Genomic DNA, 71,857 nt, shown 5'->3' with positions numbered 1-71,857 from the left:
AAAGACAAGTACAAGGTCTTTGTGAAACTGAGACTGCAAGAAGATGTACCAATCAAAGTGTGTAGTAAACTAAACAAGACTATAGCACTAGCCACAGAAGACGCGGCTAAACAAGTAGTCAAAGCTTTACAAAAAACTCACAATTTTGACGTAGTTGACCTAAACTATGAAGTTTGCATGAAGCAACGGAGGAAAAGGCGTTTAGCTGACATCAAATTAGCCACAGCCGATCTAAATTTTAGTGATCTTAAGCGAAGCTACTTTGAAGTTTGTGATGAGAATAGGATAATCAAACAATATCTACAAAATGTAAAGCATAAACATAAGTAGAAATATATATTATCTACTGTGTTTGCAAATTGTGTTTGACATGTACTCAAAAAAATGCTCATCTGTCAATTAATAAATTATCTACCAAGTTTGTGACTCATGTTTGTCATGTACATGTTTAAAGTTGTTATAGTAAAATTAAATATATATACATATATTCTATTAACATAGTTTTTCTGACCATTAACTGGGTACTCACAATGTGCCCCTATATATCTTTACCATATGGTCAATATTCATGTCAAATGCATTGCACGTAGACTAATTTTGGTGATTAAATTGTACATAGTTAACAATGTATCTTCGTACTGGAGAAGCTGCGAGGCAAGCTCGATTGTTAAGAAAGCATATACTTACCCAAAGGAGAAATAGGAAAGCATCCTTGGACCATGCTAGAAGACACACGATTGGAGTCAATAAAATTGGTATCTCTAAACTAGATTATTATCACTTTTATAAACAGGAAGTTTTGTTATATAAATATGTATTCATTTCCATTTTTAGCTTCTTATAACATATTTATATATTGTTAATAGTATAAATTATTCCTATGTATTCTGCACAAGGCTTTCAGTATAACATAAGAATAATTTATTGACTGCATCCATGATCTAAGGTAACCTGAAATCTGTCAGCCATTTATGCAGACTTTAGATTAACATGAAATCTGCTAACAATTTATGCAGACTGCAGATCAATGGATCCTAGAGATTCTGCTAGACACGCTCGGCTATTAAGAACAAAGATACTTGCAGAAAGGAAAAAACAAGTAGCATCAACCATAACACAGTCCTCGGATGGTGCTACAAGAATAAGCAGACCATCCTCAGAGCATGTTAGAAGAGCCTCTACTGGATCTAATTTGAGTGGTAAGTGCCAACACCAAGTTTAAGAAAAGTAACAGCTGAACAACCACATTTTTATTGCTATAGATCATTAAGAAAGTATGGCTAAAGGTAATTGCTTTAATTAACCAAATACCCACTATATATAGACCTAAAGTAGAACTTGCTTATGTTTCCCACATTTATACTTTAATAGCAAAACTTTAATTTGATCTCAAACACTGTATATAAACCTTTCTGGTTTACAATTTAACTTTTAGTTTAACAAAGTCAGAATTTAATTAGTAAAGCACTAGAGTTTACATGGAATAAGTGACCAATTTATGCAGGTTTCACAATGCGAGATCCTAGAGAAAACGCCAAACAAGCACGACTATTAAGAAAGCATATTATTGCCCAAAGGAAAAAGCGTCCCGTAACAATCTCAAACTCTGCTACAAAAGCCATGACCAGAGACAGTGTAGTTGGTAACGCTCAAAGACCTTAAAAAATAATATCCTATACGTTGAACAATTTCTAATAATTGTGAATTGTATATTAGATGACCCATGCAGTTCAACAAGTATACCATCTATTCCAAGTAAGGGGAAAAAACGTTCCCGACAGATTGACAATGAACAAATTGACATACCAATGACACTCTCAACAAATGGTGAACATAGAAGTGAGTACACTAAGTGTCTCTTCTAAAATCATATTGTGTATTACAATTACAACTTCTAAATAATTTAATGCACCTTCATAATTCTGAAGGAAAATACACCCAGCCTTGGAGTTTTGGCGGCCCAACAGGCAGATGCTCGGATTGTGAAGCTATTGTTTGGTTTGAGGAACGAGCAAGGAAAGATAGAAACAGCAAATCTCCAAAATACAGCATATGTTGTCAGAAGGGAAAGGTGAAGCTACCCCTATTAAAAGACCCACCTGAGTTCCTGAAAGAGCTTTTGAACTGTAATGACCCAAGATCAAAACAATTCAAAGATAGAGGAAGGGTGTATAACTCAATCAATGCTTTCACTTCAATGGGTGGAAAGGTAGATAACACCATCAACCGAGGAAATGCACCATATGTGTTTAGGCTAAATGGCCAGAACCACCATAAGATTGGGTCATTACTTCCTCCCGAAGGCAAGCAACCGAGATTCAGCCAGTTATATATTTATGACACTGAAAATGAAGTGGAAAACAGGATCCACAGCATTGGAAATGGCGAAAGCACTCCAGATTTGGACCCTGAAATTGTTGCAGGATTATCAAAAATGTTTGACGAGCATAACCAGCTAGCTAAGGTGTTTCGAATGGCAAGGGAAAGGTTTTCTGAGACTGATTTACAACCAGTGAAGATCAGATTAATAGGAACAAGGGCCAAAGATGGCAGGCAATATAACCTACCCAGTGCCTCTGAAATTGCAGCATTAATAATTGGAACAGGTGATGCTGAAAAAGGACCTCGCGATGTCATAATTGAAGACAAACATTTTGGCTTGAAAAGGATATCAGAACTTCATCCGAGTTTCATGGCAATGCAATATCCATTACTATTTCCATACGGAGAAGATGGATATACAACAGATATCCCACACAATGATGTAGATGCAACTGGGGGAAGGGTGCGGACAACTGTCACAATGAGAGAATATTATGCATTTCGCTTCCAACAGAGAGAAAGGGAGGCAAAAACAAGATTCCAATTGGGAAGATTGAATCAACAACATCAAGTTGATGCCTTCACATGCGTGCAAGAAAGTAGATTAGAATGGGTAAGAGGAAACCAAAAAAAAATTCGCAAGGATGTCCTACGTGGATTAGCCGATGCAGTTTCACGAGGGGATACCGAACCAGCATCGATAGGTCAGCGTGTTGTGCTGCCACAATCATTTACTGGCTGCCTCAGATTCAATGTCCAAAATTACCATGATGCCCTAGCAATTTGCAGATGGGCTGGCCCTCCAGACCTCTTCATCACAATGACATGCAATCCAAAATGGCCAGAGGTTAAAGATTTCTTATCTTTGATTCCAGGACAGAAACCTGAAGATCGACCTGATATAATCGCTAGAGTGTTTAAGATCAAGCTTGATGAGTTAATTGATGACCTTACAAAAAAAAATCTCTTTGGGCGGACAAAAGCAGGTTAGTAAAAAATAGTCTTCAACAATCAAATGGGGCATTTGTTCAATCTTTACTAACCTGACATTCAACTATCCTTCTTTGTATTTTATTAATTATTAAACGCATACAGATTAAAGTTTTTAGTAGTATAGTGCACCAACTATCAATCAATATAATTTAAGCCAAGTCTAAGTGGTTCATTAAACTACTTGCACTTGGTATACAAAGACTGCAATTTTTAATGTAAAATTACCTCTTCATATGTATTACATAACTTAAAATATTGACATACACTCGCACCTTCTTTTGGTTTTCGCAGTAATATATACAATAGAGTTCCAAAAGAGAGGACTACCACATGTTCATATGTTGTTATTCCTCCATGAAGCTGACAAACTGAAAACTCAAACAGATATTGACAGATTGATTTCAGCAGAATTACCAGATCCAGAAAAAGATCACATCGCATTTGAGGCAGTAGTTCAATACATGACACATGGACCATGTGGGGCCTTGAACCCAAAATGTCCATGTATGCAGGGAGGACGGTGTTCAAAATACTACCCTAAAAATTTCAATAGTGAAACATCAATTGGCGAGGACGGATACCCGATTTACCGGAGGAGAAATGATGGAAGGACAGCAACAAAGAATGGCATCACAATTGATAATACTTTTATTGTGCCGTACAATGTTGACTTGCTGGTAAAGTACCAAGCACACATAAATGTGGAGGTGTGCAACAAATACACATGCACCAAATACCTCTTCAAATACATGAATAAGGGCCCAGATATGGCAACTGCAACAATACAACAACAAAGTGAAGGGTCAGGCATTCAACAACAACCACAGAGGGATGAAATAAAAACATATTTGCAATGCAGATATGTTTCAGCTGCTGAGGCGTGCTGGAGAATGTTTGGATTTGAAATACAATATAAACAACCACCCGTCGAACGCCTCAGCTGTCACCTTGAGGATGAACAAACAGTAATGTTTGAAGATCATGAGCTGCTAGATGATGTCCTTGACAGAGTGGGTCAAGCAAAAACTCCTCTCACCGGATGGATGGAAGCCAATCGAAAATACAGAAAAGCACGGACCTTAACCTACCATGAATTCCCCACTGAATGGGTATGGCTAAAGAAGGAAAAGAAATGGAAAGAGAGAGATCGAGGGTTCAAAATTGGCAGAATATACTTCGTCCACCCAGCATCCGGGGAGCAATATTACTTGCGTATTCTTTTAAATATTGTTAAAGGAGCAACTTGCTTTGCAGATATAAGAACTGTCAACGACGTCGAATTCAGCACATTCAAGGAAGCATGCAATGCTTTAGGGCTTCTAGAAGGGGACAATGAATGGCACGAAGCACTACAAGCTGCATCAACCTGGGCAACTGCACCACAATTAAGAGACTTATTCGTAACATTATTGATTTTCTGTGAGGTCACAAATCCAACAGAATTATGGGAGAAGAATTGGGAGATGCTAGCAGATGATATCCTATATCGACAACAAAAGAGATTGGGTACAAGAAACATTGTGCTAACAACAAACCAGTTACAAAATTACGCACTACATGAGATAGAATTGAGCCTAAACAGAAATAATCGAAGCCTGAGGAATTATGCCAACATGCCATACCCAGACATATCTTTGGTACAACAATCCTCAAACAGGCTTATACTCGAAGAGCAAATGCATGATGTTGGCACACTAGCAAACCAGGCATCTCATTTGGAAGCAGGACTGAATCCAGAACAAAATGATGTTTACCAACAGATACTTCAATCCGTCAATTCAGAAACAGGAGGAGTCTACTTTATATATGGAAGCGGAGGTACAGGGAAGACATATTTATGGACTACCTTAATATCAAAACTACGCTCAGAGGGACAAATAGTGATTGCAGTTGCTTCCTCTGGGATTGCAGCTCTATTACTCCAGTGTGGAAGAACAGCCCATTCACGGTTCAGCATCCCGATAAATTTGAATGAAAGTTCATGTTGTAGGATATCCCAGGGTTCCGACTTGGCAAATCTCCTGCAAAGGGCAAGCTTAATAATATGGGATGAAGCCCCGATGATTCATAGACATGCTTTTGAGGCAGTAGATCGCACTTTGCGTGATATCATGCAAACTGAAAACGCAAACTCTGGTGACAGACCCTTCGGAGGCAAAACAGTCGTACTAGGAGGAGATTTTAGACAGATACTACCTGTGGTCCCGCGAAAAGGCAGGGGAGATATAGTTGATGCATCTATTAGTAGATCAGCGACAATATGGCCTTATTGCACTGTGTTAAAGCTTACAACAAACATGAGATTGAGGGGAAGCACATCCGTTGTAGGACTACAACAAATGCAAGATTTTAGCAAGTGGGTGCTAGATGTGGGTGATGGAAAATTACCAACCATAAGAAAACACGGGGAAGATGAAGCCACTTGGATACAAATACCAAGTGATTTGTTGCTACAACACCATGAAGACACAAAAGCAGCCCTTGTGAATGAAATATACCCCGACATTCAAAACAGATGTACAGATGTAGCATATCTTGCTGAAAGGGCAATCCTAGCACCTAAAAACGAATGTGTAGATGATATCAATAACTACATACTCTCGATGATTAATGCAGAAGAAGGAGTATATAAAAGTGTTGATAGAGTTAGCCCCCTCACAAATACATCAGCAGTAGATGAAGACTTATACCCCACAGAATTTCTAAACACACTGCAATTTCCAGGGATCCCAAATCACGAAATACAACTAAAGGTGGGCTGCCCAATAATCTTACTCAGAAACATTAGCCAAGTGGAGGGATTGTGCAATGGCACCAGGCTCATTATAACACGGTTGCATCCAACTGTGATTGAAGCACAAGTAGTGACAGGATCAAATGTAGGAAAAAAAGTGCCCATTCCTCGAGTAGAAATGTCACCGTCAGACCACACATTGCCGTTCACTATGAAGCGCAGACAATTCCCGGTGAAGGTATGCTTCGCAATGACAATAAACAAAAGTCAAGGCCAAACATTTGATCGAGTCGGTGTATATTTACCAGAACCTGTGTTCAGCCATGGCCAGCTGTACGTTGCCGTATCTAGAGTCACATGTCGATCAGGCTTACGAATTTGTATAGGATCCAATGGAGACACTACGGAAGATTCCTCAGTCACAAAGAATGTCGTATACTCTGAAATTTTCGACAACTTATAGATAAACAATATATATTGTAACTATTTATTATGCAAAAAATAATAGATGAATTGTTAAAAGAAGTGACAATTTCAACTGCTTCCCATGTATCACATACAAATCAATACAATATCTAGATCTCAATAAAATCTACAATAGATTCCTCTGTACGCCCATTCAAATTCTTAACAACTACATAGATATATGGAAATTAAACTACAATACCCAGATGCAATGATTAACAATACTCCAGAGGTACAAACACAAATCTTATTTAAAAAAAAGCCTGTACAACTGAAAACCAAAACTTAAAATTTAGATACAAATTCCTAAAAAAAGGAGAAGTTTAAACCTTTTAATTACAATCACAATTTAATAACATTTTTTTTTAAAAAAAACCATATAGTACGAAAAAATAAACCGAGAAATTAAATATTAAATATACACATAAATTAAAATTTTAAAAAAACTAAGATTCTATATTACATTAACATAACTACAATACAAAAAATGACCCAAAAGCAGCTCAAAAGGCCCTACAATGAATAAATTAATACACATTAACCTACCACTAAATAGAATATACAATTAATTAGATGCAATGCCGGCAAAACCACACATAAATAGCCATAATTCTAAATCCATAACTGACAAATAATTAGCAAAGGAAATTAAAACCCGTTACCAATAAATTCACAATAAAAACCTCACTAAATAAAATTAAATTACACAAATAATCCAACATTAAACAGGAAAAAAAAACATTATAAATAACGAGAAAACAACTAAAAACCTAAACAACAACAACCCAATACCACCACAATCAAAATATTCAACAAAAACCAAAGGAAAAAAATCAGTAGAAGCCAAGAAGAAATCACATATGGAAGAAGCCACAAACGCCCAAAAAACCAAGGTATCACAAAAATCCATTAACATAAATATATATATATATATATATATATATATACGAAATTATACACAAAAATTCTGATATAATTAGCTACACTCTAAATTTATGAATATGTCAACTGACCACACTACACACTTACTGAAATACAGGAAATGGAAGAGGAGAAAACATATATTGCAGATTTGGATCCAGCACTCAAAGGAGATTGGAAAATAACTGCACGGATAACCCGAATGTGGGAGGTCCGGTACAATGCAACAAATAATTCAGCAGACGCAATAGACATGGTTTTGCTCGATGAAAAGGTATAGTATTACAAATACACCCAAACTATAAATTTAGTGAACAACAGTGCTAATTCAAAATACTATCACCTACAATCTATTGATATTAACTGGGGTTGCAAATGTACAGGGAACTCAAATCCAAGCGGTGGTTAAAAAAACACTAATAAGGCATTTTGAGGACAAACTACAAGAAGGGAAAATACATACAATGACTCATTTCAATGTCGGAAAGAATACTAGATCACGAAGACAAGTAGACCATCCCAACATTATATGGTTCACATCATTCACATCAGTTATTCAACAAGACGAAACAATAGCTTCCATTCCAAAACACAAATTCAACTTACACCCCCTCAACCAACTAGCAGACCGCAACAACAAGGTAGACAAACTCACAGGTAAAAAAGGCCCACCAAATACACCTATCTTCAAAATTAAAAAAAAAACACACACACACAATATACTAACCAATTTAAGGATGCAGAGGTCATTGGACAGCTTATAGGGGTTGAAAGCAAAGTGGAAAAGACTCAAGACAACTCATCAACTACACGAAGAACAATACACATTCAAGATGAAGAGTAAGACATTAAAAAAATAAAAAAATAAAATAAAAAACAAAAAATTGCAACATAACTGAATTACAAAAACGATGCAGGTTTAACAAGGTGGCCGTGACCCTATGGGGTAACGAAGCAGAATTAATCACAGACGACATAGCGGAAAATGTAGCCAATACAAAAATAATAATCATAACAGCTACTCGAGTCAGCATGTATCAAGGTGAGAAATAATTAAGTGCAAATCTTCTTTCAAAAAAATATTATGGGAACCTAATATTTACTATATACTTTTGCAGGGAACTATCAACTAAATTCCACAAGTGCCACCAAGATCTACATCAATTTAGATATCCCGGAGGTGGAAACCTTTAGACAAGGGTAACAACAAACACACAACAATACAACAGTATGATACACTACAACCACATTATCTAACCACTCTCTTTAATTATCTTTACTCCATAGCCTGGTTGATGTCCCACAACAACAAATACAACATATACAAGCCACCCAGCCAGAGACTTTAGAGGAGGCAATGACCAAGAATCGAAGGACCATAACAGAATTACAGCAACTTTACATGGAAGAAGAAGACCAGGTACGAAACACATTACTAAAAAAAAAGACACAAAGAAAATCAACAAGATTAACTAATATAACAAGCATGCCAAAACCAGGAAACAAAAAACACATACACATGTGTAGCAAAAATAACAGACATTCATGATGAAGACTGCGGCTGGAATTATATTTCGTGTGCTAATTGCAAGTCAAAGTTGGATGACCAACAATACTGTAACAAATGCCAAGCTACTTCAGAATTTCCAATACACAGGTCAATAACAAATAAATAACATGGAAATTCCTGTAAATACAACATATTAATCACAAGTTTTGCAAAAAACAGGTACCGATTGATTGTCACAATTGCAGACGAAGATGCATCAATTACTGCAGGAATATTTGACAAAGATGCGGAAAAAATCATTGGAAAACCAATCACAACAATGCTAAAGATTCATGAACAGGTAACACTCCCAACCACATCACAAAACCCAAAAAAAAAAAAAAATTCAATGTATAGGCACCTAACTTGAATCAACAGGAGAACGGAATGGAAAAGGTATCAAACGAACTTCGACAAAGCATTGGGAAAGAATGCACACTTAAGGTTAAAGTCAACAAAAAGGGATACATACAAGAACTAACAGCAATAAAAGTTTATCATGTGGAACGAAAGGTGAATCACATTGAAGCCGATGGTAACAACAACAACAACAAAAGAAAAAAAGAAGAAGTCAAGCCCGATACCACCACAACAAGTTCAACACCCAAAAAACAAAAACCAGAAAGGTAAACAACCATGATGAACACAAAGTTTCTTGGTTAAAAAAAGCCCCTTATTCATATCACTATTACTAATTCACAGGAAAGACGAAAGCAGCCAAGAAATACAAGAGAGTCAACAGCAAAAATAGCAAAAAGAAAACACAGATGCTGATGCTACACGACACAAAATGACATCTGATTCTCATCTATCCTATGTAACCATAGTCACTTCAGACATATATTAAATAATAATTTCATCTACAATTTGATGTAATACAAAGTGTCAATTTTCCCCCAATTTCAGTAAGATTAGCTTACACTAGAATTAATTTAAATATAATTAGATTACCTAATTAAATATAATTAGATTACCTAATTAAATTAGATTACCTAATTTAAATTCAACAACGTTTTATTGTTAAATAATAACATTGGGTGTACAACAAATTTGAAAAAATAATTGTTCTACAAATGTGTTCACATATGCAATCATGGACAAATATTGCCTAAATTAGATGATGCAATCATCTTTTCTCAGGGGGTTTGTCAAAAATTGTTTGTCAGGTTCATGCTCAAGAGTAAAATTAATTGCATAATAATTATAAAATCCATACCCCAAAAAAAATCAACTAAAAACAAGCCCGTACATTGTACGGGCCTAAAGACTAGTTATATTCCATTCGTGGATCTAATTTCTATTGTTTCTAGAATTACAAGATTATATCTTCAAAAAGAGTACAAACGATGCCACATGGCTAATTTGTTGTAATTTGATAATAAATTAGTATGGAACGGGTCTATATAATTTGAGCATGACTGTTAGAAAATTTAGCTAGTTTGTTGACATTTACTAATTTGGTAATCAATTCACAATGTAGAATTGTAGATTATCTTTGTGCTACATACAACTCCTTAAGAATGTTATGAGCTGATTTGTTAATTTCAATTTCAAAATTTTCATAATACTTATTCAAACTTATTACACTCTATCTGTATTCCTCAACTATATTGGCCAGGAAAAATTTAAGGAAGCATAATTTTATATCAAGATCAAAACTTTTACACAATGTATCTTGATACACAACATCAAGCTATGCTAATTACTTTTATTGCCTTTTACTTAACACTAATCACCCACTAATCAAGCTTAACACAAAGTTGAGGAAGTGAAAAAGAAGAGGAATACATAAAGCTAGAACCTATGTTTATGAACAATCTTAGATGGATCAGCAAATCGGGCCGAAAACGAGCGGGTCAAGTACTCGGGCTCCTTACACTCTAACCCTTCATCAAAGTTCCTTGAGTATGCTTCAGGGTCATAAGCTGCAATTGCTGAACCATGATTATGGTGATGATTAAAGCTGTAATTAGCGCGTAAAATCCTCTGTTTTTCTCTCTTAATCTTGTTCCATAACACCTTCCATTTGGACCGTTGATCGTGATCATTATTATCATCATATTGATCATATTTTTGGCCTAATTTGATACATTGTTGTTGTTGTTGGTTAATTTTTTCTCTTCTAACAAATGAAATGCTTCTTCCAAATGTGAAGCTTTGGCTCTTCTTGGAGTTCCATTCTTTGATGCCCATTTTTTTGGAAGTTTTGGTGTGTTTTGTTTGGTTGAGTGGTGTGAGGTAAAGAAAGGAAGTGTAGTTTATTTATAGAGAATTTTATAGGGATTTGAAAAAGGCTGCTTTGTTTTATAAATATTCTCTTAGCTTTTCTTTTAATCTTGTTTAATTTTATTTTCTTTTGCTAATCACTGGTTATAATTTTGAGAGCATATGGCTCAAAGCTTTTGTATATTGCAAGTTGGCTTTGCTTTTGGGGTCAAGTTAGTGCCTTTTGCAGAAAGCTCATTTGCAGAAACCTCATTCTTTTTTTAGGATGCCGGATAGCTATTTATTAATGAATTGATTTGTTTAAAAAAAAAAAAAAACAAATAGAAGATCTGAATAAAAAGTAGAAGGATATGCAAGTAAACCAATAAGGTATACTAGTTGACTAAAGCGCTTCAAGTAGTGGTCATTGACTGCAACTAGGAACCAATTAAGATATATGGGTGCTACAACAAGGTGCTCGTGAAGTAGTGATGGAGGGTGACTTAGTGGTAGTGCAAATTTTGTACTGTACACCAGGAAACACCGAAAATGATGCTCCAAGCTTGTAGATGTGTGTTCTAAATAACACGTGCGAAGGGGTGGACCGATGTAGTGCACATCACTCCCTATCATGCAGATATCCGACATATGTGTAATGCACAGGCTAATCAAAAGCAAGTACTATATGTCTACATTTGATGCTTGATGTATCTAATAAGTTGCCAACAACTACTTTTTTGGACTCAAGACTGATTAGATTTAATAAGCGAGGAGCTAATAAATCTAGTCTTGCAAAAGAGGGATGTTACAGTGGATAGTCACACAATAAATATACTTCATATTATGTTAAAGATTGCAAATTTGCAGTCCACAAAAGCTACTGTTTCCCTAAACTCTGTAAGATATGCTGATATGGGGTCCTTTAGCTAGTAACATAATCTAGCATGCAGAGTGATGTAGTCATTGCATCAAGACATCAAGCAGCTTAGCTGTAATTATAAGAAAAGATGTACTTGACAGCAATCAGAATTCGTGTAAGCAATTAATGAATCAAAGAGTAGTCATCTTCTTATCTGAAATTGACAGTGTGATATGGCAGCAAATCAGCAGCAGAATTTGCTGGGACTCAATCATAAGTTAGATTGTTAACACAGTAACTGTACATGGGGGCAGGAGTCACATTAAGATGATATCAATACTGTAAGTTCTGTAACCATTTCAGAAGCTCTACAAAATGGAATACAATGAAAGGAAGTTTATGGGATTTACTAACAATTTCCAAAAGCAGAATGAAATCACTTGCACTATTGTACTGACACAGTCATATATCAACTGAGGTCGGTAATTGTACATGAATCCAAAATTATTAGAACTGAGGTAGTGAGGTACCACTAAAAAGATTTAGAAATCTAACCAATTTTTTTTACACCGTATTCAAGTTTTGAGTGTATTAGACATTTTATTGACAACATACAAGTTACTGAATATAAGTATCACAGCAGGCAGCAGCTATGACAGGCCTTGATCTAATTGCAGATATTGAATCCATCAATTAAAAGTACATGACTTGGGAGCAAGCTCAAATTACCTTCAGTGTGATGGACTTGATTATCTTGCAATGTTTATAGCTCTAGTTCTCCCCTGGCATGTAACTAATAAGATTATAGGTTGTACTTTGCTACGTTTCTTCTCCAACATTCTCAAGCATCAGAGCGTACCTAGCTACAAAATAATAAGAGCAGAAAATAATCTATAGTTAGCAATAACAAAACAGTACTCTCTTACCTTTTCTTCCTGAACAATATAAAGGGAAGGGGGTGGAGGGAGCAAAATGAACTCACTGAAAAAAGCATTCACCAGTTGAAAGAGTTACTCCAGAGAGTCTGATTTAGCATGTAGAGTGTTTGACCATGAATCCATGATATATAGTCCCTGCTTGAATTCTTCAATAATGGCTTGAGGAAATGAGGAATACGTTGAATAAGAGGCCAATCTTCACCATCGGGTTTCTAGCACCTTCTTAACTGTGATACGCCAACCTAGTAGTCAAGTTCAATATGGAGGATATGTTGAATAAGGGGCCAATATTCACCATCAGGCTGTTTGCATCTTCTTGTCAGCTCGGGATCACAATCCCTGACCTCAAGACGTTGTAAATTGGTGAGGTTACGAAGTGATTCAGGAAGTGTCGCCAATTTAAGGCAATCCTGAATGTCAAGTCTACGGAGTTGGGTGAGGTGCCCTATCCACTCTGGTAGAACAATCAGATTACTGAAATGATATATCTCCAGTTCCTGAAGTGCTCTTAAGCAGCCAAGGCTCTGTGGGAGTGAATCCAAATTGCAGATGCTCTTCAATGCTAATAAACGGAGGCTTTTAAGGCCTTGCCAATCAGCTGACTTAGCAACATTACTACTAGTAATACTACTGACATCCCTCCCCTCATCGACAAAACCAACATTATCTTTACCCATTATAGGCTCCCAGACTAACTGGTCACAGTCAGAGATTTTCAATTCCTCAAGGGCAGTGAGATGCTGCAGCGCACTGGATATGTCTTTGAGTCTAACACAGTTATGAATTTCAAGATTTCGGAGGAAAGTTGGAGCTTTCACAGTCAATCGGATTAACTGGAGGCAAAAGTAGATTGATAAGGATTCTAATGAGATAAGATTGATTGAGAGAGTGTCTAGTTCATGTATTGATCGGATATGCAAGTCTTTTAACATGGAAGGAATGAGTGATGAAGACACTGATAATTTTGATACATCTCCATATAGAAGACATTTCAGCAGATTGTTATGGATGCTGTTGGCACCCAGTGATTCAAGCCTTGGCGCCATAGGCATTGACATCAGCTTCGGGCAATACCCTATGAAGAGTTTAGAAAGACAAGGGAAAGATGATGGCTGCAACAAGTCCTGAGGTCTTTCAGGTTCTTGTTGATTGATATTATTTTGTTCCGACCATCCCTTGAATACAGGCAACTGAAAGAGAACAAGACGTTCCAGGGATGGGAAGAATGCTGTTGATGAAGAAGAAGTCACACTACTGACACCACCAATTCTTATGCACTCTAAAAATTCTAGGTACCAGAGTTCAAGAGACCTGAGAAGAGGTAACATATTAAATGGTGGGAGAATTTGACATTTCTCACAACGTACAATCTCTATAGAAACAAGGTTAGGGAGCGGGCTAGGAAATACATCCATTCCCCACCTCGGAAATCTTTCTCTCCTCCACCCCTCAACCTGTAAGCTTTTGAGAGATGGTGGGGGTTGTAAGCAGTTTAGAGCCAACTCATCTTCTACTTTGTCAGAATGGCAAGCTGGTTCTCCATTCTGCAATGCCCACCATGTTAATTCCAGACTAGTTAGCTTTCTGCCCTTCAAAATTGGTCCTGTGTCTACTGATACAGCTTTTCCACGACGTTCAAAAAAACAGATTTTCAGTTTTCCAGCAAGATCATTGAAACTAGTCAATGCATCTAACCCTGTACATTCACCCACGACAAACAAGTTCAATGTTTGAAGAGATGTTAATCGCTCAAATCCAGGCGGCATATCAGTCAATGCAATAGAACTTCTACAAAGCAAGTGCCTAAGACTAGTCAATTTATGCAACCCCCTTGGAAGTTCTCTAAGCCACCAACATTCTCGGAGATCCAAAGTCTGTAATTTCTGCAGTCCTGTGATGCATTCAGGGAGAGAATAAGATGAGACACTAATTTTTAGGTACCTCAAGTGCTTCAGCTGTTGTATAGAATCTGGAAGGCTATCATTATCCATCCGAGGTAAATCCAATGCTCGTAAGCACCTTAAACTTGAAATGGTTTTACTGATATCTGGTACAGCAAATGAAAGGCTATTGGTAGTCAGAAGAAGAGAACGAATTTGCTTTGCCGCTATCAACCATGGTGGAGCATTCCAAGTTGAGTTAGCAGTAAAGCTAGCATGCCAGACACTTTTATTGTTGATCTGCATTGTAGGCTTATCTACAAGAAGACAACAATATCCTGCCACATTTTTCGCCAAGTCATTCATCAAATCGTGCATTTTGCAGCTTATTATCTCACCATACTCATTTCTTCTGACATCTTGAAAAAAAGATCTCCTCAGTAGCTCCATGAAATATCCATGACCAACATCCTCTGGACTTACAAGATCCCTCGTTGTCTTGAAAAACCCTTGCGCCATCCACAGATAAATCAAATCCATCTTATTAAACTCGTAGTCCTTGGTAAACAGAGAGCAATAGGCAAAGCATTGCTTTAAGTGTGGTGCTAAGTGATCATAGCTCAGCTTCAACGATGACATAATGCTTGTTTCACATTGTTCAATCATCCCTAGCTCACTATCCTTGAAATACTCCCATTCTTGCTCCGTATCTTTAGTATAAAGAAGACTGGCAATTGTCCTTATAGCAAGTGGAACATGGCCACACTTTCGAACAATCTCTTTGCCAATTCTGGTCAGATGCTCATTATTGTCCTCTTGCCCCTCCTTGAATGCTAAACCTTTAAACAAAGCCCAGGACATGTCTTCTTGCAAGACCCCCAAAGCATAAGCTTCAACTGTACCCATATTATCAGCCACCACTCTCGACCTAGAGGTTACTATAATTTTGCTTCCTCTTTTACAGCCACATAGCAAACGTCTCAAGCACAACCATCTCTCTCGATCCTCATCCCATACATCATCTAACACAAGCAGGAATTTCTTATCATTGACAGCTTCTCGAAGGCAGGACTGAAGTTGTTCCATATTCAGCTGGTGGCAATCACTTTTATCAATAGGCTTCAGAATTTTTCTTAATAATTCTTCCAAATTGGAGACTTCAGAAATGCAAGCCCAACCTTTAAGCTCAAAATGTTTTTGAACATCATCATCATTAAAGACAAGTTGAGTGAGAGTTGTTTTTCCTAGCCCACCAATCCCAACAATTGGGATTATTACTAAGACACTTCCTCCAACAGTATCATCACAATGTAAAACCATTTCTAAAATTGCCTTTTTATCAGCATCTCTGCCAATTACATCTTTCTCCAACACAAACGAATGTGTTTCCCTCCAACTCACTCGACTAACAGATGACTGTACCTCAATGGAATGCACTCTCAGGTTTAGGCAGTGCATTTCAGATGTAATGGATTTCAACTCCTCCATAATAGCCTCACTCTCTAACGCTAACTTTTTATTTACTTTAAAGGGACTTAAGCATGAATAACAAACACCTAGTGGTTTGGTAAGCTTACCTCTAGGAAGTTCATCTTGATCAATCATAACGACTTCTTCGAACAAGTCTTCCAGTCGGTAAAGTACATGCTTGAGCCTTTTCAGCCAAAGGTTGATCAAAGCCCCATTGTCACCTTCCCTTATCCTCTCTGCATCAAGAATTCGAGCTTGTATCATCCCCATCAATTGCTCTAGCTCTTTCAGTTTCTTTCTCCCATTGAAGTAAGGAGCCATTTCCTCAACTACTGATTGCCCTAGATATTCAAGAAGCTTCGCGGCTACATCAGATACAATGGCTTCTGACATATCTTTCTCCCCTGCTTTCCTCTTTCAGTGTTTGAACTTATAATCTGTATGAATTGGGTTGAGAACATATCAGGAATTTTTTTTTTTTTTTTTTTCGGGAAGACTCTCAATTTATCTAATCAGTAATTTTGTAAGCACTTCAACGTATTGGTGATGATTAAACTGAACCAACGAGGCAATAAACTACAATTTCATACATTCAACTGGGTGGAGGAGTTTAGTTTACTAATAACACCTTTTAAGTTTTAATATGTCATAACTTAAAAATCAACCTGCAAAAAACTGTCAACCCTAATCAAAGTTCACCTAGACTATCATGAGAAACTCAATCAGTAAATATTGCGGAGTATATACAATATACTAACGCTAAAGATGAAGCTTTCTAGGCAAAAATGGCAGTATAAAATATTCAGTTTAATTAATGCTAACTTGCTAATTTGTCCACACTATATGATGAGTAGGGGTGAGTGTAGCAGGGTACCCTGTAAAAATCTCAGACCCGGAGTCGGAACCGCAATAGGTTTCTAAAAATAGGAATCGGAATCTGTTCAACAGGTTCCTAAAAATTAAGAACTGGCATATTTCGGTTCTAAAACAGGGTACCTGTCTTTCAAAGTAAGCTTAATAGTTACTTGATTGTGTAGAATATTTAATAAAAAATTACAAATATTTATATTAATATTGTATTATTAATTAAATCTTTAAGAGTAAGTATTTTTGTACAAATACTTATACAAAAATGAATAAGTCGGTGATGACTTTTACACAATTTTAATATAGGGGTTTTATACTTGGCCTTAAATGATAGGTTCTGATTGCATGTACCCTATACGGAACCTATATTAACAGGGTACTCTACACGTTTTGGGTCCAAAATTTTATTATCTAGAACCGGAACCGGAACCGGAACCTGTTGCAACAAGTTCCCAATTTTATTATCCAAAACCGGAACCTGATTTGGAATCTGTGGTTCCGATTCCAAGTCAGGGTAGGGTATCTTGAATTTTTGCTCACCCCCTATTGACTTTAGTACAATACAAAAGACAAGGTTTGAATTGAATAGCTCTAGAAGCCCCTCCGGTTTGACTATCTCTAATTGCCTCATGTCGACAATATCAAAATTCAACAATACTTCGAATCATTTACTCCTAGCATTAATTAACTTCTTGCATTAACTTAGGGTTTTGCCGAGAGTTCTATTTTTCAAAATTATATGATATGATAAAATAAAAAAAAAATAAAAAAATAAAAAAAAAAAAAAACAAAAAAAAAAAAAATTGTCAAATTTATTAAAATCATAATTAAAGTGTGACAACATAAAAGTAGCCACGCTTTTTTCTTATTTCCTATTTTTAGTTTTTATTTTAAAAACAACATAAAACTAAAAATAAAAAACATGTTAAACAACCCCTTAAATAGTAGTTATATAAATAAGCCGCTGTGGAACTCAAGCTATTGCATATGGAATATAATTAAACACTTTGAGTGTTCTTACTTACTGGGTTGAGCATTATCTCCCTTATCCATTGATGATGACCTTCCACCGTCATCTGCCCCCATCCTTCTGCCGCCGACCAACAAAATTACACCACCGTTAACTTGACACCATCCCACTTCACTGTAAATCTGTCATTCTAAAATAATAATAATAAATAAATCAATAACTCAGCCGTGAGCTCCACCCCATCACCAACATTTGCTCACCAAATATAACAAGGTAGCCTTAAATCTTACATCTTCCATGAAGTACTCCAATTTTACTGTGTTTTTCTAATACACACTGTTTTCTAGCTACAACTCTTATTTTCTCTCTCATACCTTGTTTCTCACACCCCTCCTTGAGTTTCTTTATTCAAGTTTTGCAATTGACTACGGAGTAATTTAGTATTATTGGGCTCTTAATATTACTTTATAATTAAAAATAAAATAAAAAAAAATAAAAAATAAAAAAAGGGAAAGGTGAATGACGTGTGTGACTATGGCTCACTCAATAATTTTCCACTTATTTTGTGATAGATATTTAATTAAAACTTTAAAAGTCTACTGGTAGTTATTTTTTTGGGAGAGTCCGCTATGGAACTAATGGAACTATTAATCATTTGAATGAAAATCATGAGAGAGAAATGATAAAAAAAAAAAAAAATGGATATAATTTTAAGTAAAAAAGAGAAATAATCATATATACTCCCCCTGTTTACATAGGTTACAACGGTAAGTTTGACTCATAATTTAAGAAAAGACAAACTTTTAAATAAATCGGATGTACAATAAATATTGTACATCCGTTATAAAGTTACTTTTAAAATGAGCAAAAGTTATCCTAATATGAATAAAAGTTACTCTTAAAATGAGCAAAAGTTATCCTAATATGGATAAAAGTTACTCTTAAAATGAGCAAAAGTTATCCTAATATGAATAAAAGTTACCCTGACATAAATAAAAATTACGAAGTATTTATGTTTTATTAATAAAAGATACCCAAAAAATTGTAAAAGTGACCCTAAATTTGATAAAAAGTAACCCCGACGTACAGTAATTTACTGTATACCGGATGTATACAAAAGTTATTCTTAAGAAAATTATAGACTAAGCAATAATACGGAGTATATAGTATTGTAATTAAAAAAGAGAAATAATAATAATAATAATAATAATAATAATAATAATAATAATAATAATAATAATAATAAGTAGTGTGGGTGAGGTTGGTAGAAAAGGGAAATAATAAAATATTTGTGAAAGAGAAAAATTATAAAATAATGCTGAGTCCTTTCCAAATATAGAAGTTTTACAATTAATATGAAACGACTAAAAACAAAAAATATTGTAACTAATGCGAGAGTAGTATAAACTATAAAGTCATTAAATAAAGGATCATGCTAACGAATGCCCAGGGCATTTAATAATCATTTAAAACTTTTTTTTTTTGAAAAAAAGTGATGCATATTAAAACCAAAAAAACACCCATTACATATAAAATAGGATAAATAACTTAATACAATATATTTGTGTGTGAACACATATACTGATATACTATGCTGTTATTTCTGAATTATTAGCTTAGTCCACCCAAAGCCTTGGTTTTGTAGGAAACGTTCCCCTAAGCCAAGATGAGCCATAAACAGCCACACTAGTGTAATAAGCTCCCCGCCTCTCCTTAATTGTGCAATATGAGACCTCGGCGAGCAGCGGACCGCAGCATAACAGAGCAGCTCCACCCAAACTTTGCTGGTTATCTCCCATTTCTTTTCTCCAAACATTTCCAGTTGCTTAGCAAGACGACATGCATCGAAAAGCACAGATTTGCTCTTATCACCCTTGGCTACAATAGGCTGTACATCAGCTTTGACTTTAAACACCAAATTACTAAACTTCTCAAAGAAAGGATTTTCCTCTCTTTCAGAAGGAATTGGCTCTGCCATGGCTAAACAACACAACTTCTTGAAGAACCTTTTAGTCTTCCACCAGCAATCTGCAAGCCAGTTCGTGTTGATGCTCTCATAATTCATAAACTTCTGAGCATCAGCACGAGTGTCTTCGAATCGAGTATCTGACATACCCACCACAGAGGACACTAGCGTCTGCTGTCTGAGCAGAAGGTATGACATATAATCTGAGAGTGCCTTGCTGAAACTACGATATTTTGACGTTGCAGCATCAGTTGTTTTCCAGTAGCAGATATCAGTAGCAAGGTGCCAAATCAAAAGACTTTCATCATAATCAACATCTACTGTCCAAGGGCTTAAGCACTCGGAAGCAAGGTAATATTCGTCTTGCATAATCAAACTACCTCTAGCAGAGCAGACTTCTTTAGCTACCCCTATCTCAGTGGCTAGATCAGCTTTGTCCTTTATCTCTTTTATGACAAACTCGATAAGTTCCTCTTCAGCCTCATGTTCTTGGACATATAGAATTCCAAGTAAAATATCCCTAATACGCTTTATTCCTGAAATGTACTGGAAGCCGATGAATGAAGGGAGTGGCTTGAAGCATCGCTTTAACAAATTATACTCAGATGTGCATTTAGACCATCTTCTACGATGAGGTTGCCTTGCCAACCTTGACCACCTAAGAAACATCAGCATAAGTGGTTGGTAGTAGCCTTTGAGCTTGCTATCTAACGATATGATAATTATCCACCAATCCGACATTACAAACATAAGAGCAGCACATATGTCCAATGCTATAGCCCCTCCGAGCAACACAAAGGTAATTATAACATCAATATTATTGTATTTGCTTCTGTCATTGACAGAGAAGATGTTGTTTCAATGAATACTACAAGAAGGGGGGGGTTGAATTGTAGTATGAGAAATTAGCTAAACTTTTTGCGGAATTAAAACTAAGTAAGCTAAAGGAACTGAGAGATTAACTAAAGGAACTAAAGAATGCAAGAGAGATTTTACGTGGAAAACTCCTTGGCCCTAACAAGGAGAAAAACCACGACCACTTGGGATTTTGGGAAAAGAATCTTCACTAGAATAGGGCAAATGATCCTATTACAAGCTAAAGACTCAAACTCAAGTTCCTCTACGAACTTGAGACCCTGAGGAACAAGTCACCCAACTTGTTACTCTTCTCTTCTCTTTCTCTCTTCTCACTTCTCTGTTCTCTCTTCTCTTTCTCTTCTCTTTCTCTTCTCTTTCTCTTTTCTCTCTCTCTTCTCTTTCTCTTTCTCATACACAAATGTTCACTCGAACTTCCCCATTCCCAATTACAACTCGAAAGAAAAACAAACTCTAGTATAAGAACATTAAGAACACTCTAATCAACTTATGTGGAATTGGACGCTTGACTCAGTTAAAAGCTTGAAAACTTATGTGAGCAAGGACGAGTTTTTCCAACAGAAATCAATAGCTATTTATAGATCACAAAACGCCTTGGAAAAACTTCATTGTGCTGCAAACCTATTACGCCACTACTCATGCCCACTAAGAAGATCATGTCCCTTAATTTAAGGAACCATGAACTCCTCAATTTTGCAGAACCACGACTTGATCAAGAACGTGGGAGAGTAGGCCGCAAGTTTTGGAAAACATGGCGATTTTATTTTTTCAGAAGATATTTTCGAAAATAAGAAAATAAAATAAAATCTTTTTGCACAAGATACTTTCGAAATTCAGAAAGAAATAAAATCCCTTTCAAAAGATAAACGTTTTAGGTTGCAACCGTTTTCCTAAAACCTAGCATGCACAATTTTATCTTCTTAGACCAATTCCACACAGTAAATTCGAATGTAACTAACTTTCTTATACTTACATAAATCCTAAAATATATAAAATATTTAGTCTTCATGTTTCTCTGATGAAGCTTCTACTCCGAGGCTTCTGTTCCTTGGAAGGAACTTCTCTTCTCTGGTGATGCTTCTTCTCTGAAGCTTCTGTTCCTGAGGGAACCTTCTCTTCTCCAGTCTTCATTTCTGAAGCGCCAGTTCCTGTGAGGGAACTCTTCTTTTTGGATAGCTTCGTTTCTGGCTTTCCTGTTCCTCATGGTATCTTTGCTCGACACTTAATTCTCCTAGTCTTTGCACTGATCACACACTCAAACAATCAAGCCTTTATTAGTATGTAAGTAAGTGAGGTTGTGTCATCATCAAAATCATTAAGTCCAACAATATTCCCCCTTTTTGATGATGACAAACAATCCAAACTTACTTACAAGGAAACAAAGATAATCCACCCTAAACTAAGGAATGAAAATACAAAAATATAAAGCATTGTATAAATAAACTACTTAACTAAAACTTGCATAAATGAAAAATGCAAAAAATGGAAAAACTTGTATATACAATATACCTGCCTGTAGAGAAGTAGGCTTGCTGAGAAGACTTCGAACAGAGACCATAGAATGATTAAGTTTCCTTGGGATAGTTTGCATCTTTTCCCCCTTTTGGCATTATCAAAAACCAACACACAAACAATAGTATACCATAACACAGCACCATCAAGTGGTCTAGTGTTAAGACAAGAAGCATGCATATATAGAGAAAACATTCACAAAGCATATAGTCAAAAGCAGTATAGACATTCATCATCCAAAACCGATTTAAAAACATCGGCCAATGTACCAAATTTGCAAGTTTAACAAAAGAAAATAAAGTGCCCAAAATATTACAGACCAAAGTTAAAAATTGTTTCCCAAAAACAAATAAAAACAGAGTTTAATCAACATAGAGAGGCTGCAAGGAAAAGGAGGTTAGGAAGCAGTGCTCTGGTCATCATCTACAGCAAGATCCTCAAGCTTCTTGCTGATTTGAGACACAATGTCCTTCACTGTGGACAGTCTCCCCTGTTCTGAGCTCTTGACCAGGTTCTTCAGGTCAGCATCAAGAGTGAGAACACTCTTCTTTAGTTCCTCCATCTTCACCGCTGATTGTTCTTGTTCCTTCAGCACCTTCTGGAGCATCTCCTTTATCTCCTTCACATCTTCGCTGGGAACCTTTGGCGGGGAACTAAATGCTGCAAAACCTGTTCCTGCAGATGCATACTTTCCCGAAGTAGGAGAGGGGGTAACTTTCTGCAGTTCCTCCTGTGCCTCAGATATATCAATGCATATTGGTGCTGGGGTATCCTTTTTCTTCATCAACCTCAAACTCTTCCTCTTCTTCCTTACCCCTGTCTCTTCCCCCTGCTTTTCCTCTTCCTCCTCTTGATCCTGTATCTCCTGAACAACACCCTCAACCACAGCAGTAACCCTCTCATCTTCCCCCTCAGATGGTGCACTCACTTCCTTAGGTCTTTTCTCCTTTTCCTCCTGCACAACTTCAAAACACCCATCTACAACCCTTAACTTATGGTTTTCAAGGAATATAGGCTGTATGAACTCAGTGTTTTTGAGGGGCAGGGGTTCAACATCAGTTAGAGAAATACCAAAGCTCTCAAAGACATAGGTAAGGAGGTTACCATATCCCACCTTCCATCCCTTAGGAACACAATGGGTGAGGTGTTGGATCATGATAGAGGGAAAGTTGATTTGGATCTTTTTGGCTAGGCAATAAATTAAGACAGAGTCAAGCTTGTTGGCACTGTCTCTCTTTTGAGAACGAGGGATAATGTCATTGAACACGAATTTTAACAGGATTTTGTCAAGAGGGGTTAGGTCATTATGGTTTATGTAGGTTTCCTCTGGGTCACCTCCTAAAAACTCCACAATCTCATCAATATTAGCATCAGGAAGAGGGTTTCTTATCACATTGTTCTTGAAATAGATATCATAACCAGTGTTGGGAACATCAAACAACTCAGCCAAGTACATCGCATCAAATTCAATGTTTTTCTTAAGCACACAACAGTGAATCACACCTTTAGAATATTTAAAGCTTTTACAGAAATCCTTCATAGCATCAACATACAAACTCCGATTGAAACATTCACCCAACAGATTTACCCAATTTTGGGCCTCAAATAAATCTAGCAATTCATACAACTTAACAGACCTACACCAAGGTAGATTGAGTACCAAACCTGTCACAAAGTGCTCGCTGCTCTTCTCCAGCTTTTTCATGGACGCCGGTTTGTCTCGATAATTGATACCCATCTCCGGAATGTTCTCGATTTCTTCTTGCATGTCTTCAGCTTTCCTCTTGCGAGAAGTATTAGATTCAGTGGGGGACTCATGCTTGGAGGCTTCGAGATTTTGGGTTTCCGGAATAATTTCCATGGTAATTTCTGGAACGGGGTTTGTGTTTGCTTCGGCTTCAACTTGGGTTTTTGGTGAGACAGACATTGGTGAGAAATTTTGATCGGAGTGATGAGAGAGAAGGTAATTTTTGTGAGGTGTAATTTTTGGTGAGGCTGACATGCTTTTATGGTGGAGGTAACTTGGGGGAGTGAATAAGTGAGGTGTCGTTTGAGAGGTGAGGTGAATTTAGTTGATTTGACACTCCTATTTATTGCTTAGGGAAACGTAAACTGTGTTTCAAGAGAGTAATGCATGTGGGCAACTTTTGAACAAAAGATAATGATGAATCTTGATATATTCATCCGAATTTAGTGTTTAGATAAACAAAAAATTGGAATTTTGAAAGTTAGATAAACACAATATTTTTATCTTTTGAGTTCAATTAATGAAATCACTTGCAAATACAACTTGATACACGGAACAATTCAACAAGGCTCATGCAATCAATTTTGGACTTCTAATATCTATTACTTTCAAATTTACATGCCCATTAGTAAATGTTACTCCTGCTCACAACTTGCCTTAACTATGTAATTAAACATATAACACTTGTGCATAGTATACAGTAGTTAAGCATGTTAGTTTGAGTTTCATACCTGAGGGAACTTGATGCATTTCTCTTAGTATAACTTAATCATCCCAAGTTCCATTCTCATCTTCTCATGCCTTTCTCTATTCAAGGGCTTAGTTAATATATCTGCAATTTGATTGTCAGTTTGGCAGAAATCTAACTTAATTAAACCCTTTTCAACATTATCCTTAAGGAAATGATGCCTTATATGAATATGCTTGACTCTTGAATGATGGACTGGATCTTTAGATATGCAAATTGCACTAGTGTTATCACAGTAGATAGTAATGCAATTAAATTTTATACCAAAGTCACGCAACTGTTGTTTAATCCAAAGGACTTGAGAGCAACATGCAGCTGCTGCTACATACTCAGCCTCTGCAGTAGACAATGCAACAGTATTTTGTTTCTTGGAACCCCAAGAAACTAGACAAGAGCCAAGGAACTGAACCATACCTGAGGTGCTTTTCCTGTTGACTAAGTCACCAGCATAGTCAGCATCAGTAAATCCTCTAAGCATAAAGTCATCACTTCTAGGATAAAACAGACACAGGTTATCTGTTCCTTTGAGGTATCTCAAAATTCTCTTAACAGCCGTTAGATGAGATTCCTTAGGGTTAGACTTAAATCTAGCACACAATCCAACACTAAAAGAAATGTCAGGCCTACTGGCTGTTAGATATAGCAATGAACCAATCATACCTCTATAAGTCGTTTGATCCACACTTGTTCCTTGTGGATCATCATCAAGTCTCGTTGCTGTTCCCATGGGGGTGTGATTTGTCTTGGCCATTCTCCATGTTGTACTTCTTCAGAAGTTCCTTAATGTACTTCTGCTGGTGAATCATTATTCCTTCTGCTGTTTGCTTTATTTGAAGTCCAAGGAAGAAATTCAATTCACCCATCATGCTCATCTCAAATTCACCACCCATTAGCTCAGCAAAGTACTTGCACAAACCATTGTTAGTAGCACCAAATATAATATCATCAACATAAATCTGAACTACCAACAAATCAGTTCCTCTAGATTTAAGAAAAAGGGTTTTATCAACCTTTCCTCTTTTGAAATCATTTTTCAGGAGGAACTTTGAGAGCCTTTCATACCATGCTCTTGGTGCTTGCTTAAGCCCATAAAGAGCTTTATCAAGCTTGAAGACATGATTTGGAAACTTAGGATTTTCGAAACCTGGAGGTTGTTCTACGAACACCTCCTCATTTAAGTAACCATTTAGAAAAGCACATTTCACATCCATTTGATAGAGTTTGAAACCCATAAAAGAAGCAAAAGCTACTAGGATTCTAATAGCTTCTAATCTAGCTACTGGAGCAAAGGTTTCATCGAAATCAATACCTTCCTGTTGGTTATAGCCTTTCACAACCAACCTTGCCTTGTTTCTTACAATAGTACCATGCTCATCCAGCTTGTTCCTGAACACCCACTTGAGCCCAATGATCTTCTTTTCCTTAGGCTTTGGCTCAAGGTGCCAGACTTTGTTCCTTTCGAACTCATTTAGTTCCTCTTGCATGGCTACTATCCAGTCAGCATCTCCCAAGGCTTCTTGATGATTTTGAGGCTCTAGGATGGATAGAAATGCTTGGAACGCACAGAAGTTCCTCATTTGCGATCTGGTTTGAGTTCCTTTCCCAATGTCACTGATTATGAGATCAGTAGGATGGGAACCTTGATACCTGAATGGCTTGGGACGAAATTCCCTTGCTGGAACTCCAATTTGAGGAGCTTCTTGTCCTGTTCCCTCTGCTTGTTCCTCTTCAGCTTGTTCCTCATTCACCTGTTCATCTTGGTGAGGAACGTCTTCATTCTCTTGAGGTTCTTCTTCTGCTGCAGGATGCTTTTCTTTGGCTTGCTTTTGATCTTCTTCTTCATCTTTGTCTCTGATCAATCCTATTTCAAAATCATTATCTTCTTCCTGTTCCTGTACACTCACAAACTGGTTAATTTCATCAAATATTATGTGAATGCTTTCCTCAACACACATTGAGTTCTTATTGTAAACTCTATAAGCTTTGCTATCAGAGGCATATCCAAGAAATATAGCCTCTTCACTTCTTTCATCAAATTTGCCTAGATTTTTCTTACCATTATTATGTACAAAGCACTTACAACCAAAGGCCCTAAGATGAGATATGTTTGGTTTCCTTCCCCTGAAAAGTTCATAGGGAGTCTTGTTGATGATGCTTCTGATTGTTACTCTGTTAAGAATGTAACATGCTGTATTCACGGCTTCAGCCCAGAAGTTCCTTGGCAATCCACTTGCAATCAGCATGGTTCTAGCCATTTCCTCAAGGGTTCGATTCTTCCTTTCCACAACCCCATTCTGTTGGGGAGTTCTTGGAGCTGAGAAGTTATGGTTCATGCCATTTTCCCTGCAAAACTTATCGAATCTTGAGTTCTCAAATTCAGTTCCGTGATCTGATCTGAGATGGACTAGTGAGTGACCACTGATTTTCTGTATTTTCTTAGCAAAAGCAACTCGTCAAAAGTTTCATCTTTACTTGCAAGAAAAATAACCCAAGTGAATCTGGAATAATCATCAACAATAACCAAAACATATTTCTTGCCACTCCTGCTTTGAATTCTCATGGGACCACACAAGTCCATATGGATTAGTTCCAAAGGCTTTGTAGTGCTCACCATTTTCTTCAATTTAAAAGATGAACGAACATGCTTGCCTTTCACACATGCATCACAAACTTTATTCTGTAGGAACTTGATAATAGGAAGTCCCACAACCAAGTCCCTTGACCTTAGTTTGTTCAGTAATGAAAAGCTAGCATGTCCAAAACGTTTATGCCATAGCAGGGGATCATCTTCAACAACACTCAGACATGTAAGGTTGTTCCTTGGGATTAAGTTGAGGTCTACAGTATATGTATTCCCTCTTCTTGTTCCTTCTAGAACAACCTTTCCTGATTTGTTGTTGATGATGTTGCAAGAATCAGAAGTAAAACTTACAGAGTTTCCCTTATCACAAAATTGTGATATACTGAGCAGATTGTGCATTAAGCCCTCGACCAGGAACACATTATCAATGGAATGAGATTTTGATCATCCAATTTTTCCTTTTCCAATGATCTCGCCCTTCTTGTTATCCCCAAAGGTTACTGTTCCTCCAGGGTAGTCTTCTAGTGAGAGGAATTTTGATTTATCACCTGTCATATGCTTTGAACACCCGCTGTCGAGATACCACGAGTTGTTCCCCCTCACTAGAACCTGCAAGAAAACTAAGCATTAGAATCAGGAACCCAGGTTTCCTTGGGTTCCTTTGACGTGGATGCAATATCAGTTTTCTTGACCCACATTTGTTTCATATTCCTTTTATTAGCTTCTTCTCTATTCCAACATTGACCATAGAGATGTCCAGTCTTACCACAAAAGGTACACATCTTCATGCTAGGAAGCTCAACATATTTCTTTTGTTTACCTTTTCTCTTGGTCATATAACCAAGTCCTTCTGTTCTTTTTCCTTGAGCTTCAGCAATCCATTTGGGTATAACTTTTGGGTCAATACTCCTATCCTTTCTAGCATTCAGTTCATTTTCAAGTTGATATTTTTTTATTCCTTAAAGTCGAAAGTTCATTTTTCAGATTTTCAAAATCAACATTGAATTTAAGCAACTGATCACTCGAGGAACTTCTAGAACTGATATCAGAATTCATGAGCTTATACTGAGTTAATTCAACATTCAGAAGAATACTTTCATTCTTGATTCTATCAACTATCTCTTTTATGTGTTCATACTTAACATTTAGCTCTTGCAATTTGCTTTGGGACTTGGCATAAACTGTTTCCAACCAAGTGCCATGTTCCTTGCAAACCTTAAGAGCCTTCTCACACTTATTTAGTTTCACACAAGTTTCTCTAAAGAATTCTTCTTCTTCTAGACACAAATCTATTAAGACATATTTAGAGAGAGTTTTAAGCTGTTTAGGATCAAGAAATACCTCTTTGTGGAGTTCCTCAAGGTTGGCCTTTTCATCATCTGATTTGGCCATCAGACACAAATTGGCTGTCTCCTCTTCTGGTTGGTCATCCTCATCTTCTTCACTGTCAGAATCACCCCAAGCTGCAATCATGGCTTTCCTCATGTCCGACTTTTGAAAGTTTGCTTTGCTGAATTTTTCTCTTCCTTGCTCCTTGCCCTTTCCTTTTCCTTTATCATTTTCCCAGAGAGGACAATCTCTGATAAAGTGATCTGGGGATCCACACTTGTGGCAGCTGTAGTCAGGTTTGGCATTAGAGTTCTTTTTCCCGAAGTTCCTTGAGGTGCGGCCTTTCTTGAATATCCTTTTGAACCTTCGAACGATCATGGCAGCTTCATCCTCGTCTACTACTGAGTCTTCCTCCTCCTCTGCTTTCAGAGCCAACCCCTTGTTCCTCATGGTTTCAGTGTTGACTCCAAGGTGCAACTCGTGGGTCATGAGAGAGCCAGCAAGTTGCTCGATGTTGAACTTGGTGAAGTTCTTAGTTTCCTGTAGGGCTGTCACCTTAGCTCTCCATCTCTCGTCCTGTGGAAGACTTCTGAGAACCTTCCTAACCTGCTCATCTGTAGGAATCTGTCTACCAAGGGAAACCAGCACATTTATGATGTTAGTAAAACGAGTTAGCATCTCCTGGATGGTTTCCTTAGGTTGCATCTCGAATCTTTCATACTTAGACATAAGTAGATCGATTTTTGAGCGTTTAACCTCATTAGTTCCTTCATGAGTAATCTGCAGCAAATCCCAGATTTCCTTAGCGTTCTTGCACCCCATAACACGATTGTGTTCATGAGGTCCAAGCCCGCAATGGAGCAATTTCACAGCCATAGCATTGATTTCCATTTTGTCAAAATCCTCTTTCTCATATTCAGACATAGGCTTAGGGATTACCTCATTCTGAGCATTTGTTTTGGTGACTTCGAAATCACCAACTTCAATGACCCTCCAAACTTGGTAGTTCTCCGCCTTGATAAAGATCTCCATACGGTTCTTCCAGTAGGTATAGAACTTCCCGTTAAACATAGGAGGTCTCTGAGTTGAGTATCCTTCCTCGAGCTTTTCGTGAGTATTCATTTTCTCCAAGACCTTTCTTCTTCAGGGTTTCCTGATTCTCTTAGAAGTTAGGCTCTGATACCAATTGTTATTTCAATGAATACTACAAGAAGGGGGGGTTGAATTGTAGTATGAGAAATTAGCTAAACTTTTTGCGGAATTAAAACTAAGTAAGCTAAAGGAACTGAGAGATTAACTAAAGGAACTAAAGAATGCAAGAGAGATTTTACGTGGAAAACTCCTTGGCCCTAACAAGGAGAAAAACCACGACCACTTGGGATTTTGGGAAAAGAATCTTCACTAGAATAGGGCAAATGATCCTATTACAAGCTAAAGACTCAAACTCAAGTTCCTCTACGAACTTGAGACCCTGAGGAACAAGTCACCCAACTTGTTACTCTTCTCTTCTCTTTCTCTCTTCTCACTTCTCTGTTCTCTCTTCTCTTTCTCTTCTCTTTCTCTTTTCTCTCTCTCTTCTCTTTCTCTTTCTCATACACAAATGTTCACTCGAACTTCCCCATTCCCAATTACAACTCGAAAGAAAAACAAACTCTAGTATAAGAACATTAAGAACACTCTAATCAACTTATGTGGAATTGGACGCTTGACTCAATTAAAAGCTTGAAAACTTATGTGAGCAAGGACGAGTTTTTCCAACAGAAATCAATAGCTATTTATAGATCACAAAACGCCTTGGAAAAACTTCATTGTGCTGCAAACCTATTACGCCACTACTCATGCCCACTAAGAAGATCATGTCCCTTAATTTAAGGAACCATGAACTCCTCAATTTTGCAGAACCACGACTTGATCAAGAACGTGGGAGAGTAGGCCGCAAGTTTTGGAAAACATGGCGATTTTATTTTTTCAGAAGATATTTTCGAAAATAAGAAAATAAAATAAAATCTTTTTGCACAAGATACTTTCGAAATTCAGAAAGAAATAAAATCCCTTTCAAAAGATAAATGTTTTAGGTTGCAACCGTTTTCCTAAAACCTAGCATGCACAATTTTATCTTCTTAGACCAATTCCACACAGTAAATTCGAATGTAACTAACTTTCTTATACTTACATAAATCCTAAAATATATAAAATATTTAGTCTTCATGTTTCTCTGATGAAGCTTCTACTCCGAGGCTTCTGTTCCTTGGAAGGAACTTCTCTTCGCTGGTGATGCTTCTTCTCTGAAGCTTCTGTTCCTGAGGGAACCTTCTCTTCTCCAGTCTTCATTTCTGAAGCGCCAGTTCCTGTGAGGGAACTCTTCTTTTTGGATAGCTTCGTTTCTGGCTTTCCTGTTCCTCATGGTATCTTTGCTCGACACTTAATTCTCCTAGTCTTTGCACTGATCACACATTCAAACAATCAAGCCTTTATTAGTATGTAAGTAAGTGAGGTTGTGTCATCATCAAAATCATTAAGTCCAACAGAAGAGCAACAGAGATGCTATAACAAAAAAGAAACAGAATACTCGACCAAAAGCTCGTTTCCTTTGCAACAAAAATAACTTTGTGTAGAAAACATCATAGACTAAGTTCAGCTCAATCTCAATTATCCTAAAGGCATCCTTAATCGACATATTGGCAAAAAAGTCTCGACTTAATTTACGATCTTTTAAGCTCAAAAAACCGTCTGCTAGGAGTGCTTTAAACAGCTCATAATATCGATGAGCATCTACAATTTGCTTCTCATCCTGATTCAGCTCTTTATCCAAAGAAGTACCACTAGCACTCGTGTCGTTGGCATCATTTGTAACACCATCTATCATTGACGGCTGCTGATCATCATATGTATCTTGTCCCTCCGACTTTGTACCACCTTCTATCCGCCCATTTTTTCCTTCAAAAACGGTTGGAATATAAGCATCCTTGGCAGAATTGTACTCTTCCATTAACCTGGCATAGTTAGGCCCAGGTTCGGGTTCAGCCACTAGCAAAAAACAGAGCACATGTTCGCTCGAAGTACTTGATAACTCCCTCAACAAACATAAATACCGTAGGCAACCACAAATTGTTATCTCGAAACGATTGGAAAAAGACATAGGCAGTGATAGATACCTGAGTAGCCAGCTGAAGAGCGTGTCGATTCCACAGCTCGTTGTCTTCCAAAGCTAGAGCAGTTATTGTATCAGGACCACCAAGATGCAAAAGAAGAAATGGTGCCCAAAACGCGAATAGCTTAACTGTCTCAGGTGAAGCTCCATCGTTGCTAGAGATCAACCCAATGACAAACACTCCAATCGCGTCAGCTGACAAATAGAGCAGCCAAATAAAGAACCTCAGATAGCTATTTGCACTAGATTTTCTTAAGGGAGCAAGCAAAGTGAGAAATGCTTGGATAAACAGACTGACTAATATGAAGACACGAACATCCCATATTTCGAACAAATGTTTCACTTTCTCTATACTTTGGTTAACCATTTGATTATCTCAATTGGTAAACTAAGCTAGGAATTATTTGTTGGTTAGTCCAAATTCAAAAAAAAAAAAAAAAAGAAAGAAAAGGGTAATTATGTGCGTGATTTTAACAATGGGCTCATGAATCAAGAAATATAATTTTGCTTAAACTACTGTGACAGAATTATTTTGCATATATGATTGGTAGTTTTGGTCATTCTTTATCAAAATAATGCGGAGTATAAAATAAATAAATGAAATAAAGATCTTAAGTTGACTTAACGATTTTGTCGGATTTTAATAAACTGAAAATTTTAATACATGCCAGCTTGATATTTGTCCCATCCTAATATGCAGTAGTTAATTAATGCATAATTTATATATACAATGAAAATCATGGATCTCGAGATAATATATGTAAGATAAGATAATGTACTTAGTATAATTTAAAATAACCTAATCTCCCTACCTATTTTTTTAATTAAATAAATCAAATCTTTTAATTTGTACTTGTATAATTAGCTACTTAAGGGTTAAAATTGTGTCAATCAGTAATGTGGTATGTAGATCCTAATATATGAAGGTGGTTTTTTCACCTCTTTTCTGGTGTGAGACAATTCACTAGTGGTATGTAGATCCTTATATGTGAAGGTGGTTTTTTCACCTCTTTTCTAATGCGAGACAATTCACTAGTGATCTAACTTAAATACTATATGGCGTGAAAATAAAAAATAATAATAATAAAAAATAAAAAAAAAATATCTCCGATAATTATTTGAAACTTTTAAATTTTTTTATCTCACAAATAATATAAAAGTTACACATAATAATATACCGACCTAGTAGTATAATAAACTTATTGTATGGAAATTTCTACGAGGCATCTACTTGCACATTGCTTGATTCCGGTAGCATTCTTGCTTGATTCTGGTTTACAGTATCAATTAATTACTTGCACATTGCTGCGCTAGTTTCTCGATCAAGACTTAAAATATTGTAGACTTTGTATGGAATATTGTATAGTTAATAAGGACTCGTACTGTAGCCGTTGACTAATTATTGATTGACTAAATAATCAACCAATGTATGACATTTATTTCTCAGCTGATGCTTAATTATCAACAATGAACTGTCTTCTGTTTAATTTGACTATTTGTACAGATCTTAGAACCAGAAATAATTATAATCAGAGTTATAATTATAAAGTTTGATGCAACACCCACAAAATTCAATTTCACTACTTCTCTTGCTTTGCTCTGTCCATAACCACAATAATTAGATCAATGTCCAACACTGTAGTAACAGCTTCTTCCTCCATGAATCCTCTGATATTATCCCTCGTTGAAAATGGTAAAACTCTTTCGAGCCAACTTAAGAAGGCCAAAAACCAAACCAAGATAGAAGATAATAGTTCTACCATCACCAGGCAAGAGAGGCTAAAAAACATTCATGAAGATGTCCAAAAGGTGGTTCATCAAGTACTCGAAAAAATCGAGAGTCACCAACTTCCTTCCTCTTTCCCTGAAACTATCATTCCTAAACTCTATCAAAAAATCCAAACCATTCTTCATAATTTCATCAAGCATGACACTGATAATGCCTCAAAATAAGAGGAACTCGCAAAAATTGTTAATGACAAGAAGCAATCATTAGCTGTTGGAGCCTCTCCACAACCTGGTGTGCAGCCACATCACAGTGCGTCACTCGCCCATAATTCTACTCAGCTTGAAGCTTCTAGTACTTCAAATGATCAGCTAGAAGATGGGTTTGCAAGCCTCGGTGATAGAGAGAAAAGCTGTTTGATATGCTTCTGTTTGTTCTCTGCTGGTAAAGAGAGAAAGAAAAGAGAGCCGATCCATTTGTGGATCGGCATGAATTTAGTTCAAAATCAATCGGAGGGTGCGCAAAAGTTGGCTAAGCTTGTGGCCAACGGATTCATTGAGCGCACTATTGGCAACAAAATGTTGTGCAATAGGTACAAGATGAATGAAAATGTCCAATTCATGGTGGCTCAAAAGATGAACATAAATGTTATACCAGAGGGTCCTTGGTCAATAATGGATCATCAGCCACAACAACAGCAGCAGCAGCAGCAGCAACATCCACATCAACAGTCACAAGACTCGCAACAACCAGCTAGTAACAAACCTGTTTCAGCAATAGCCCAACAAAAATCGATCCTCAAACGCGCCTATACCTTCAATAAAAAGGATCAAGATCACAAAGATGTGACAGGGACCTTGGTGCTCAACATCAGAGAGAACTTTCTGGGTGGTACGACGTTCAAACGGCTCTCTGATAGGAAGAGCACTGTTAAAGTGCTACACCTTGGTAGCTGGGACCATAATCACAAGAGGTATATTATGGTTGAAGATATTGAAGCCTTGAAGACTTTGATAAAGCAAATGGGGCAAGTGACTTATTTAAGCCTTGAAGGGATATCAGGAATTGTAAAATTGCCAGACTCAGTTTACAAGCTCGAGTATCTACGGGTCTTAGATCTAAGAGCATGTCCTAACTTGGAGTCTCTTTCAGAAGGGATCGATTCGTTGAAACAACTTACGCACTTGGACTTGTCCGAGTGTTACCTACTTGCCTACATCCCCAAGGGAATTGCTTCCCTAACTGAGCTTAGAGTTCTCAAGGGATTTGTTATTAATCCTGAAGAGACACAAGGAAGGGGAAATAATGGAAAAGGTAAAGGAAAAAATGCATCTTCATCAGCGTTATTTAGCGACTTATTGAAACTCAAGAAGCTGGTCAAATTAACCGTCCGGACTAGAAGAATCAATTTTCCAACAAGCGATGATTTTGCAACACTAAGTTCGATGCAGTTGCTCGAAAATCTACTCATCGCTTGGGTGTGGAGTTCTGCTGATGGTCCAAGTGACAGTGCTTCAGGAACATTTCCTCCAAGCCTTAAGAAACTGGAGCTCCAGGCTGCCCCAGAGGACACAATGTCCCGACTGCTAAGGCTGATAAGTGAAGATACAAAGAACTCTTTGGAGAAACTCTATATTAGAGGAGGCCGGTTTTGGGATCTAGGCATGGAGATGCATTGTTTTCAACATGTACACACAGTACGTCTCCGGTACTTGCCTGAGCTACGCATCAATTGGGATGAATTTATCGACATTTTCCCTAAACTAACCCGTCTGGTAGTTTTGGAATGCCCCAATCTCATCTCCTTCCCATGTGATGAAAATGGCGTGTGGGAAGAGAATAAATTTACTTGTAGCGAGATTTAGTAACATCTATCAAATTTAAGAAATGTAATGTTATGCTGAAATGCTGATTATATTTTACTCTCTACGTATATACTGTACCGTCTTAGCGAGGGATTTCCGCTAAAAATGCTCAAAAATATCAAAATTCCCCAACTACACCCTTTACAAAGTTCCCCACTATACAGTCCATGTCAACAATTGCTTTTTAAATAATATTTTTTGTTCATGCACAAGCCGACCCCACTTATGATTACAGCGATCAAGCAGAAGAAGAAGAACCGCTTTTTATTGGTAGTTTCAAAAAAAAAAAAAATAAATAAATCAAACACTACAGTCTTGTAGCAAGAACCAGTGGAAAAATTAAAGGAATAGTTAAAAGACCCTCAATTCTCCTATTTCCCTGTACCTTTGCAATCCCACAGGCCCACCATTACCAACACCAACTCCGAGTCTCCGAGCAACCATGATTACAATTGTCAAAACTCGCCGAGAAAATCTTTAATTAATTGGAGATGCACTCTAATTCAACCTCTTACTATCTCCACCTTTAATTTGTCAATTACTTAATTGTTGTATTTCTCTAGGTAGTGTGTGTTGCTTTATTTATCATCCCAATAGCTTGCTGGGAAGATGAGAGATTATTGGGATAGTGTTGTGTTGGTGACGAAATGGTTTATGGGTTTAGTTAAAAAGAATCCGCTAATTCAATTAGCGGTTTACCAATGTTAACTTAATTGAGTTAATTAACTGTTTTGTGCTAACTATTAACCAAGGAAAAAAAAAATTGATTTCCTTGCCATTTCCATAAAAGTAGGGAATTAACATAATGATTTTCATGTAGTTGTTTGTTAAAATTAAAGTGTAACTTAAAAAAAATGGTTGCATTTGATAAGTGTACAAAAATGGATTGAGTACAATTGAAAGTTTTGAAATATGCATATGATGACATCGCAAGACTTCGCAACATTAATTCTTAGGCCTTACTAACGGACTAACCTATATATAAACTTGCTAATAGGCCCAATACCTGTTAGGATTAGTGTGGAGATGGATAAATCAAGGAGGCATAAGGTGAAATCAATGAGGTGAAGATTTTGACCACTTTAAGAAAAGGGCTGACTTCAAATGAGCATATCTCTCAATCTAGAAAGGATTTTGAGATGATTCAAGTTGGAGGTGATAGCTTATCTCAAGAGCTTTCCAACGACTGGTCATAAGCTAAATTTAGCCAAGAAACGAGGAAGTTATGGCTATTTTACGAGAAGCTGTCCAGCAGGGGAATTCGGAGCGCCCGCTCCTATCTGAGGAGCGGCCGCTCCATTCGAGGCTCGTTTGCTATTTTTTTTTCCAGTTTGTTTGAGCGGCCGCTCATATTCTTTGGAGCGTCCGCTCCAATGGGTTTCACGGGGTTGCTCTGTTTTTCGGGCCCGATTTTCTTTGTATGGTCATGATTAATTTTCTCCTCCCTCTTGATTAATTCTTAGCCTTTGATTATCTCCTAATACCTAGACTATATATATTGTTTTAGAACTCTTATTTCATTATTCACAAATATAAACACTTAGAGAGAGAGTTTATGGAAGGTTTGTGAGGAGCATTTGAATTATACACAATTCATGCTTGTAATCTTGATTTCATTCATCTCCACACTAATCCTAACAATACCATCCAAAAGAAGTCCTCACATTTTCACAAATATACACTCGAAAAGGAACATAGCTAAAAACAAAATTCAGGTAGGTATTATTTACTTAGTTTAGAATGGAAATGGACCGGGTTTGGTATCTCGGCCATGTTGTGGATTAAAAAGTTTCTTTGGGCCTAATAAGAGTCTCTATGTTTGGTGCAATTGCCCCGCATCTTGCTAAGCTTCCCAAAAAACAGAAAATTATTTTCTTTTACTCCATATAATAAAGGAATACCGCATTTTCTTCCCTATCCTTCACCCCCTCAGCCTCTTCATCTTTCCATAGCTTCCCCTTTATTTCCTATTCCTTTACTTTCTTATAAGAAACTGAATTTTGACACTTGAATTCTAATTTTCCATTGAAAATAAAATCCAGTAGTTTAGAATATATTTCTTTGAACAAAACACAAGATGGCCCATGAACACAAATGAGACATCCATACTAAAGATTCATACGAAGAATTATCTTTCAAAGTGAATGAATGAGTGAATGCTATTAGGCTAAAACTTGTAGGATATATAGCTGCCACAACATCATAGTTATAAACTTTAAAGCTATGAACACATCTGGAAACTGGAACAACACATGGAGGGTTCTAAGCAGCGTGAAGCAGATTGGTGTGTACAAAAGCTGACCTGAACTGTCATGGAAACTGTAACAATTGGATGTTGCACAAATAAATCTCCCACTTCATTATTCTGTTTTTGCTCTGCTATTACAGGCCATGAAGTGCTGTTATTTAAGCCTGAAACATGAGATTACTTATTGTAAGGGAGTGATTAGCTACCTAATATGAATCTCAGTGCTATGCTTCAAAACTTGATTAGTTATTGATGAAATGCCCCAAACTTACCACTAAGATATGGACTGTCATCATTTGTACATTCAGATATAAAAACTCTAGCCTAACATTGGTTAGATGTTGGCTGTGTGGCTGTGGACAATTCACCAGCATTCTTCTTGCCTTGTACTCCATGCATAGCACCTAAGTTTACATGACTGTCAGAAACGAAAATCACCAAATCATCTCTGACAAAAGTAATAAAGCATTATCACCAAGTGTATTCCACCCAAATTTGACATTGTCATGCGCACATGCCCACATATTATATGGAAGGAAGCCAGCTACTTAGTAGGCTTTCTACAAAGTGCATCGCATATTGTACTAGATCTGTACATTGCTCTAATAAAATTCATGTCTGGTGACCAATAAACTTGAGCAGAATAAAGATTATATGACAGCCCGGTTACAAAAAAAATCAAAATAAACAACTAAATAAAGCACTAATGTGAAGCAAAGTGTAGGCAAATGAATTGGCATTCCTAATGGTCAATCAGTACAAACAAGCTAGATAAAAGATAAGGGGGGAAACAATCAGAGCCCATAGGCCATATCAACAATTTTTTTCTGGAATTTAAAGATATGGCCAGCAAGAAAGAATTAGGTAGTATTCAGGGATTGTTTATTCTATATAATTACTCCACATTGCAATATTGTACATACTAAGCACTCGGAGAACATACTACGTATACACATTAGTTTTAGAATCGAAAATAAAACTTATCTAAAATAAAAAACACAAAAAACAGGGTGTATTTTTATTTATTTATTTTTTTTCGTTGCCTTGTTGGATTTCATTTAAAATCAATAATTCAAGTAGCTCAATCTGATCCACCGAATTCTCCTGATTATAGGTTGGGCTTGCAGCTAATATTGAATATTCTACGTTGATAGTCTTACCTGGACAAACTTAAGCAAAATGTTCTTTAGTTGTTTCAATCTTTCTCGACCATAGTAGTATTCCAGAAAGAAAACATGAAGAGTTGCTGTGGTTGACTATAACATCAGAACCTAAAAGAATGCTCCCTTAACACCCAGCAATCACTTGAACAGGGTCATATCACTTACAGACTCAACCCTGTAAACTCAATATACCTTGCTGCCTACTGGGCTTCCCCAGTTCCTCGTGTATTTATAGTTCAAAAAATCAGGTAAATTCAAATGACAAGGATCAAGCAAGAGTCTGGCTGGACCAAAAACTGAGGTTGCGAAGAGAAAAGACTTGCAGTATCACAGATAACAGGATACAAATCTAAGTAGCAAATGAAATGCACGACAAACTTAAGAATCAAAAGTCAACTAACCTTAACCTTTGTGTGAATTAACCCAGAATGATAATATGGTTTTTCTAATCCAGGAAGCTAAAATGTCCCTCCAATGTCTCAATACCGACATATGGACACTACAAACAGGGAAAAGAAAAAGTGAATATCAGAGTCAGTTGGCAACTTGGCATTGATTATCCAGCTCCCAGTATAACAATCTATAATCAACAAACCATATAGCAATGGAGGAATAAAAAAACCTAAGCAAATTTTGATTAAAATTAAAATTGATAAAAATCCATAAGACCATAAGTGGATAGTAGACAATCAAATAGTAAAATCATGTAACATAAAACAACAAATAGCACTGACAGCTTCTGCAACCATATTATATAATTATAAATGTTTTTTGACAAACAAAACAGACAGCAACCCATCTTAAGCACTATTAATGCAAAAAGAGCTTATTAACGGTTAAAATGAAAGTAGGGATATGAACTTGCCAGTGGGTGGTATAAGCGACCGGTCTTGGCCATCTGGCCATTCACACCTTTTCTCAAGTTCTGGACATTTCCAAATATTAAGCTCTTGTAATGCAGTAAGTTCACGAAAAGATTCTGGGAGCGCCACCAAGTTATGGCAATTCCTTATTGACAACCGCCGGAGCTGGGTTAAGTTGCCAAACCATTCTGGTAGGCCCCTTAATTCAGAGAGCTCATCAATGTAAATTTCTTGAAGACTTGTGACATAGCATAGGCTCCTAGGAAGATGTTTCAGTTTTGAGATTGAATACAAGCTCAAGGAGCTAAGGCACTTCAGGCTTTGCAAAGAAAACGGCCTGCCACTACTAGCCTCGTCTTCACCATCATCATCATTATTGACATCCCACAAATCCACTTTTTCACAGTGCCAAAGCTTCAAATCCTCAAGGGAAGAGAGACGCTGCAATGCACCAGTTATGTCTCTCAGTCTCCCACAATCACTGATTATAAGTTGCCTGAGAGATGATGGAGATTCAGCCACTAAATTGGTCAATTCATGGCATCCCTTAATTGAAAATGACTCCAGTGAACAAATATTTATTGTGAATGAATCCAGTTCATGAACAGATTCAATGTCCAGCTTCTTTAATGTGAAAGGAGTTGCAGAACAAGGTTCTGACACTGTTCCTAATGGATCCTCTCCACACAAGAGATGCTTTAGCAGAGTTCCGTGGATGTCATATGCCTCCAAAGACTCGAGTCTTGGCACCAGAGGCAATGACCTCAGCTTCGGGCAACTGTATATTCTAAGCCACGAAAGACGGGGAAAAACTCGCTGCGTCGAAAAGTATTGCTGATTCCAGTCATGTCTCTGTTGATGTACATCACCCTTCATTTCTAATCTTGACCATCCCTTCAGTTTGCACAGATGCTGCAACTCCAGACGTTCTAGGGATGGGAAGTATGCTGCAGCAGAAGGGATATCATTGTCGCCAAAATCTACATATTCTAATGCTTCAAGGTAAGCAAGTTCAAGAAACCTGAGATGAGGTAGTTGACTCATGGGAGGGAGACATTTGCATCGGTGGCAAAATTGAATGCACAAAGAAACAAGGTTAGGGAGTAAGCAAGGGGACTCATCAATCCCCCACCTTGGAAATCTCACTCCTGTCCAATCCATCACATGTAGCCTTTTAAGAGTCGGAGGAGGTTGCATGTACTCTAGCACCAAGGTCTCTTCATCCTCATCAGCACGATTAGTTGGATCTCCATATACGGATGACCATCTTAATACTAGGTCAACAAGCTTCTTACCCTTTAAATTGGCCACCATTGCCTCAGATACAGCTTCTCTACGATATTTTACTTGATGGATCACCAATCGTCCAAAAAGATTGTTCAAGCAAGCCAGAGCATCTAGACCGTTACTTTTGCCCACTACAAATTTATCTAATGTGCAGAGAGATGTTAACAACCCAAATCTAGATGGCATATCATTCAATCCAATTTTATTATTATACAAGTTTCTTAGATTGGTTAATTTGTTGAAGCCATTTGGAAATTCCCTAAGCAACTTACATGCCCGAATATCCAAAGTCTGCAAGTTCTGTAGCATTGTGATGGCCTCAGAAAGAGATAAAATGGAACAGCCAAGTCTAAGATACCTTAGGTGCACCAGCTTCCCTATGGAGCTCGGAAGACATTCACAATCAGCCTTAAACAAATCTAATGCACGTAAACACCTCAACTTGGAAAACATTTCATTGAGATTTAGCAATGTAGTATGTGATAAGAGAAGAACAGATCGCATTTGCTTGGTAGAAAGCAAAGAAGATGGAACTTCCCAAGAGGAGCCCACAATAAAGCTTGCATGCCTTATGCTGTCATTTATCTGTAGTTTTGATCCAGTTAGGACAGCAGTGTGTTCTCCAGCCACATATTGTGCCAAGTCATGCATCAAATCATGCATTTTACAGCTGACTATATCACCATCCTCACCTCTAACATCCTCTAGTAAAAAAGATCTTCTCAAAAGATCCATAAGATATACATCACCAACATCCATAGCACTTTCACCACCGTATGATGACATAATGAATCCTTGGGCCATCCAAAGATCAATCAGATGCTGTTTCCTCAACACATAATCCTTGGGAAAGACAGAGCAGTATGCAAAGCATTGCTTTAAGTGTGAAGGCAAATGATCATAGCTTAGCTTCAAAGTTGACATAATACTATCTTCATTCTGTTTTATCATCCTCAGCTCCTTATCCTTGAAAATCTTCCATTCTATCTCAGCATCTTTAGAATAAAGAAGGCCAGCTATAGTCCGTATGACAAGTGGAACATCAGCACATCTTTTAACTATCTCTCTTCCTATGCTTGTCAAGTTTGGATTTCTATGCTCTTGTCCTTGTTTGAATACTAGGTTTCTAAACAACTCCCAAGACTTCTCCTCAGACAGGCCTTTCAATTCATAGGGTACAACAGTGCCCATATTAAGAGCCACTACCCTAGACCTACAGGTTACAATTATTCTGCTTCCTTGTTTACCACCACATAGAAGGCGCTTCAGAGAAAGCCACCTCTCACGATCCTCGTCCCATACATCATCTAATACAAGCAAGTATTTCTTATCATTGACAGAATTCTGAAGGCGGATCTGAAGTTCTTCCATACTCAAATGTTGACAATCACTACCAGTGACCGAGCTAAGAATTTTTCGTGCGAACTCTTCAATACTAACGACATCAGACACACATGCCCAACCCCTCAGCTCAAATTGTTTTTGAACATTTTTGTCATTATAAACAAGCTGAGCAAGAGTTGTTTTCCCTAAACCACCAATCCCAACAATTGGGATCACAGAATATCTTCCCTCAACATCATCAATGTCTAAAATCATATCTATAAGTGCTTTTCTATCTTCATCTCTACCAACTACCTCTTCCTCCATGATGAAAGAACAGGTACGTTCCTTTTTAGACAAACTAACTGAAGGTTGTTCCTCAACAGAACACACCCCGAGATTAAGGCTTTGCATTTCTGAAGTTATGATTTTAAACTCCTTCATAACAGCCTTAACCTCATAAGCAACTTTGCTATTCCTGAAATGGCTAAAAGGACTTAACTTTGAAAACAAATTGTGTAGCGGTTTAGTCAGCTTACCCGCAGCAATCAGCTCAGTCTCTTTATCAGCTATTGCAACCTCTTCAAACAAATCCTCCATTTGGTAGAGAACATTTTTTAGTCTTTTCAGCCACAACTTTACAAGAGCTCCACTCTCTCCTTCCCCTCGCCTCTCCGCATCAAGAACCCGAGCTTGGATCATCATCATTGTTTTCTGAAGCTCTTCGACCTTATTTCTCCCACCAAAGTACAGGGCGATCTTTTCATGAGCTGATTTGCCTAAAACCCCCAGAAGCTTTAGAACAACATCTGACACTATGACTTCAGCCATTTCTTTCTCCCCTTATATTTTCTCTAGCCTTTTTTTCCCTTCAACTTTGCTATCTTCGAAACCTCACTACAGCTCAAGCAGAATATTGTCTTTTGAATCTTTTTTTTTTTTTACTTCCACAAAGTATCACTTGGATCAGGATACATACTCCGGTGAAAGGATTGATGTAGCTTCAATCCTATATGGTAAGATAGTTTGTATGCTAACTTAATTGTGGAAAAGTCTTTGATCTTGACAACTGGCTGAAATAATAGTCCTACTGGACTAATATGAGGAATATAATATATATAATGTGAAACTTTGACAATTCTTTCAGATGTATGACAATATTTCTAAATTTTAACATAGATCTAACAGTATGTCAATATCTAGCACATCAAAGAAAGTATCATAACAAAAAGTAATAATGTCAAGAGGTCAAATCACAAAACTAAGAAAAAATCTAATTTCTCAACAGCCAATATTCATTATATATCAAATTATAATTTTAAGGTGTATACGAAGTATAATACAACAATATTCCTACTACCAATATGGTAATTCGGACAAGATCCAACACAAATTCCACAATTATTTCTTGCCATAAGAACTTTTGACTGTTCTGATACAAGAGAAGCTCAATACAAGAAAATGCATCACATAAAGCCAAGTATGTCATAATTCTAGGAAGTCATAAGCTTACATATTGACAGAATGTTAGGCTGTTAGGTGTAGCGAAAGAGCTTACTTCACTTTGATGCCCAATGACTGAACGACGTCTGCCCTTCAATTGCCCTTCAATTCTTATTTACTTGTACTAAAAACTTTTTCTGTAAGGAAGAAAAAAAAAAAAAAAATCAGATGTTTCGTAATCAATACAACAAATGATTCTGCTGTATATAAAAGTCACTATGCGAGTGTTAATTTCTTGTTCATACTCTCAATGCAACTTAAACTGACCGAAATTCAACTACTAACACTTTTGAAAAATCTCAACACAAGGACGACTTTGTCCACTTCTTATAATTGCGTACAATGATGACTAATAGACTATAAAAGTGATATGTGACAAGGATTAATCAGTCTAAATTCATTATATAATAGACAATTAACAGTACAGTTTAACATTGAACAAAAAAACCTTGAAAAAGATTTTATGCCTAAACTAAAGCACTTTTGGTGTATAAATAAATGCATCACTTATATGTTCATATCACTCATATATACTTGGTAATTGGTATATAGTACAACTATTAGAAAAATCTATGCACTTATACTTGAAAATAACTATATGCAGCATAGTAGCCAAAAATTATACTCCAAATCAAACAAATGAAAGCAGTAAAAAAACCAGTTAATCAGTATAGTTTGGTTCATAAGATGGCAGGGCACCTGCCTACCATCCACCCGGCCCCGGGTTCCAGTTCCGGACCAGCGTTTGTTGTATTGCACATTATACAGCAACGCAAAACAATTCAATTCACTCAAATTTTGACACATTGAAGTTCCAAGTAAAACTAAAATAATTTAATAACAAAATTGACATCAAAACATGCTGATTGTCAAATATTTATCTTAAATACTAAAGTTTAATTCGGAATTTAAGTTAAATTAAACAATAGACTATCTAAAATTCAGCGATTAAGTAGATAATTAAAGCAGCAATTTCTTTACAAAATGCTAAAAATTGAAAAATCAAGTTGAATAATGTAAATCAAAAGGATAGATGTTGTACCTTTTACTCTTGTAATTTGACAAATTGACAATCATAAATTGACAAATCGTGCTCATCAATTCGAATTTTTTTGCAGATTTTTGAAGACTGTGAATTGAATTTTGTAAGAAAAGATAGAGGAGGTGTTACACAGCCAAAAGGTGAAAAGAAATTTACGGAATTGAGAATCATAAAGTGGCGGGGCGGTGAATGATGATATTCGCAGGTGACAATGTTTTAACGCTTTATTTGGATAGCAAAGAAGGAAAGAAAAGAAAGGGAGGGAAAATGGAGGAAGGAAAGGGAAAAGAACGGGAGGGTAGGTGAGCTCCATTTTTCCTCCAAATCTCTCCAATTTTGAAAAGATTATGTTTATTAAAGAGAGGGGGAAATGGATCCTTCCCTCTCCTTTCCCTTCCTTCCCTCAATTTTTTACTCAAATAAGAGAATTTGTCCCTTTTTATTTCTCTTCTCTTCTTTTTCTTCCATTTCTTCCTATCCAAACAAAATGTCAGGGCTGTTCAGATTGACTGAACTGAACTGAACTGAACTGAATATTTTATGAGAGAAGGAAATTAAGAATTGAACTAAACTGAATTAAACTGATTGAAAATAATTTGAAGAGAACAAGCCCTAAGTACTCATATTATAAGCCCCATTAACCTCACCTTATTTTTGCTTAACTGAAATTAATTTTGCTCAACTGAAACTATTTTTAGTGCTTCTCTATTATATTTCTTCTTTAGAGTTACTAATTTTTATTAAAATGAAATTAATTTTACTGAACTGAAATTAAGTTTAAGGTGAATTGAACCGGGCCTAAGTCTAAAACTCAATACTTCTGTAATAATCGCGATATTTTTTTTTCTTATCCATTTTATAATAATAAACACGTCCTTATTTGATAAAGACTCACTTATCTTTTATCATTTCTCTCACTGACAACCAACTTATACTTACATAGATTATAGTAATAATTTTTTTCCCATAATTAAGGCACTGTTCACTTCACCTTAAAAAATAATATTCAGTAAAAATAATTTCAATTCAGTAAAATTAATTTCAGTTCAGTAAAAATCAGTAACTTTTAAGAAGAAATATAATAGAAATTCAATAAAAATAATTTTAGTTCAACAAAAATAATTTCAGTTCAACAAAAATAATTTTATTTCAGTAAAATTAATTTCAATTCAGTAAAAATAGTTTAAGTTCAGCAAAAATAATTTCATTTCAGTAAAAATAATTTCAGTTCAGCAAAAATAAGGTGAAGAGAACGGGGCCTAAATTGTGATATAATATAAAAATGAAGCAACTCATGTAGAATAAATAAATGCAATGCATGTAAGAAAGATTAAATAATAAGGTATAGTAAAAATTATTAAAACTACATTGAGAAGAAAAAAAAAATTATGTTTGATTAGTTGTGTTGAAAATATTTTAAATACAGTTACATTATATTACATTTATGATGCATGTTATTTCCAATAAAACTCTACAACGTAGATGTCGTATGTATGCCTTTTTATTAATGAATTAATTTAGTTTATTAAAAAAAAAACTGTACAATGTACTTTCAAAAAATAAGCTAAGTAAAATAATTTTAAAATTAAAAAATCTTGAAGCTAACATCATATGGTGGGAAATTTTTTAATGATAGGAACATATGTCCAAAATGATCGATGTAAGAATAACTTGTTTTTAGTAATAATTAATAGTTTTTTTAAAGGAAAAAAATGTTATAAGTTGGTAAAATTATTACAAAATTATTTAATAGAAAGGTAACTCAATTATTATTATTTCATGATATTTCAAATAACAACATGAATAAATTTTTTTTTTCCTTGAATCCTACTATTGTATAACTATATAATGATAATTTAAATGTTAATATTGTATTTTGGCATAATCTCCACCATATATTAACTTCTAAATTATAGTTTATTCTCCCTTAATTAAAGGTCTCAAAATCTTAAGTAGCTATTTTAAGTAAATAGAACACGAAATAAAAGGAATACAATTGTTATAAAGATAATACAGTATATTTAACATGAGGAATAATATACTATATATTATAGTTGTATTATACCAAAAATTAAAAAAAAAATTTGCTAAAAGGGGAGGAAGAATTTTGGAGGGAAAAAATAATACCACGAAGTGACACGTGTCATTTCTGGTGTCTGTCAAAAAAAATCTATGGTTAATATCACAAAGTATTAGGTGCGTGCGGCAATGTTTCGTCAGTTGAGACTCAAGAAAGTATCAGATCACCGTCATCTTCTTACGATAAAGAACAAGTTTTCACCCGACGACAAATTGGTGGAGGTTATGGCAAAGGAGAGCAACGAGATCATCCATGGCGGAAGTGAGAAAAAGCTTGAGATTCTCGGATTTTTTTGAAAAATGCCCAAAAATCGAATTGGGGCTTCCTTATGTGATGTATAATTGTTGAAATTGATTGTCCCATATGATTGTATGTTGGATTGTGAGCATTTTAATAACATATGCATGTATTTTGGTTGAGAAATGAACAAGTTATGTTATGCCCATGAGCTTAATACGAAAACTTAAATGGAGGTTCCACCATTGTTATACATATTATCAAACAAATTATACATATATCTTCAAACAAGTTATACATATCCTCCATTGGCTGGATGATATCCTCTATTATCTATATGATATCATGGTTAGATGATATCCTCTATTAGCTATATGATATCGTTTATGATTGTGACTATGATATCCTTTATTGGCTGGATGATATCCTTTATTGGCTGGATGATATCCTCTATTGGCTATATGATATTATGGTTGGATGACATCCTCTATTAGCTATATGATATCATTTATGATTGTGTCTATGATATCCTTTATTGGCTAGATGGTATCCTCTATCATATAGCCTATAGAGGATATCATCTAGCCAATAGAGGATATCATCTAACTAGTAGATATATCATTCAGTCAATAAAGGATATCATCTAACCAATAGAGGATATTGTCCAGCTAGTAGAAATATCATCCAACCAATAAAGGATATCATATAAACAATAAAGGATATCATCCAATTAGTATAGGATATCATCTAGCCAGTAGAAATATCATCCAGTTAGTAGAGGATATCATCCACCCAATAGAGGATATCATCCAGCCGGTTGAGGATATTAAAAATGTGCATTTTGTCAGTCCGGACTGACGAAGGATTGACACAATACCTCCTCATAACAATATACACTTTTCTTATCTCGGTTTCGTCTATCCGGATTGACACAATACCTCCTCATAACAATATACACTTTTCTTATCTCAGTATGATGATACAAGGGTAGTATGTAAAGAAGGGATACATAATGGGAATACTAATTCAAATCATACCTTTATTAAAAGGTACTAGGAAGAGAGGGGGAGATAAGCATATTCTCACAACTATGAACCATTTATCCTAGAGTAGATATTATTCTCAATTCATATCAAATAAGAAAATATCATTATCTTATGCATATTGATTAGCTGATTCCCTATCCTGGAAAACAAAACACCCTATCCTTATCACACCCTATAATCTCCTTATGTGTCTTTTTCTGATTTATGTTTATAATATCTAGTACGGAGTATCATGTGATTTTTATTACTCTTCTGTTTTTTTTTTTTATTTTTTTTATTTTTTTTATTTGTTTCATTTGGACTCTTGATACGTATATTCCGGTGCAAATGAAATCTTATGATATACTTCCTACGTTTCTTTTTAGTTGACACGTTTTTTTAGTCACGTTTGCCAATGTACTTATTCAATCATTAATATGTTTAATTGTCGATAAGCAAAAATTATGAAAAGTTGATATTTTGAAAGTATATAACGTGTCGAATCTAACAAGATCCCAAATAAATATATATTTCATTACGTATAAAGCACAAAACATGGTCAAAGGGAGGTGTGTAAATAGTATTAAAGTCAAAATGTGTTAACTAAATAAAAACAGAGGTAGTAATTATTTTCTATACTTCAAAATACAGTCATGTGACATCTTGTTAAATTCGTCTCAATTTTATTTTTTCAAGTATTTTTTTTTTATTGTTTTTATCCAAAAAATTTAACATTTAGAGCATGTTTGATAAAAGTATTTTTTTTTTAATTAAAAGTTGGAAATGGATTTAATTTAACTATTACTAACACAAAGTGTTTGGTTAAAAGGTTTGGGTAACAAGGAGATAATAATTTCCATCTAACATAATAATTACCCTTACCATCCTCAAACAAAAAGAAAGGGGGTTGGACTAAGGGCCTATTTCGATTTACTGAAAACAACTAAATTGAAGTGAATAGAGCTAAAATGAATTGTCTATGAGAGAAGGAAATTAAGAATTGAACTGAACTAAAATTAAGCTGAACTAAATAGGCACTCATTTCCTTCAACTTAATTTTAGTTCAGCTCTAATCAGTTCAGTTCAGTTTCGAATTTCCTTCTCTCATAAACAATTCATTTCAGCTCTATTCAGTTCATTTCAGTAAATCGGAAGAGGCCTTAGGTGATTCATTTATATGGTAAAACCAAACAAATGAAAATCTAATTTAAGAGTTAAGGGTTCGTTTGGCATTGCTGTGGTTTTCTGTTTTTTGGTTTTTTGTTTTTTAAAAGTATATGATATATGCCCCATAATGAATAAAAAATTATTTAAACTTTTTAAAATCATGATAATTTTGAAAACTGGCAACAGAAAAGTGGAAACACCTTTTTCTTGTTTTCTGTTTTTGGTTTAAAAAAAAAAAAAACAGAAAACTGAAAACAAAAAATGATGCCAAACAAGCCCTAAATAATTCATTTATAGTTTCTCTCTTATTTGTTTCGTTTTCAATCCATTTTGAATATTCATACCAAATGTTCCGTTAAAATAAAACAAAAGAAATATATCAAAATGAACATGAATAAGTGAATGAGTCATATGAAGTACTATGTGCTTGCATTTTTGTAAGGAATTATTGCTTGCATATAATAACTCATTTCACTACAATTTTTAGTAATGTAATATTGTTTCATATTGGTATAACATAACAGCAACCCACTAGTCCACTACCACATATTTTCATAATATCTTCATCCTTTCTTTCTCCAAATCCATATCACCTTCTTTAATTATGTAGACAAAATTTTATTTCTAGTTTTGTGTAACATCTTAATAGTTTAGCTAAGTAAAATGAGGTTTATGGGTTGCTAACCCAGGCCATATTGATAATTAAAATAATAAGTACAAATATTATACAAGTAATTTAAGTAACATATAGAACAATATAAAAATGAAGAGTAGGTCAAGCTAAAAGTATATGTATACGTTAAATAATATATTACTTTTTTTTCCGTTCATTTATAATTTCTGCAACCAATTGACTGAAATCGTGAAATCAAATTTTATTAATCAAACTGTTATAATTACTCCCTTCATCCCTTAATTAAATTATGTGCTTATTTATTTCATTTATTACTCACATAATAGAAAAAAAATAATAGAGAAAAATAGACATATAATTAAGAAATAGAGGGAGTAACAATTATAGTAAAAGAAAAAACCGTTTTAATTGTAAAAGTTATCCAAAAAAACAGAAATGCAACATACTAAAACATATCTCCACGTAACGACTATTAGAATTTTAATAAAACAAAAGTAGTAGTACGGATTAGTATGACGAGAAACTTCCAAAGCCACCTCAATATAGACTTTCAATTCCTCAATAGCCATGAGTTAATGAGGACCATAGCATAACAAATTCCAGCCGTAAGTCCAAATTGAAGCAGTACCATTAAGATTTAATTTGAGTACAAACCAAAAACACTTAAGATTCTTGGCCACTCAAAATCAATGTAGAGAATGAAAAATACAACACACAAAATACTTTGTCCTTCCTAATTCCCATGTCATTTCAGGCCCTACTTTGTCTGACTAAACTATTTGTCTTTCTTATTGGTCCTTTCTATTTTCCAACTTTTCTTAATATATGACTTTCTCAACCATTCACACTTATTAGCACGAGTATTTTATAAAACTATATATATATAATACATAATATAATTCCTCTTTCAATTTATTTTTTATAAAAAAGTTTCATATTAATTACAACATTATTCTTTTATTTTTACGCTTCTTTTAATCTCTTTTGATCACTTTATTTTTGTTAATAGCCGAGAATTTCCTTCACATTGCGATTATTACAAAACAAAGGGTGATACAACTTCCGTTCATACGATCTTCCCAATGGGGAATATAACGGTAGAGAGAGTAATGCAGCTATGGAATACATGGGACGACAGATTCTTCATGCTCACTAGTCTCTTAATTCAAGCATTGCTTACAATCCTAGCACCGTATCGAAAGCGGTGTGCGAGCCGCATACTAAAATTCTGCCTATGGCTGCTCTATTTATCAGCCGACGCGGTTGCATTATTCACCATTGGATTGATCACAAGCAGCCAAGGTGTAGACTCGCCGCAAAGGCAAGATCTTCTAGCATTTTGGGCACCATTTCTTTTACTACATCTTGGTGGTCCGGACACTATTACTGCTCTTGCATTGGAAGATAACGAGTTATGGCACCGGCACGCGCTGCAGCTCGCTATCCAGCTTGTTGTCACGCTCTATGTGTTTGTACAATCGTTACGAGGCGATAACCGGTTGTGGATGCCGACGGTCCTTATGTATGTGGATGGTTGTATTAAGTATACTGAGAGAACTGAGTCTTTGTACTTTGCTAGCATGAATAGTTTTAGAGAATCACTTGCTAGTAAGCCGGAATCTGGACCCGACTACGCTAGGTTCAAGGAGGAAGATCATTGTTGCAATGGTAGTTCCCATGTCTCGATTGATATTCAAGGTACGTACACGTATATTGTATATATACACACATATAAGGTGTTAGTATGTTAGATAATATTATTTTTTGTGGTTCAACAAATTAAATTATATTGTTAGTTTTGTTGTAGTTAATTTATTTAAAAAATGTCAATTGTATTCAATTTGATGCGTTTATGGATATTATTCGGTTATGATCATGTTTGGTAAAAACAACAGTTGATTATTTGTGAAATGGCCAACTGCTTTTGTTATTTTCTTTTTCGTTTTGGGTAAAGTTGGCTAACAAGTTGCTTGGATTGTCAAGTACTTGGTAGTTGACAAGTCTAATTGCCAAAGATATTTTCTTGGTTGTCGGACCATATGGTCCATATGATGATATGAATGATCTAAGAAAAACAAATCTAATGAAATTGCTAGCCATTATTTTTTGTTTCTCTTTTAATTGAAACATTTTGGCTTTCAAGGCTTACTAATTTTATAAATTTGATCATTGATATGCTTAATTACTCTCTTTGTTTTCTAAAGTGAGTGGGATGGGTGTTAAAGTTTATGGATTAAATAGTTGAAATGTAATGAAAATATAAGTGGATCAAAGAAAAAAGTAATTAAAGTAAAAGAGAGAATGATAATATCAAATTAGCACAAATTATTTAACGTAAAAATAAGACGAGCTTATTAAAACACTTTAAAACGGAATATAAATAGAACTTTCATGGTTTAAAAGTAATCTAACAATATCTTAGGGCTTATTTTGTTCCACTTTATTTTTAATAAGGGTATATAAGAAATACCTAAATATAAATTATAACCAAAGTAAATTTAAAATGAAGTAGGGTCTAATATAAGTATTAGGTGAATCGAACACACCTTTCAACTTATTTTATTAAAATAACCTTTTTAAATATAAATTATTATATGTGACTGGTCATTTCTTGTAGTGAGCCATTATAGGGATTATTCATTAGTTTTATAGAGGTTTCTCATCTATTATTATAAGGGTTACTTCATTAGTATTTCATGGATACTCGATCAATGTTTAAAAAGTTATTCGATTGATTTGACTAGTTGCATACAAAACGGGGTGTCTTAAACTCTTAACCCATATGATGTGTACTGACAAGTGACAACCTAATTGCTAAATTGCAAAAGTTAAACCTTTGCTCTAAAACATCATCCACCTATACAGAAAAAAATTTGTTTTTAAAAAATCGTGTACATATATGTGGTTGGTAATTTATTAATAGACTCAAACCTCCAAGTCTAGATTCTAGGTGTTGTGCAACTTTATGGTAGGAACTTGGAGGACTTTTTTATAATTTGTGAGGTAGGAATTGATTTGCTTTAACAAAGAAAGGGATCCCTCCTTTACAAGTTTACATTTCACGTTATTTAAGACACTTATTTGCTAGCATATGTAAAAAGTTGTACGAATATTTTTTTTATGATAATTATTTCTTATACAATTATATCAATGTTAATTCATGATTAGAGTTTTTGTATTTTTTTTTTAATGAAACAATCATGTACCGACATAGGAAGTATATCATTATATACTTGGTCTAATACAAAATAATTTAGGAGTTCACCAAGATGTACCTGGACGTAACTCTAAATCTCTAATTGACCAAAAGACTAGAAAAAATTAACTACAAAAAGGTTACTCGTATTACGTAGTATATGAATTGAATGAATATAAGGTACGAATAATAAAAGATACGTAGTACAACAACAACAATTGACATTTATACACGAATTTTAGTTATGCTGCTAATAAATTAATAGATGTATAATGTATATAATCACTTGAGAACACATTGCAAATGCAGATAATGGTCATACAAGAGCACTGATTCATTAAATTTGCACTATGCAAGCTTCAATCCAACTAATTAAGGAGCCACATTTTATTAATTAATATTACTCGCGAGTATTTCATTATTGTTACATACTTCGTAATAAGTCGGTAGTTGTCGAAATTCTAATTTGTTGGTAATTTATAACATTTTCAACAGATCGATCCTCGAAAGACAACAAGTTAGAAGGAATTGATCACCAAAATGACTTGAAAAATTACATAAGGAATGAAGTGTCCTTTAACACATGGGAAGCTAGAATCGATGCTTATGCAGAAGAAGAGGAAGATGGAATGATCAAAGATGCTTATAAATTTTACATGAAATTCAAAGGTCTTCTAGCTGATGCTTTTCTAAGCTTAGAGGATCGCGAAGAAAGTCGTTCATTTTTCCTTGATAAAGCAGCATCAAAGGTATACAGAGTAATAGAAATTGAGCTTAATTTCGTGTATGATATCTTCTATACGAAGGTGTTTTTGTTGCAAAAGAAACAAGCTTATGTTCGTATAGTTAGCTTCCTCTCGGTTGTGGCATCCCTACTATTGTTTGTTTTCGAGAACAAAAACCATTATCATGAGACCGACATTGGCATAACCTTTGCCTTGTTGGGGGGTGCTATAGCCCTAGATGTATACGTCGTGATCATGCTCATGGTGTCGGATTGGTGGGTTATTACCACCCCTAAGGTTGGCTTGCCGAAGCACATGAGATCTTATATGATGCGGTTTCTTAAGTTTCTAAGGTGTACAAAAGGTCACAGTCGATGTAGGTGGGCAGAGTCCATCTCAAGGTACAACTTACTAGATCGATGTTTTAAGACTCCTCCTTCATTCTTGAAGTTCATTGTAATAAAGCGGATTAGGGATGCACTTATGGGAATTTTATACGTTGAAACGAAGAAAGTTGATGAACAACTTGTAGTGAATTTTATCATAGAAGAACTACAGAAGAAAGCAAAGCTAGCTACTGATATAAAGGCGAGTAAAGAAGTGTACTCTGCTAGAGGTAATTTGGTCTTAGAGAATGATTATTTTCTTGTATCAAAGTACTTAAATCCTTGGACTTTGGATGTCGAGTATGATGAGAGTGTATTGATTTGGCATCTTGCTACTGATATATGCTACTGGACTGCTGATGACAGTGTTCGAGGTACAAACTATCCTAATTTCTGTAAGCAAGTTTCAGATTACATGACATATCTTTTGCTTAGGCAGAAGTCATTGGTATCACTGGTGGTGGGTATGTCTGAGATTCGATTCGAGGATACGTGTGAAGAGGCTAAGAAGGTTATGAACCGGAACATAGACAGTGGTTGGTTTACAAGAATATGTGCAGGGGCTAAGATGTTTGTAACCAAGAAATTGATGTGTCAGATTTCATCAGTAGAAGGACAAATTACATGTCCAAAAAAAGATGAGTTAATTTTTCAGGAGTTCTGTAATAAAGTCCTTAAGATGCAAGCAGAGGTTCTGCCTATGACAGCTAATAAGTGTGGAAAGAGCAAATCTGTGCTGCTTGATGCTTGTCTTCTCGCGAAGCAACTAAAGACATTCGGTGACATTCAATGGGAGATAACAAGCAAGGTTTGGGTTGAGCTACTATGCTATGCTGCTACGCGTTGCTCACCCAAGTCCCATGTCGCGCAATTAAGTAAAGGCGGGGAGCTCATTACATTAGTGTGGCTGTTGATGGCTCATCTTGGTTTAGGAGAACGTTTCCTTCAAAATCAGGGGTTTGGATGGACTAAACTGATTATTCATAAATGATAACTAATTGTAATTGTAGAACATATCAGATTCTGGTGTAATTCTTAACTGTATTTTTAGACAGTTTAAGTCATGGCATTTAACTTACCTTGTCAAGTTATTTTTAGCTTAATATAAATTGTAACATTATATCATTTGACAGGTAGTTATTACTCCGTGTCACTTTAAAAATGATACATTCCCCTAACGGCCTTGTATTGCAATTAATAAAACATCAAGGAAGTGCAAAGTTAGACTATTGCAAAAAAGTAAAAGGGAAATCGAGCATCTCTAATTTAACATCACTTGATATTTACTGAGTGCTCGTATAGTCGTATACAGAGTTGTACCCGTAGTAATCCTTCACTTTTAGATTGATGGAGACGGGGCTAGTCATTTTTTGTGCACGACACCACACTAAGACAGTTGGCAACTTTAGTAGTACTAGTACATCAAAACTTTAATAATTTCCCACCACTTTGTCGTTCTTTGTGAGCTTTTTTGAAGTAATAGAGAATTAGAAATAGCACACTGATTATATCTTAAAATAAAAGTTAAAACATACTCCGTACATGACTCATGATGATAGCCTTAGATGTTAAAACATAAAGATAGATGTCTCAAAATAGTGCAAAAGTTAAGGAACCGCTACTTAGCTTGTTAATATGTTAATTATTGATTGGAATTTCTAATCCTGTGCTAATTCAATATGGATTCCCCTTATCCTACACTCGATCCGTGAATGCAACTCATAAAACCGGTTATCAAAATAGTTAGGGAAGGGGTTAAATCTCATAATTCACATCAAAAACTTTTTATTAATCAAGTTTGTTACTCTAAGTCTTCCTACAGAGTGTTACTGTGTCATAACTACTTGCAAAAATGTTATTGAAGTCAAACTTTGACTGTTTGTGTAAGATACATGATAATAAATAAACAATACTTACATGAGCATCATAGTGCAGCACTTGTCCAAATATTATTCTTGATTTACAAAATAATTTATGTTCATTGCAGGGGTTTGATGTGGTGGCTGCTAGTTTAAATTTTAGCCCGTAGAAGTTGGCTGAGCTTAAACACATGCATATGCAGTGGCAGTTCCTTGATCCACAATGGAAAAGATTTAAATAGGTACGCGCAATGTATTGTGATTGAAAATAGGTAGTACTCCGTATTGTACAAGGGTAAGCACACTAGCCATGATTTACTTGTTACTTCTTGCTAACTAGGCCGTGAATTCTAATATGCTTCACTACTTTTTTTTTAACAGATGTGTAGTTTTTCATTTAGTCATTTGATGTATAAAACACATCTATCAATAGCCAATTTATCTCTAAAACAAATATAAACTTATCCTGGCATGGAATAAAGTAAGAGGCTAAGAGCCAGTGATATTGATAATATATACTACCTCTGTTTCTTTTTAGTTGACACGTATTCCTTTTTGAGAAGTTTTTTTTAGTTGACATGTTTCTTTTTGGGGTTAATTTTTTACCTTGTATTTACAACCTACCCCACTTGCTTTTTCATTCTCTCTCACTCTCTCTCCTCTCCTTAATATATGTGCCTAAATCAAACGCGTCAACTAAATAGAAACGGAGGAAGTATACATTACTGGGTAAAGCAAGGGGAATGATATATAGAGAATGAAATATTGAAATCAGCTTATTGAAAATAGAATAATGTATGTAGAAATATTAAATACATCAGATGTAAGCACACTATAACACATTATGGGTACATAATTATTTGGAAACTAAGGAATTAGTAATGTATCAACTTTATTCGGGCAAAGATTGCACAATTATACAAAGTAAATAAACAGAAAAGGCGTACCTTATTACATCACTCCAAAAGAAGGAAATAAGGGATGTGTTGTATGAGAGGAAAGTCTTCACCCCTCGTTTGGCATCTTGTAAACAACTTCGGACATTGCTGAATGTTAAGTTGTTGTAAAGACTTGAGGTGAGCGAAAGAATTGGGAATCTGCTTGAGTAGTGGGCAACATTGAATCTCAAGTTGTTGTAAAGCAGATAGGTCACCAAGTGTATCAGGAAGTGTAATTAAGTAAGGACAGTTTCGAATGGCGAGGCGTTGAAGCTTGGTGAGTTTCCCAATCCACTCTGGGAGGGCTTTCAATTCATAAAATGAATGGAGAGAGAGTTCCTCGAGTTTTTTAAGGGCAATAAGGCCGTTTTCGAGGGATTCCAGGTTGGAGATACCTATGAGTTTCAACGAATAGAGGTGCTGGAGAAGGCCTCCCTGTGCTACTTCCATGATGTTGTCCCCTAAGTTCAACTTTTCACAGCGCATGATTTCCAATTTTTGTAGGGCAGGAAACTTTGATAGTGCTTGATTAATGTCTTTCAACCCACTACATTCATGAATCACAAGTTGTTGTACGCAATGGAAGTAATTGTATAATTTTGATTCTAATCTTAGGCCTTGTCTGATTTTTAACAACTTCAAGGCTGGGTTTGAAAAATCATAGAAATCCGAATCAAGCTCAACAGCTGAGACAATTTCCAGATTCTGCAGTTTTTTCAACGTCCGTGGCTCAAAATGATGTCTCAGCAGCCTCAGGTGAAGGTCATGTGCCTCTAGAGACACAAGATTTGGAATTGGGGGCATTGATTTTAGCTTTGGGCAACCTTTTATCTTAAGTTGAAGACTCTGAGAACAGATTGGTTGCTGCTGTTTTCGTCTCGACCAACCCTTGAGTTTTTGTAAATTAGCCAACATCAAATACTTCAAGGATGGGAAGTATGAAGTAGAAGGTTTACTTTCATCTACATACTCCAAGGTTTTAAGGTCCCAAAGTTGAAGAGACCTAAGATAAGGCAAACTACCCAAGTGTGGCAGATGTTTGCAACTGTTGCAGTCTTCGATACATATAGAAACAAGGTTCTCAGGGATTATGCTTTTTAGATTAGGAGACGGCTGCAGGGAACGATGCGAACCACCAACACTTGTTTCTCCTTTTCCATCTCCAGACTTATCTTTCAGATTTTCGCCATGTAACCCGTGTTCGTGTTGCTTTTCAAAACGAACTCTGAGCTTCCCAGTAATGTCGTTGAACCAATCTCGTGCATGTAACCAATAGTTAGTGTGGCTGACTACACACACCTCTAATGTTTGGAGAGATTCTAATTCCCAAACCTTGGATGGGTTATCAACCAATCTACTTCCAAAATACAAGTGCCTCAGATGCCTAAATGCGTGAAAGTCACTCGATTTTACCCTAGAGTGTCGCAGGTCCAATGTCTGCAAATTTTCCAACCTTGTGACGCTCTCCGGAAGATTTTCGAGGGAGACGCCGAGTTTGAGGTACCTTAAATCCTTCAGATCTCCCAAGGAACTCGGAAGGTTTTTACAATTGATTGCTGTCAAATCCAATGCTCGTAAGCACGTCAATCTTGTAATGCTCTCGTTAATCTCTGAAACTTCTGAAGAATCTTCATATAATTTTCTTGGCAAGAAAAGAAGTGACTGCAACTTGCTGGCAGTAAGTAACCATGATGGTGCTTTCCATGAAGAGTCAACCAAGAAACTTAAATGCAAAATATTGGCAACATCAATTTCCCCTTGAGACTTATCAACTAAACAAAACTCGGGTTTAGCTATTTCCTTAAGGAACTCACTTATTACGTAGTGCATCTTGTAACCAAATGTATCACTGATACCATTTCCTTGAAAGTTTTCAAAGAAGTACCCTTCTTCCAGTAATCTCACAAAGCCAACAGACTCTGGATTTGCTGGCATTGTTGCTGCAGTTAGTAAGTGTTCTACTGAAGGCCATAGATGAATCAGATCCGTCTTATTGAACGTATAACCCTTCGGAAACAACGAACAATAATGCACATATATCTTAATGTGTGATTGTAGTTGTTCATATCGGCTAAGTTTTAAGCTAAACAGTTCAGTTTTGGATGCATCTTTTACAATATCACGACGAACCTCCCAATCATTTACTGAAAGATCTGACCAAAAAAGAGCCGCTATGTTCTCTAGGAGGCTTGGATCATGACGGTACTGGTTATAAAGTTCCATAGCAATCTCTAATAAAATGCAACTATCGAAATCTATTCGTGCTCTGTTTCTGAATAGAGTCCAACACATGTTTTGTGGTTGAAGTATTTCATCGGATAGTGTTATCGACTCGACTTCTTCCTGCTTAAAAAAAAAATATGACTCATTATTAGTATGTCGGACAAACAAAAGAGTAATGGTGATATTACTAGAACAATTACAGTAGGATTCACTACAAGAAATGGCTCAATTTCCGATGGACGGGTAAACCGTCAGAAAATTCCGACGGACTCAAAATCCATCGCGAAGTCCTTATTTTCGACGGATTTGACTTTCATTGGTAATTTTGCGGTGGAATAGATCCGTTGGAAGAAAAAATAAGGGAAATTCCTTGTTTCTCATATTGAGAAACAAAATTTGTTTTTCATGGGGGCATTTTCGTGAATAAATCAACAATTTTTTCATTATAGTGGGCTCCACAATTGAATAAAGTTGTATAAAGTTGTTGGTTTATTTACGAAAACGCCATGTGAGATTGCTATGGAACTTTATAACCAGTACCGTTATAAAGTTTGTGTCCAACACACGGTTCCCTTCTCTCTCTCCTTACACAACCACCGCCCACCTAGACCATCACCGCAACCATTACTAACAACAACACCACGGCGCAACAACAACACCACGGCGCAACAACAACAACCACAACAACCACCACGCAACAACAACAATAACAACAACACCGTGCCCACAAAGACAAAGGTACGATTGCGATGAATCATGTGACTCACAGCCCGTCGAGAGCTCAGCCATCATCGCGAGTGTCGTCAACAGCACAAGTCCGACCACAAAGACAAAGGTACGATTGCGATGAATCATGTGACTCACAGCCTGTCGAGAGCTCAGCCATCATCGCGAGCGTCATCAACAGCACAAGTCCAACCACCCACTCCCAAGGTTGTTGAATTGTAGATTTTGTTTTAAGGAAAATTTGTCAAAAATAAGTCAACTTTTGCGCAGTTAGCTCAAAATAAGCCAACTATTTAATTAACTAAAAATAAGTCACACTTTATATGATATATTTCCAAAATGAGTCATAACCGGTTGATTATAGATGTAACCGGTTATTTCGGTTAAGTTTTCATGTGTTATTAAATGATTGGTTCAATTTAAGTTATAGATTAAATTAATTAATTTTTTGATTAATTTTTGAAAAAACATATTTCAAGAAAAAACCCTTAACTCCACCAATTAAAAACAACCCCACTCCACAATGACCGTAACTCACTTACCAGCCACCACCGATCATCCCCACCCACCGCCGATCCTCCCCACCCATCGCCGATCATCCTTACCCACCACCGATCAATTTCTTTCTCTCCCCTCCCACCTCTGCTCCTCCCCTCTCTATATTTTTATTTGACGAAAATATGGGTGGTGGTTTTATTCAGGCGTGTGTTGGGTGTTTTAAAGTGGAAGGGGTGGATATTTTTGGTGGTTAGGATTGGGTTTGGGGGTAGATTCAGTAATATTTTGATGGTTAGGCTAGGGATTTGAGGTGGGTATGGTGGTTTTGCAATGTATTTTATTGTGGGTCTACGGGTTTAGGTTACTTTCGATGGACGAAGGGCGGTGTTTAGGGAGGGGGAAAAGGAAACAATCTAGTAAAGGAGTAAGGAGGTCCGCCGGTGTCAAGGAGAGGAAAGAGACAGGGGTCTGGGGTGGGTGGGGGTTGGGAGGTCTAGCGGTGGGGAGGTTGTGCGTGCAGTGCCTGGCGCGGGGGTGGTCAGTAGTGGAGGTGGCCTGTTTATGTTTTTCTTTTTATTTTTTAAAATAAATAATCAAAATAAATAATTTTTATTAAAAAAATAAAGAATATGACTTGTTCAATAAGTTACAGGCCAGGTCATTTAACCTATTTAAAAGAAACCTCGGTTAGAAGATAACTTAGGGTTTGTTTGGTTCACCTTATTTTTGCTTATCTGAACTTATCTGATCTGGTCTAGTCTGATCTGATCAGATCTGATTTGAATGTTAGATTTATCCAAACTTTGACCTTAAATATATGATAATCTGTAAGGAAAAATATATCAAGTAGGATCTTGTTAGATTCGTAATAATGTGTATTTTATAAATAAATAATTTTCATAATTTTTTTCATTACAAAATTAAAGATATTTAGCGATAAAAAACTGCACATAAAACGATGATCTGCTTTGAACTTATTTTTTCCTGATTTGATCAAATCTGAACTTATTTTTTCTAAAATAAGTAAAAATAAATTAAACTAAACAATGCCTTATTCTCTTTCAAAAAAATAAATAAATAAATAAATAAAATCCACAAGGCCTTATTCTAAATTAATCGAAATTTTGACTGATTTTAAGCTAACCATGCAAAGGTTGGCTTATTTTTGACAATTTCTCCTTGTTTTAATTTAGGTTATACTGTAGATCTAGTTTTATTTTTTTTTTTCAAATATTTCAAATTACAATTATTTTTTGATGTAATTATAATGTTACTTTATAAAGTTTATTAGATAATTGTATATTTATTTATTTCTTTAAAGGGAGTTTTTTTTTTCTTCCGAGTTTTAAGAGTGTCACAGGATTTTAAGTTTTAAAAAATTATTAGAACGTCACTTATGATTAATATTTTTAAAATGCTGCAATAGGATTTTGCCACGTAAGATTATTTTTTTTATTTTTTATTTTTTTTGGAAGCGTTACGTAGGATTATAATAAAAAATCTCCATGTAGGATTACTCCCTCCGTGTTTTAATAAGTGTTACACTTACCAAATGCGGCCGTGTTTAAATAAGTATTACAATTCTTTTTTTTGGCAAAAATCTACATTTTAATATTACTACCTCTGGTCCAATTTACTCGCAACAATTTTCTAAAATGGATGGTTCAATTTACTCGCAACAAACTTGTTTCTTTCCTTTTTCAGTATGTTTTTGGGTGGTAATTGACTAATATACCTTTACTTTTTTTTTTAAAACAACCTTATTAAATTAAAAATCTAATTTCATTAGATTAAACACCAAACTTAATTAATTAAACCCTCATCCCCTTTAATTTTCTCTCTCCTCCTCCAACCTCATTTTCATGGTGGTTTCGTGGTGTTAAGAGCAGCGAGGTTCGTCGGTAAATAATTTTCTCTCTCCTCCTCCAACCTCATCCCCTTTAGTTCTCTCTCTCCTCCTTCGTCGTGGTTTCACATCAGCGACCTTGTGGTTTCAAATCAGCGGGTTTCCAATCGGGGGCTTCTGTGGGTTGGTGGTTTCAGTGTTGGTCGGTTGGTGGTAGATTGTCGGTGCATTGTGTGGTAGATCGTGGGTGCGTTAGATGGTAGATCATGGGTGTGTTGGGTGGTAGATGGTAGTTCATGGGTGTGTCGTGGTGCTGGGTGCGTCGGTGGTCAGTGGTGCTAGGTGCGTCGGTGGCAGATCATGTTGGGTGTGTTGGTGGTGCCGGCGATGTTGGGTTCATGGGGGTTCGGTGCTGGGTGGTGGTGGTGGTTGGTTTCGGTGATGATGGGAGGTGGTTGTGGTGGCTGGTTTCGGTGATGCTTGGTGGTGTCAGTGGTGGTGGGTTATTTAATTTAATTAAGGTTGAATTTGTTTTTTCTTTTTTTTGGGTTGGATTAATAGTTAAACATATACCCTTATTTTTCCATAATCACCCCTTAAAAGTTTTGCCTTGGTTTCCGCAAAATTGTCCTTTGTTGCGAGTAAATTGGACCGGAGGTAGTATATCGATCTCTCTCCTCTCATGGTCCTCACCTAAACCCACTACTACTTTTTTTATTATTATTTATCTCCTATCACATTCGTTACTTTTCAATAAACTATTAATCCCACTATCTTTCTTCTAGAATTTTTTAATACTCCAACTACCTCTCTTACCTCTTATTTAATTCAATTCAATTTAATAGGCTAAAACTATGTGTCGGTCAAATTGTAAAACTTATTAAAACACAGAGGGATTTTAAAATGCTACAATAGGATTATTCCAATTAAGATTAATTTTAGGGGACGCGGGTTCTTGAAAAATTACTACCAGGGAAAAAGGCATTAGGAAGCAAGTGGGGTTACAAAGGGAAGTATGATGAGCACGGTAATCTGTAGAGATTAAAAGCTCGACTGGTAATCTTTGGACATCATATGGTCGAGGGCTTAGACAATAATGATACTTTTGCACCCGTGGCAAAAATGGTGACAGTACAAACTAACATTTCTTGCAGTAGCAGTAGTGAAAAATTGGGACTTGCAACAAATGAACGTTCACAATGCATTTCTTTATGGTGACTTGGAGGAAGAGATATATACATGAAAATTCCCCCTGGTTTTGATAATAAAAATTCTGATAAAGTCTACAGGATGAAGAAATCATTGTATGGTATGAAACAGGCCCTCCATTGTTGGTTTGTGAAACTCACAACATCTCTGAAAAATTATGGGTTTAAACAATCATATTCCGATTACTCACTATTTACTCTAACGAAAGGGAATTTGCAGATTAATGGGTTAGTGTATGTGGATGATTTGATTATTGCAGGGAACGATAAATCTGCAATGATTAAATTTAAATTATATCTGGCTAATTGTTTTAAGATGAAAGACTTGGGAGTGTTGAAATATTTTTTGGGGCTAGAGGTAGCTCGAAATAAACAAGGAATTTTCGTATGTCAGAGGAAGTATGCTTTAGATATTATTACTGAAGCAGGACTATTGGATGCTAAACTTGCAAAGTTCCCCATGGAACAAAACCATAGGTTAGCTCTAGCAAAAGGCGAATTCCTTACGGGTGTAGAAAATTATCGACGACTCATAGGTCGATTGATTTGCTTGTCTGTTACTAGACCAGATTTGGCATATTCTATTCATATTTTATCTCAGTTTATGCACAATCTGAGAGTAGAACATTGGGATGCTGCTCTGCGAGTGGTACGTTACTTGAAGATAAACCCCAGTCAAGGTATTTTGTTAAGGTTTAATAGTGCTTTGCAGTTAGAAGGGTGGTGTGTTTCAGATTGGGCAAGTTGCCCGTGAACTTGACGATCCTTGACTAGTTGGTTTGTGTTACTTGGTCTATTTCCTGTGTCATGGAAGACCAAAAAGCAACCCACGCCCCACGGTGGCTAAAAGCTCTGTAGAAGCCGAATATAGATCGATGTCAGCAGCCACTTGTGAGTTGAAGTGGCTAAAGCAGCTTTTGAGAGATTTAGGTGTACGACATGCGAATGGCATGCACCTATATTGTGATAGTCAATTGGCATTATGTATTGCGCAGAACCCAATTTTTCATGAACGGACGTAACATATTGAAGTCGATTATCACTTTGTGAGAGATGCCATTATAGACGGCCTCATCAAACCTTCCTATGTGTCTACAACGATTTCAGTTGGCTGACATTTTCACCAAGGCTTTAAGGAAAGCCAAGTTTGATTTTTTACTCCACAAGTTGGGCATTTGTGATTCGTATGCTCCAACTTGAGAGGGAGGTATTGGGATAATATTAGAATGAGATATATATTGTGCAAAGATATTATTGTGAATATTGTGATTATCTTTAGGTAGTTGAGATCTTTAGATATTATTAGGGCTTGCCCCCTAAGTATTCCCAAGGCTATAAATATTGTATTGTGGCAGTGCTTTATGAGATGAGAAATACAGAAAAACACATTGAGAGAAATATTTAACAGAGACAATCAGCTAATCAAGCATAAAGATTTTGTATAATATTCTTTAAGAATTAATAAGTTACCATCACCACTCACCGGGATTTCCATCATGATGACCAAAAGCTCCAGGGTATTAGCGACCTCCTGTCGATCTGTACTTCTTCCTTTGTAATATACAACGATTTCTGTATTGATTAAATCACCTATGGACGTATGCCAATAAGGTTAAAAAAAACACTAAGGCCTTTTACTGTACTTCTATTCTACTAATATTCAGTTTTATCAAATATAACTATATAAAGGTTGTTTCTAACCTAAATATCATATGATGTCAAAAGCAAAAATAAGCAGTGACGGATCCAGGATTTGGAGAATAGAGGTACGAAATAAAGTTCGATAAGAAAGAATTTACAAAATAATAGTATGTGAATTGCAATAAATTTTTCCTTGATCTTGTTTGGTTAGAGTTTATTTTCCTAGGAAATAGACATATGGGGTTGTGCTTGGTTGGAGGAAAAAGAATAAAGCATAGGAATTAGAGTGCTTGTGTTTGTTCTACATGGGAATCAATTCCCACATGAAATTAAATACCATGGGAAGTTTTTTTCCCTTACAAATTGCATAAATTTTGTGAAAATGTGTTTGGTTAACATCATGAGATTTAGTATCTCCTAGGAAATAACTTCCAATGCATTGTAGGAACTCACTCATCTAAGGAGGGCTTGGTGAGTTATTTCCTATGCTATATAGGAATTTACGTTTCCCTTGGAAATGTCATTTCCTAGGAAATTTCTAACCAAACACAACAATTTTAGCTATTGCCTAGGATTTCCATTTCCAAGGAATATATCTTTCAACCAAAAAAGCACTTATTTTACTTTGTATTAGTATTTGCGTATACAATACAACCCATCCTCCGATAATAAGTCTTATAATTGAGCAACTAAATGTATTTGTGGGCTAAAAAAGAGACTGTTTAAGAGACTTATTATTTGAAAGCAAAAGCTAATAAGCGCCCCTGGGGCGTTAGATAAGAGAATTAAAGTGCAAATATTAGAGTAAAATTAACATTAATTACACCGAACGACGCGTGATTTTGTCATGAATTCCTAACTTAATACCATTTCAACCAATATAATTTATCCTTATCTAATGCCCCGGGGCGCTCGTTAGCAAGATCCTGGCAAAAGCTAATGAGCGCCCCCGGGGCGTTAGATAAGAGAATTAAAGTGCAAATATTAGAGTAAAATTAACATTAATTACATCGAACGACGCGTGATTTTGTCATGAATTCCTAACTTAATACCATTTCAACCAATATAATTTATCCTTATCTAACGCCCCGGGGCGCTCGTTAGCAAGATCCTTATTTGAAACAACAAGTCTCTTTGATCGAAAAATACTAATCTGGCCTGGAAAAATTAAAAGTATCACCTAAAAGGCTAAGAGACTAATTTTTTTGAAATAGGTAGTCTATTTGAATTTCATACTAAAAAGGTTGGCTGATTCGTTGTCTTGGCTACATAACGGTAACTAAGTTAAGTGACCACCTATTAGAAATAGGCGGTCTATTTTCTCATCAATTTTTTTTTTTATATTTTTTTTTTTTATTTTTTTATTTTTTTTTTTTGCGAAATAGGGTTCAATTGTACCTCTGTGTACCCCCTTGAATTTGCTACTGAAAATAAGAGATATCTACTCGTAGGACAAAATATATGCATTAATAGAAATGTAACATTAGAGTGGATTTAATATCGGAAATATAAAATATCATTTTTTCCGTTGTAGTAATATAATAGGGATTGGAGTAGGTGTTTAAAAACCAGTTCGGACCGGAAAAATGGACAAAACTGCACCAATCCCGGACTGATATTTATGTCTTCGGTCCGGACGTCCAGTCAGGTCTTAAATCCTTAAAAATTGATCTTGGAAATACATGTTTGTTACTTAAAATTATGCATAATACCTTTAATAATGATTAAGATTATCCTTAATTGTTTTCCCTTTTGTTTTTTTTTATAAAATTATTATAAATTTTAAAAACTTTTTAAAAAATTTACCAAAAGTAATCTAGTCCAGGGTTTGGACCAATGTTTTTCTAGTCTGAACATAGCTCAGCTGTTCCGGTCCAATTCTTGATATTAAAATTTTCAGTCTTTGGCCTAATTCAGTCCAAGACATGACCGATGGAAAGCCCTATTTAAATTTTTTTTTAAATTGTGTTAATTGAATTAATTATCCTTGTTTTAATTTTTTTAATGAATTCAATATATATGGTTGTTACAAAATTAGAATCAATTTTAGAACATGACAGTCCTAAGCATATTACCACTGATTTTTTAACTATACTAAATATATTAAAAGACGTTCCTAACAATATCTATGTACCATGTAGACTCTTTCATTACGCCACGTCATCTACTCAAATTTTTATCACGCCATGTCACCAAGGTTATCCTACTTTGGATCGGTAAGAGGAGTAGGATTATTGGTAAAATTGGATTGTAGAATCATAATATTCTACAAAATTGATAAAAAGAGTAATAAAAAGGTTGCTACATAATTAGATAACATTTTTAAGCCATAAAAATGGTAAGATTATAGTTTTAGTAGTTGGATAGTAATTTTCTTAGCTTAGAGAAAAATTTAATTGCTTTAGGCTCATTTTAATAATTAAGTGACAAATAAGATTGTACGATCCTGACAAATGCTACTCGATTCTGAATGATCCTACACGATTTTGTCCGATCCCGACTAATCCTGTACAATCCTATAATAATCAAAGTGAAAAACAGGATCGTCCGATCCCATTCGATCATGTATGATCCTGCTTACTCTGCGATTCTGCATCCATTCCAAATCGTTTGACTAAAATGGGATCATAGGTTCGCACGATCCTGCGATCCGGATCGCAATTTTGACAATAATGCATGTCACCCACTCAACACCACATGACTCTTCCTTTCATATGTTTCTCATTACATGTCATGCACATATATTTTAAAAGAGGTGAACATCTTACCACCAAGCTATGTGATATATTATGCTATTGTTTAATACAACATATTAATATGTGTAACAAATTTATTTAACAAGAAAAAATATAATGACTCGGGGTATCGTTCGGGCCCAAATACTACTCCCTCCGTTCCCTTATGTTCTTTACGTTTCCATTTTAAGAGTTCCTTTTTATTCTTTACATTTAGTATCTTTCCTTTTTTAGTCATAAATTTTAGACAAAATTACCATTGCTTTACAATTTAATTACTCAAATATCCTTACTTTTCCATGTGCATTTGTACTTTTAGTACTATTTTAATGGTTTTCTAATACTCATTATTACTTTCTCTCGCCTCTCTCTTCTTTTTCCTTCTCACTTTCTTCATCCATGTGTACAATATTTTTTTTAAAAGTAAAATTGTACTTTCAATAATTGAATTATTCCAATATACCTCTACTTTACACAATTTCTTAATAACCGCTCATAATTTCAAACGTCAAAAACAAAATGGAACGAAGGGAGTAGTTTTTATAATTAAAAGAGTACCTTTGAAGTGTGTGCTCATTAGCATTTGCCTTGGTTTTTCTTTTTATTCTATTATTCTTTTTTATTATTATTATTATTATTATTATTATTATTTTTCATAATTATGTAAATCAACATACATTTAGGGAAAATTAATAAAGATTTATTCAAAAAAAAAAAAAAAAACTTCCATACTAAGAGCTACTCCAATGGTTGTAGTTAGGGACTTGCTTGCAATATTAAATAATCCCTAGCTACTAGCTTCACCATTGGAGCAAAAAAATACAATTAGCTTGGCCAAGCAAATTAGCTTTGCCAAGCTAATTTGCTTGGAAAAGAACTTGCCAAAATATAGCAAATTAGAATAAATATTTTGTAATATAAAAACGTAAATTAAGGAGGTGGGGTTTATTTAAATAGTAAACTAATAGCTAACCATTGGAGCTCAAAGTAGCTAAAATGACAATTAGCTTAAAAGCTTATGTGGTATGGCAAGCTAATTTGATAATTAGCTTGTTATTGGAGTTGCTCTAAAGATAATGAAGGATAAGTTATTATTGGTGGGTTTACGGTTTACATACCTTGAAGAATATTTCCCGATAGAGTGAGCACATGTTTAGCCCATTCCTCAAATCCTTTGTCAACAGTACCGCCCCGAACTTGCAATTCATTCTCCTCAAAACTTAGTTGGGCTTCAGTATATTCCAGTATCTGATGTAGTAAATTCCAACAGGGAAAACAACCCAATCTATGTGGTAATAACGGTTTTCTTTTTTCTAGAACTAGATAGGAAATAAGAAATTTCTTCATAATTTCCCAAAGACTATGCCTTATTTGTATCAAACTTTCCATTTTACTTTTGTCTTGTGTCTGTTGTTGGGGAAGGGGTGGTGGTGGTGGTTAGGTTGAGTTTCTCCAAAGCTAATATATATTCTGATCAGCACACTATATTTAAAGGCTTTATAGGCATGGTAGCTTGCATTATACTTTTCCTTTTCAAAAATGCTTGTGAACCGCGGGTATGGTTAACGAGCGTCATAGCTAGTCATGAGGAGCTCTTTTGACTAGATCTTACTTTTTTTTCTAATTTGCATTACTTCTATATATGATAACTTTATACTATATTTTATTATTTCTCTTTCTTACTTTAAACTCCACTGAAATTAATTTATCAATTTTCTCTCTCTCATTGCCCCTACACACTACTCTCTCTCACATACTTTCACTTTCATGGTATCCACATTACTTTTACCATAATAAATTAGTCATCCACCTACATTATTATATTGTATCAAATTCATTCCATGCAATTGCTAGTGATGTAAATAAAAAAAAAGGAGGGATTATGTCACAAGATTAGTTGTCGGCAATATTAATGATGGAAATTGTGTAAGCAAATATTTTTAGGTATGCAAATGTCTGCATATTATTCTTAGATTTTTAAAAGTGGTATTTCTCATTGATGAGTGCAATTAATTAAGTAAATAAATATTTTTAGGAAAAATTGTCATGATTAATCCGAACTTTGCCTCATTCGCCAACATTAATCCAAACTTTTGATTATCTTTTTATTAATCCAAACTTTATACCCCGTCTGCCAATAACATTTCCAAGTAACCGGTAACTTATTAGGTAGGTTTTTATTTTTTTGAAGTTTAATATACAAATGTCAGCATGTGATAGGTCAAAAAATAAATTAAAAAACGATAAAAATCAAAAATTAAAAAAAAAAAAACAAAACCACCAACCCAGCCATTCACGGCCAGCCCAACCCCCTTCCCATCGAGTGCCAGCCGCTGCTATATATATATATAAGAGAAACTCTGGAATTAATAAAAATGGGCAATCCTAAGCCAACTCCTTTTGTCAAAAGAAAAAAAATAAAAATTCAGAAAGCAACAATAAAAAAAGGATAGGTGCAGAGACTCAAAGGAAGCTGTTCTAACAAATGGGGTTGACTGTGCTGTGTTGTTCTAAGAATTCTTCCATCGAATCCCCACTCCAAAAAGGTTGAAGAATATACTTTATCAAATGATTACTAAGACCCCGAATCTATTCTATATTTTTTTTTCAATTATTTCTCTATTCTAGATAGAGGAGAGAATTTCATATTCTCTCTAAAAAAAAATTTAGAATATAAAAAGAAAAATGGAAGAATTTTTTTTGAATCAATTTCAAGTTGAAAAAAGAATCAAATATGTATATATACTCCGTAACATATATATATATATATATATATATATTACGGAGTATATATACATATATGTATATATATTCTTGATCAAGCTCAGTGAAAATAAGGGAAAAGCTTAATTATGGCAAAAAGCACAGTATCAAAAGCTTGGAACACACAATAATATCGTCTAAATTTGGATACATTGCCTTTATTTTCGAACATGATCTGAAGTGAAGGTAATCATTACTCAACAGCTTGAGTAAAATTGATTGTTAAAATTGATAACTTTCGCATAAACTTTTCCATTGCAAATTAAAGTATTAGTACTTAAAGTACGTAGTAAGCAAGGAAGCATGGGGTATTAATAAATAACTTGCTCTAGTTATCTTTGCAAAATATGCTTTTGTAAAAAAGATAAAAAGGTAAAGAATAATTTAAATGCAATATGGAGTAAACAAGAAATAAGGAATTTAAGATTACTATACCTTTATGATTTTGATGACAAGGCTATTTATGTTTGGTGGAAGGCTATTCAATGGCTAAATAAAATATATATAGAGTATTCATTATCTGTATTTTATAAAACTCAATGGGATAACATGCTAACGTCATGTGTCACCCTCTATTCAATGTGATTTGGTGCCACACGTGCATCATGTGTCACCTGTGTGTCATCACCCTTCTCTGACTAGCCTTTTGGCCCGCTCGACATACGGGCAATTACCTAAGATTATTTTTCTTGAATTGTATTGCTTTTAGAGTTATGCGTAGGTATTCATGTGATAATATAATGTTACTATAGGAGATATAATAATAGTAATAATAATAATAATAATAATGACTGTGACGTGTAGTGCTTATGGTTTGTGTTATTATATACCAAAGTATAGATACAGATGTAGATAAGTATAGATATA

The 71,857-nt window shown here is 35.5% G+C and overlaps 7 protein-coding genes across 16 annotated transcripts in view; 3 read left to right on the top strand and 4 right to left on the bottom strand.

The window, feature by feature from the left end:
* Positions 1 to 4,914, top strand: part of LOC145585960 (uncharacterized) — a 5,025-nt gene extending 111 nt beyond the window's left edge. The window contains exons 1-8 of the mRNA XM_081642651.1: positions 1 to 267; positions 620 to 755; positions 1,017 to 1,199; positions 1,505 to 1,642; positions 1,717 to 1,839; positions 1,929 to 3,308; positions 3,607 to 4,821; positions 4,898 to 4,914. The exon at positions 1 to 267 is cut by the window's left edge and continues 111 nt beyond it. Of these exons, the coding sequence (XP_081498777.1) occupies positions 1 to 267; positions 620 to 755; positions 1,017 to 1,199; positions 1,505 to 1,642; positions 1,717 to 1,839; positions 1,929 to 3,308; positions 3,607 to 4,821; positions 4,898 to 4,914 (3,459 nt within the window). The remainder of the gene's footprint in view (positions 268 to 619; positions 756 to 1,016; positions 1,200 to 1,504; positions 1,643 to 1,716; positions 1,840 to 1,928; positions 3,309 to 3,606; positions 4,822 to 4,897) is intronic.
* Positions 4,915 to 12,372: 7,458 nt separating this feature from the next.
* LOC145586026 (disease resistance protein RGA2-like) lies at positions 12,373 to 18,900 on the bottom strand. Of its 3 annotated transcripts, none has more exons than XM_081642739.1 (3): positions 18,229 to 18,900; positions 13,047 to 16,773; positions 12,373 to 12,911 (listed from the first exon to the last, which is right to left on the bottom strand). In XM_081642739.1, exon 2 carries the CDS (start codon positions 16,727 to 16,729, stop codon positions 13,229 to 13,231), a length of 3,501 nt encoding a protein of 1,166 aa, XP_081498865.1. In that variant the 5' UTR covers positions 16,730 to 16,773; positions 18,229 to 18,900; the 3' UTR covers positions 12,373 to 12,911; positions 13,047 to 13,228. The 3 variants fall into 3 exon arrangements, with proteins under 3 accessions (XP_081498865.1, XP_081498864.1, XP_081498863.1); XM_081642738.1 differs by having other exon boundaries at positions 12,374 to 12,911; positions 13,031 to 16,773; positions 18,225 to 18,900; XM_081642737.1 differs by having other exon boundaries at positions 12,374 to 12,911; positions 13,031 to 16,773.
* Positions 18,901 to 19,770: 870 nt separating this feature from the next.
* On the bottom strand, positions 19,771 to 20,880 carry LOC145585956 (uncharacterized). The gene has a single exon (XM_081642648.1). The coding sequence runs from the start codon at positions 20,878 to 20,880 to the stop codon at positions 19,771 to 19,773; it is 1,110 nt and encodes a 369-aa protein (XP_081498774.1).
* Positions 20,881 to 30,303: 9,423 nt separating this feature from the next.
* LOC145586025 (putative disease resistance protein RGA1) lies at positions 30,304 to 45,416 on the bottom strand. 8 transcript variants are annotated; one of them, XM_081642733.1, is made up of 6 exons: positions 39,951 to 43,619; positions 39,487 to 39,584; positions 38,195 to 38,326; positions 37,977 to 38,086; positions 32,088 to 32,278; positions 30,304 to 31,375 (listed from the first exon to the last, which is right to left on the bottom strand). In XM_081642733.1, the coding sequence occupies exons 1-2, from the start codon at positions 43,387 to 43,389 to the stop codon at positions 39,565 to 39,567; spliced, it is 3,459 nt and encodes a 1,152-aa protein (XP_081498859.1). In that variant the 5' UTR covers positions 43,390 to 43,619; the 3' UTR covers positions 30,304 to 31,375; positions 32,088 to 32,278; positions 37,977 to 38,086; positions 38,195 to 38,326; positions 39,487 to 39,564. The 8 variants fall into 8 exon arrangements, 5 of the variants coding, with proteins under 5 accessions (XP_081498859.1, XP_081498862.1, XP_081498861.1 ...); XM_081642735.1 differs by lacking the exon at positions 30,304 to 31,375 and adding an exon at positions 31,545 to 31,925; XM_081642736.1 differs by lacking the exon at positions 32,088 to 32,278.
* On the top strand, positions 33,710 to 35,674 carry LOC145585955 (uncharacterized). The gene is made up of 2 exons (XM_081642647.1): positions 33,710 to 33,904; positions 34,040 to 35,674. Exons 1-2 carry the CDS (start codon positions 33,710 to 33,712, stop codon positions 35,672 to 35,674), a joined length of 1,830 nt encoding a protein of 609 aa, XP_081498773.1.
* A 5,709-nt stretch (positions 45,417 to 51,125) lies between the features above and the next one.
* On the top strand, positions 51,126 to 55,705 carry LOC145584611 (uncharacterized). Its single transcript, XM_081641424.1, has 2 exons — positions 51,126 to 51,944; positions 53,938 to 55,705. Exons 1-2 carry the CDS (start codon positions 51,329 to 51,331, stop codon positions 55,542 to 55,544), a joined length of 2,223 nt encoding a protein of 740 aa, XP_081497550.1. The 5' UTR covers positions 51,126 to 51,328; the 3' UTR covers positions 55,545 to 55,705.
* A 1,626-nt stretch (positions 55,706 to 57,331) lies between these two features.
* On the bottom strand, positions 57,332 to 69,672 carry LOC145584610 (putative disease resistance protein At3g14460). Its single transcript, XM_081641423.1, has 3 exons — positions 69,346 to 69,672; positions 65,335 to 65,441; positions 57,332 to 59,693 (listed from the first exon to the last, which is right to left on the bottom strand). Exons 1-3 carry the CDS (start codon positions 69,614 to 69,616, stop codon positions 57,369 to 57,371), a joined length of 2,703 nt encoding a protein of 900 aa, XP_081497549.1. The 5' UTR covers positions 69,617 to 69,672; the 3' UTR covers positions 57,332 to 57,368.
* Between the last annotated feature and the right edge of the window lie 2,185 nt (positions 69,673 to 71,857).

The sequence above is a fragment of the Chenopodium album genome, chromosome 16 (genome assembly GCF_948465745.1).
Source record: "Chenopodium album chromosome 16, dcCheAlbu1.1, whole genome shotgun sequence".
In the NCBI taxonomy this organism is placed as follows: Eukaryota; Viridiplantae; Streptophyta; class Magnoliopsida; order Caryophyllales; family Amaranthaceae; genus Chenopodium; species Chenopodium album.
The sequence above is the reverse complement of the archived record's forward strand: the minus strand, read 5'-3'. Positions and strand labels throughout refer to the sequence as shown.

Excerpts from the sequence above, each read along its gene's own strand:
- LOC145586026 (XM_081642739.1), bottom strand. The coding sequence starts at position 16,729 with ATGTCAGAAGCCATTGTATCTGATGTAGCCGCGAAGCTTCTTGAATAT.
- LOC145585955 (XM_081642647.1), top strand. The coding sequence starts at position 33,710 with ATGTCCAACACTGTAGTAACAGCTTCTTCCTCCATGAATCCTCTGATA. Across the intron at positions 33,905-34,039 it reads TCCAAAAGGTGGTTCATCAA|GAACTCGCAAAAATTGTTAA; the intron begins GTACTCGAAAAA and ends TCAAAATAAGAG.
- LOC145586025 (XM_081642733.1), bottom strand. The coding sequence starts at position 43,389 with ATGGCTGAAGTCATAGTGTCAGATGTTGTTCTAAAGCTTCTGGGGGTT. Across the intron at positions 39,585-39,950 it reads GTCGCTTATACCACCCACTG|TGTCCATATGTCGGTATTGA; the intron begins GCAAGTTCATAT and ends CCCTGTTTGTAG.
- LOC145585956 (XM_081642648.1), bottom strand. The coding sequence starts at position 20,880 with ATGTCGGATTGGTGGATAATTATCATATCGTTAGATAGCAAGCTCAAA.
- LOC145584611 (XM_081641424.1), top strand. The coding sequence starts at position 51,329 with ATGGGGAATATAACGGTAGAGAGAGTAATGCAGCTATGGAATACATGG. Across the intron at positions 51,945-53,937 it reads TGTCTCGATTGATATTCAAG|ATCGATCCTCGAAAGACAAC; the intron begins GTACGTACACGT and ends CATTTTCAACAG.
- LOC145584610 (XM_081641423.1), bottom strand. The coding sequence starts at position 69,616 with ATGGAAAGTTTGATACAAATAAGGCATAGTCTTTGGGAAATTATGAAG. Across the intron at positions 65,442-69,345 it reads ATCGGGAAATATTCTTCAAG|GTGATTTAATCAATACAGAA; the intron begins GTATGTAAACCG and ends ATACGTCCATAG. Across the intron at positions 59,694-65,334 it reads TCATCATGATGGAAATCCCG|GAAGAAGTCGAGTCGATAAC; the intron begins GTGAGTGGTGAT and ends TTTTTTAAGCAG.